At 41.2% G+C, this 69686-nt stretch overlaps 3 protein-coding genes across 4 annotated transcripts; 1 reads left to right on the forward strand and 2 right to left on the reverse strand.

Annotated features, from left to right (window-relative positions):
* Positions 1 to 8307: 8307 nt before the first annotated feature.
* Positions 8308 to 20305, reverse strand: apbb1 (amyloid beta (A4) precursor protein-binding, family B, member 1 (Fe65)). The gene is made up of 14 exons (XM_080772568.1): positions 20163 to 20305; positions 18951 to 19593; positions 18211 to 18416; positions 18053 to 18112; positions 17043 to 17119; positions 16888 to 16954; positions 16572 to 16718; positions 15430 to 15557; positions 14483 to 14597; positions 14266 to 14350; positions 13280 to 13360; positions 13053 to 13168; positions 12720 to 12896; positions 8308 to 11128 (listed from the first exon to the last, which is right to left on the reverse strand). Exons 2-14 carry the CDS (start codon positions 19561 to 19563, stop codon positions 10973 to 10975), a joined length of 2028 nt encoding a protein of 675 aa, XP_080628694.1. The 5' UTR covers positions 19564 to 19593; positions 20163 to 20305; the 3' UTR covers positions 8308 to 10972.
* Positions 20306 to 25277: 4972 nt separating this feature from the next.
* Positions 25278 to 45564, reverse strand: LOC308320996 (scaffold protein ILK). 2 transcript variants are annotated; one of them, XM_080771760.1, is made up of 13 exons: positions 45424 to 45564; positions 44001 to 44264; positions 35549 to 35714; positions 33332 to 33427; positions 33140 to 33236; positions 32951 to 33034; positions 32596 to 32681; positions 32334 to 32443; positions 31980 to 32107; positions 31670 to 31791; positions 31261 to 31360; positions 28049 to 28179; positions 25278 to 27829 (listed from the first exon to the last, which is right to left on the reverse strand). In XM_080771760.1, exons 2-13 carry the CDS (start codon positions 44087 to 44089, stop codon positions 27680 to 27682), a joined length of 1359 nt encoding a protein of 452 aa, XP_080627886.1. In that variant the 5' UTR covers positions 44090 to 44264; positions 45424 to 45564; the 3' UTR covers positions 25278 to 27679. The 2 variants fall into 2 exon arrangements, with proteins under 2 accessions (XP_080627886.1, XP_080627887.1); XM_080771761.1 differs by having other exon boundaries at positions 45420 to 45553.
* A 730-nt stretch (positions 45565 to 46294) lies between these two features.
* rrp8 (ribosomal RNA processing 8) lies at positions 46295 to 49057 on the forward strand. The gene is made up of 8 exons (XM_080772754.1): positions 46295 to 46491; positions 46610 to 46730; positions 46819 to 47095; positions 47309 to 48161; positions 48263 to 48392; positions 48483 to 48589; positions 48684 to 48780; positions 48885 to 49057. The coding sequence occupies exons 2-8, from the start codon at positions 46623 to 46625 to the stop codon at positions 48996 to 48998; spliced, it is 1686 nt and encodes a 561-aa protein (XP_080628880.1). The 5' UTR covers positions 46295 to 46491; positions 46610 to 46622; the 3' UTR covers positions 48999 to 49057.
* Positions 49058 to 69686: the final 20629 nt, after the last annotated feature.

Consider the following 69686-nt stretch of genomic DNA (forward strand, 5'->3'; position numbering starts at 1 on the left):
AGACATAGAGAAATAATGTATTAAAATCAGAGAGCCGCACACGCACGCACACACACACACACACACACACACACACACACACACACACACACACACACACACACACACACACACACACACACACACACGTTTGCCTCTCTCTCTTTCTGTCTGCCTGTCTGTCTCACTCTCTCTCTCTTTCACACACAAAATTCTCTCAAACATCACTTCCACTTCAGAGAGATGGAAACAGTAGGGGATGGAAGTAGATGGATTATGATTATTCAGGGGCACCCTTTCTTCTCTTACTCCTCTCCCCACTGATCCTGTGCCATCAGAGGGACTATAAATATTAATAACTGGGCTTTGTTTTAGCAACCTGTATGAAGATCAGAGCAGTAGGCATAGAACAATAGAAGTATCTGGACATGTATTTTTGCAGACAGACAGGCAGTGTCCTCGGGGGAGGGGAGCCTAAGGGAGAGCCCAGCCCTGTGCCTCAGGCTCACAGTGTGTTCAAGTCAAGGGCAGTTCAAGGGGAGCTGCTAATGTGTGAGACCTGAGTCTTATTCAAATTAGCAACTCAACTGGCAGACAGTGTTGCAGTGAATGTGGCCCAATTCTGATACTGTCCTTATTATAGCCCGACCAATATCGGTCTGGCCGATACATCAGGCATTATTCAACTTTTTGCCAGCTGCTTGAAGTGTCTGGACAACATTTACATGTACCTTTAGTAGTGACCGTAGTGGACACTTTTTCATGATTGGTTGCCTCTGGGAGAGCCCATAAAACCCATACTCTGTTGGCAAAAGGGCCTTTCTGTGTGGAGTCTGCTTGTTCTCCCCGTGTCCCCTAGGGTAGGTACCCTCACAAAAAACATGCAGTAATCCTGGTCTCTAAACTGCCTTCCCCTGGCCAGCCGGGGCGCCTGATGGAGGGGAAAGGAACTGGTTGGAATAACGTGTTCCTTCCACGCACTACGTCCGGCCAGGGACATTCCCCCGTCAGGTGAAAAGAAGCAGCTTGGACTCCTCATGCATATAAGGAACTAAAGGAAGCTAAAGGTCTGTCCGCTGCCCACCCAGGTTGGCAGAGGCAGTGTAGCGCCCAGGATTACATTCGATAATTGACAATGGTTGAAAAAATGGGTTGCAAAATCGTGGGATAAAAATCGTATAAAAAAAAAGAAAGGAAAAAACATACTCTGAACGCCGCAACATGAAGCCGTATGTCAGAACCTTACAGCATCATCATCCAAAAATGTGTTATCTCTCGGTTTCTGGTTCTAATCCTTACTACTATATATACTATTACACACTCATTGAAGTCACAATCACAGAATATGTAGCATACTGAGATAAATGCATAGCCACCTCTGTGAATACAATGATAGATGGGACAGGGAGGGGGGCTCACTCCATTCCAAAAAAACGTCACTGCCCTGCTCAGTCTAAATTCAGTGAAAATGAAAATCGAATACATGGAGGGGACAGGTCAAAATTTGAGTCTCTGCGGTGGTTTTGACCTTCCATTCATCCCAGTGTCTTTCAGTGTATTGGAATAACATGCGTTGCATGTCATGTGACCTCTATTTTCTCATCTTGACCTGTTTGTAAATGCAGGGAGTGTAGGGTCAGCATGCGCTCCGTGCTGGGTTCAGTGTTTTAATGCAGTGCCTAACATATTGTGTTCACACCCGAACGCTGACAGTCCTGCATGAACCAGACCTTCCTGCTTCTGATGGCAAAGACAGTGATTGAAAGCCTGACCAGCTAAGGTTAAGGAGAACGACAAGGGAAACCAAGACAATGGTTTTCCCCCACCATTCAAAAAAATAAAAACAGCCTCTTGTCTTGCAGCAGAATGGATTACTCTGGTTAATGGGAGTTTGTGATTTACAGCAGACGTTTTCCAACTCCTTTTCAATCTAGAAACAATAAGTGCGACATGGGGCTCATTTCTAGAGGGGACCAAATCGATGATATACAGTAGAATGTGTAGAGACTGGTTTTTATGAGCGGTTGGGTTTGCTCAGCTGTGGGGACATGACTGATGCAAGCCATCCAAGCTAAACCACAGAGCATGCGGTGACAGGAGTAGAACATTTTAAGGCTATAGGAGGCATGTTTTGATATAGTTTTTTAGGGAGACAGCTACAACAATCGGATTTAGATAGAAAATAAGATAAAGATAAAAGTATGGAAAATAAGTAACTTTGCATGTGAGGATTGGGACTCAAAAGCAGACATAGTCTTTAACCAATGTTTGCATTAAACAGGGGGACGTTAAACCTTTTAAAAAGAGTATGTTGTGGAAGACAGTTAGGGCATTTAACATATGACATTTTAAGAAAATATGAATGAGTAACTAGTGACCTGCTCCAAGCTTATTAATTATTATTGAATATTTTCACCAAGAGCTTGGAGCAATTCAGGTTTTTGTCAAAGGGAGAGCATTCATTCAGGAAAAGGGTCAGTAATTACGTTTTTCAGCACAAAGAAACATTGGCTTCTGTGTCCCGGCATGTACCAAATCTTGCTCGAAAAGGTTAAAAGTAAGAAAGGGGAAATGGTGAAAAATGTAACACCACATGATTTAATACATTTTTTGTTCAGATTTGCAGGGTCACAGCACTAACAGGTGCCAGAAGATTGACTACTATACAATGCATTGCATGCAAACTGATCCCTCTGGCTGCATAAGGGTCTGTCTGATAAAGCCTCTCTCGAATGCAAGCAAGGTGTGTGCGCTTGCATTTCCTTTTGTGCCACTTGAGAGACCCCCAAGACGACATGTAAACAAGGTCCTCCGCATCCCAGCCCAGGACTCAGGAGTGTGCCTCTGATGCCGGTCTGTGACAGTACGAGCAAAGCTTCACCCATGTCACACTCCAATAGCTCAATTTAAATGGAAATTGGATGAACTGCTTGGAAGTGATCCAACCATCCAGAACAATTAACCCATATTACTGGCAAGCCTTGAAGGAGTCATTTGACTTTAAATGAGTATGAGGGAAAGACAGTGGTATTTAATACTATCGAAAACACAATAGCCCGCAATGCAGAGATCCAATTCATTGCCTCTGTTGCCAGAGGTTTAATGCCAAACAAAACAAAACAAATCTTTTTCTGTGTTATTTTCCCCTTTCTTGAAAACTGCAATGATGGGAGCTGTATGACAAAGATTTTCAACCACATTGTACACCTACCTGTAAACCTACATACAAATTATGTCAAATGGACTCGACAACCTATGTCTTGGACTTTGAGATTGTGCCTTAGACTAAACTAAACTAAATGCAATGATGTAGGCCTACACCTACATAACACGAGCCCTAAACCTGCCCTGTTCTGATTGGTTGGGCCCAAAAACCTGCCCTCTTCTGATTGGCCTGGCCCAAAAACCTGCCCTCTGCTGATTGACCGGGCGGGCCCTAAACCTGCCCTCTTCTGATTGGCCGGGCCCTAAACCTGCCCTCTTCAGATTGGCCGGGCCCAAAAACCTGCCCTCTTCTGATTGGCCGGGACCATTTGGGACACACCGTGCTTACCCCCTGGGCACACTTTAGCGGACAGCCGTGGACAGAAGAAGTTGTGTTTTAAACATAGACATAAAACACAGCTTCTTCTGTCCGCGGCTGTCCGCTAAAGTGTGCCCAGGGGGTGAGAGGGTGCTAATCGGGGTTTTGTAGTTGCTATTTAGTTTAGTTTTAAACAAAACTAATCTTTTTCTGTGTTATTTTCCCCTTTCTTGAAAACTGCAATGATGGGAGCTTGTATGACAAAGATTTTCAACCACATTGTACACCTACCTGTAAACCTACATACAAATTATGTGAAATGGACTCGACAACCTATGTCTTGGACTTTCAGATTGTTCTAAATGCATTGACGTAGGCCTACATAACACAAAAATAAATGGAACTGAACTAATAATGACCTTAGGGGTGGGCAAGGTAGAAATGCAAAAACAAAGTGCTAGTATCATCACATGCAAGCGTATTAATAATACAGTGCAGAAGAAATAGAACATTTAACACCTTATTAGCTTCTCAGGCAGGTCATTCCAGAGTCGAGGAGCCTTAATTGACGCGAAAGACATGAGAACAGGACCAATGAAAAGGCTCTACCAGTGGTGTTAATGAGACAGCAAAAGAGGACAGAATGGCAAAGGTCGCTGGAATCCCCAAAGTCTGCGTGCAGGGGACTCCAGTGTATGGGACTTGTGAGTCCGTCAGGTAAAAGGTGAAATTGTGTCTGCAGCAAAGCTTATGAATTGCACTGCTGGCAGTATTTATCTATGTCTCAGACAACCCTGCTGGGAGATGAGAACGGTGAAATGAGAATCAACAGCATGCTCCTCCTCTCGTCACCTCCCATCAGGTTATTTCATCTGACCCTCTCAACAGTGAAGAGAAAATGATAAAGGTAAAGAAACTCAAGAGCTATCTGCCACCACACTGCACGCTCTGTATTTGATAGCAATGGCAGAGGTCATTTCAATGTATTCTATCCAAACAAAGAGCCTGTATGCAAGATTATATTTAAATATTGTGTGCTTTTCATAAACTATACAGTCCGTGGCCACCTCAACCACCTTGAGCGCCAATCAGGTCTAATTCCTCAATTCCACTCAGATCTTGCATATTTCACATCAAACTGAATTAAGGACTTTTCCACTTCAGCGACGACTGCACTATAATGTAAGACTGCACTGGAGCTATTTTAATCAAGACAATTACACTCCAGAGTCCAGCTTGGTATCTGACAGCCACACCATATTACCACGTCTACCAAGTATAGAATGGAAGGGACAGTCAGGGGCACGGGTGACGGCTGGATAGGGAGAAGATAGGAATAATGGGAGGTAACAATAACACACAATTTCAAGCTTCATTGTTATTCCTCTCATCTACCTCCCAAGCGACAAGTACGAGTCGCCCAGGATTCTAATCATTCCTGTTGTCAGATTTCTACCCCCCAAGTGAGATCGAGTTGATTACTTGAACAAATTTGCAAAGTAACGATGCAATTTGCTGCAGCATGCCTTCGGAGGGTTGAAATGTGAGATTGGTCGACTCTTTGGAGTCAGGCCCATTGGAGACTGTGAAGTTGTTTCCCTCTCAGAGGCCATGTCTTTGACTGTGTTTATCGCACTGTTAATGACAACACCTGTAAAGCAATCAACAAGTTAATTTGTGCAGAGGAAAAACGTTGAAATGCACATTGGATCAAACAGCTAAAAAAAAGCAAGGCTCAGAGGACCTTAGTGAAAATTAGAAATTAAACTCATAATGAACTCACAGGACAGAAAGTGATGCTCTAGAGGCATTATGTATCCCCTGTACAGAAGAAATGTGTCATAGTTAAGTTAAGTTAACAGGGGAAAATATTAGAGGTTGACACTATACACAATATGCTGACCATATATGAATTGGGTAAATGTCATCTCAAGTTTCATGATTAAAGATTCCACTGACATTGATGCATCAAAAAAAATGTATTAGAATGACAGCATCTGTCTAGTAATAGAGGGAATGTGCATGCATAAAGTGAGTGCATGGCAAGTCGAGCGGCAAAGTGAGTTTAATGTTGTTTAATGTAATCAGATAAGACTTTTCTGTTTGGATGTATGGGCTGATGTATAGGCCAGAAAGATCTTTTTTACCACTGAGTAGGCGTTCCTGCATAACTTCTGGGTATGATTATGTCATGCGCATAGTTCGAGATTTGGACCCTTTTAAAAACAAAACTAGTTGTAGATTAGAAGCCAACAGTCACCAAATAAATATTCACCTAATATACTATAAAATCATATTACAGTAAATAATTTATATAAATAATATTTATCCTGGAGCATAAATCACAGGTTAATGGCTTACTGCATGCTTCAAGCCATTACTATTTATGTTACACTTATTTTGCAGTGCAGTATTTTTTTTAAATATATTTTGGATTTTATATTTTCAGTAGCTGTAAAGTTTCAATTTTTTTTATTGCATTATGGGTAAAACTTAATTTTACCACAATATAAAAATTTCTTATCATGCACCTGTCCTCTTCTGTCCACATCTGTTATCAACAGCTACTGTAGTATTCACCTCTTTTTGTGTTCTGCTGTGTCATTTTGCAAAGGCTTTGTGTAATTGAACTCACAACCTCTAGAGGTTGCTAGAGGCACATGTCTTGTGTTCACAGTACACTATCTTCAGTTAACCTTTGAGGTTGTATTGTATACCAACATCTTCTCCACCACAGGACTACTATAGGCTACTAGAGAAGAAAAAAAACCCTCATATTCAGGTTTTGTTTTAATATAAATTAGATTGTAGGATATTAAAGTATTGTTGGTCACAATGAATAGCACTGAGCTACATGAGCACTATAGTTTACATTTCTGGCAACGCCACTTTTGGATCATATGGGTGGTTTTGGCCTCAACAAATGAAAGGTAATCTGATATAGTTGAGATAATTTGAGATTATAGTCTGTGATTTCAGACAATTTCACATTTTGACTGATACTTTTATCATCTTCTGACCTATAATAAAGGAAATCTCTATGTTCATACATCTCCTGTGGCCATGTTTGATTTGCTGTGACCTGACCAAAGCTTAAAGCTCTGCAGAGGCTCATCTAATTAACAAGAAGTACACCACAGACCTCCCAGGTACCCAGGAGTGAGCAAAACCAAACAGTTGCATATATTTAATAGGTGCATACTGCTGAAAGAATGGAAGGAAATTATATGAAGAACAAGAGCTGTTTTGCAATGTGATTCGGCATAAGAAAGCTATGCACTACAGGGATTTCTATCACCTTTCTCAGACCTTGATACTAGGTTTAAGATTACCGGTAAGCTTGTGCTGGCTTCTTTCATCCACCCTGTTCTACTGTAGATAGGTGATTAGATTGAAGGGCCCAGCAGAGGAGATAGAAGTGTCTCCTCTGCACAGAGAGGAAAAGCAATGTTCCACAAGACTACACATTCATTACTCAAAATAAACCTCCATTACGCAAATGCTGTATGCATAATTAGGCTATAGGAATAATTAGAATTGTGATTATTTTCTCCATGGGCCAACCTATCTAAATTGTGATTGACACCAGGCAAATGTGGAAGACTACCATGCATGCATGGGAATGAATAAATCCTGTCTGACTCGTGCACACACACAAACACAGAAGACTATCTGTGTTTAGCACAATGACAAACATGAGAAAACAGGGACAACAAAGGGGGATTTAGGGTGTGGGTGGCCAATAAATATGTCGGAGCACATAATCCAAAACCCATGTGAGACATATCTGCTGTGTACTGTCACAATAAAACTATCATTCTAGTACATTATCATTCACAAAAACAGTGAACTACTTAATTCAAGAAAATACAGGATTCAGTTGGTTTGGGAAATTCCTGCAGAATGGGCAGTATTCTTGTGTATAAATTATGCTTTTTAAGACACTAATGTGAGCAATTACCAGGGCCCGCACTGCGTTGTTCCAAGGAGAACTCTGCTGAATTACCAGGGAATTTGAACAGGTTAATGTTGTTTACCCAGCATGATTCATGTGTTTACCTGAACGCATGCCACACTCACCCCATTTTACCAAGATGCTACATACATAACAGACTTAGTTGTCAGACTTTGACAAGACTGATCTCTTATCAGCCTAACAGAACTGCACAGAGAAGGTAAGGTTTCTGGTCTACGTCTTCAAAAGGAAGCCATTATGGCCAGAGCCTTGATCTATGAGACAGCGGTGCAATCCTGCTTGAAGGGCAGTCTTTATATTTGTGTTGCGATGTAGAGCCCATTACTACCAGTCCGGGATGGCTGAGGATTCCAGTGGATGTGCACCTTTCATCTCCAAAGCCATCGCTCAGGGTAACAGTAAGGATAGAAACCATTCCATTTGAACTCACCAGGTAGGGGCAGCAACACAGGCAAGAATTCAATCGGTGGACTTGGGGTTGTATTTTGCATTTTATTCATGCACTCCTCTCTGTCAATATATAATGGTACAACCAATGTCAGCAGCTTGAATAAATATGCAGAAGGTGCAGGCAGCGTCGCGTCGCTTCTTTTACATTTTAATGGAAAAGGATGCAAATGACAGATAAAGCTATTGATTGAAAAATGGAAAAAGGATTCCATGATTCCTGAAGCATACCAAAGGAAACATTTGGGAGTGATCTAATCTACAAATGCCCTTTGGAGGCCAATCTTCCAAGAGGTTAGGTATTTGATTCAAATGGCCAAAACAGGCAATTTGTGTCACAGACTCATCATATTCATAAATGACAAAACTACAGGAAAAATAATCATGATATGTTCACATTTATTGTGCAGACTTTTATATACATACATTTTATACACCTAATTTACATAAAACAGAAATAAATTTATTTGCTAGTGTTCTGTAACTCATTCTGTTCTAGTGATGACACAGTTAAACATATCAGATAAAAACATCACATTTCTGAGTGACACAGGTAAGTGAGTTAAAGTGACAACTTATTACTTGTGACAATTCAATTTAGTCTACTATTATCAGTTAGTGTTTACATACTAGCACACATACTATGTAGATAAGCCGTTTGTAAGATTTTACAATATTTAACCATCTCCAGATGGTTATAAAATTGAGAGGAATCAATACATGAAGCTCATCTGTGAAAAACCAGTCCTTTCATGACTAGAAGGCTTTAAAATGATTATGTGTAAGACCACCACAAAAGACTACACTGCAGCTTGAAGCTACAGCAGTAAGAATCGTCTCTAGGGAGGTTAAGCAAGTGACGTGTGTATTGATGGCAGTATTTTCAACATATATATTTTAAATACACATATTTCCCCACTTCGTTTTCATTTCAGTTTTGTGTAATTTGTTTAAATCATATTTCCAACAAAGGATAACATTTTCAAGGATGGCCTGGCAAAAAGTATACAAACAGGACAATTGAATTTAAAATTAAAAAGGGAAACTTGAACAGCTCATTGCTGTTCTAATAAGCAGAGGGAGACAATTCAAAACAACTTATAATGCAGCCAGTCCATGAATGCATCATAAGGACTCAAATCAGTGGTGTTAGTACTTGTTTATACTAGTCATAAAGATACAAGGATCACAGTCAACAAATTTAGGTTGAAACCATGCCAAAATGAATGAATGTTTTTGGCTCTCCAGCCATCTGGCAAGTACTTACACCAGTCTGATTTGATTGGTTTGGATGTTTTAAAAAACAGTTTATTTTAGCAATGGCAAGGAACAATTACATTTGTTTCATTTAAATACATTCCTTTCTGCCAGTGTTTTTAAATGTCTATTGATACATTTGTGAAACCACCAGTACTTTCAATTTGTTGCAATCCACATTTAGGTCTGTATTTGATGTTCTTGTGTATGTAGCTAGCAGCAATGGCTAAGACAGACTGGCCAAAGAAATGTCCTCTGGGGTTTCTTAAAAGCGTACAATGCGCATCATTCATATGGTAAGAGAGATGAAATTACTATTGTGCTAAATACTTATTACAAATACACACATCGCAAACATAAAATACAGTTTCTCACAAATTCATCTGTGTTCTTTATATATATATAAAAAATTATCTAATGAGCAAATGCGCAACTTGCTTTAGAGTATAGAGTACATTTTAGTGTATGCAAACAATAAAAAATATATTACTTGGTGTGGCCCACAGCAAAATGTGGCAAAAAAAGAAAAGAACGAAAGGAAAATGTAAACTGGACATTTGAGAAGTTCTCTCAAGGTTACCCCTCTCCCACTCCCACAACTGTGAATTAAGGGAGACACCAACTTGCTCTCGCTTCTTTACCCTCAAGCAAGTGACGGGGAAGTATAATCTACTACTGCTATCTTATAATAGATAAACACTGATACCAACTAGAGTGACATGCCTTATAAACAACAACAAACATCAAAGTGGAGTCTCCTCCTTACCACACAGAAGCACATACAGCATCTACTATGATACATTAACAGGTCTTAGCACTACACTGCTGCAAGCAGCAATTAGCCCATTGTTATAACTCTAAGCTAGTAAAACATGCAGCTTGTGGCAAGTTTCTACAGTACAATTCAGTGGTGATGGAAAATGCCTATGTGCAACTCACTCTGATGAAAAGTCCAGAGTTTGTGATTTCTGTTAATATTACACCCATCAACAGATATCCATTTCTAGTATGGCTGTGGCGTTCAGTAAGCCAAATCCCACCAGACTCTGAGCTAACGTGTGGCAGACCCAATAGCTACTTTTCACCACACAGGAGAAGTTGGATTATTGCACACAAGCACTGAACTTGCAAATGTCCATGCAGAATGTATGGGAAACACCACTACACTCAAATCAGTGGTTGCTCAATGCTCACTATGTGACAAATGATCGCACGCTTCTTTGGAAGACTACAATTGTTTGGGTGTTGGGGACATAAAACTATCTGACAGGACACTTCAACAAGACTATTGTGACAACCGAAGTTGGGCAAGAATCAAGACAGAGTGAAGGGCAATGATACTCAGAAGTTAGTTACATGATTGAATGGCCTCGGTTAAAGAAAAAAGTGTTTGGGTAAGATAATTCTACCATGCTAGATTCATGGTAGTTAGTGATATTACATCCACTTCTGACATTCCTAGCTTAGTTTGTTAAAACAAACATAGTTCATAGTCACAGATAAAATAAAAACAGCAGGGTTCGATTACTTGTATTTGAGAGAGCGGCTAAAGAGAATTACAGGTATGAGAAAAAGAAACGGGAAAAAATCATTGCATTCTCACTTTTTTCCCCTCGGTAACAACTCCATGCACTAGACCAGAGACTAGACAAGTGAAGTGACAGGATAAGGCAAAACAATGAGCCGGAAGGGAGAATTTTAGAGAGAGATAGAGGCGATACATACACGTGAGAGGGGCTGTTGTGATGGAGGTTAGTGCTCATTGAGGTGTGGATTAACATTCTTCCTGCTCAGGGGGACTGAGATCCTGACCTGTAGCTCTTAAAGCTGCCCAGCAGACTCTGCACTCCCTTCTTGACACGGCGAGCCACGGAGTCAGCAGGGGGAGTGGGCAGACAGGAGCCCAGACTGGGGGGTCGCGCATCCAGACACTTCTGGTAACGCAGCTGATACCAGAAATCACACAGACACCAACAGAACACAGATTATTAGCCACTGTAATCTATTATGTCGCAACACCTTGCTCACACATTGTGAGCTTGTAGATCTAATGTAATGATGAGGGCCTGGTGCTCTAAGAATGTAGGTCAATGGAATCTATAATTTGACTGAACCTAAAAGGAGTCTATAAGAAGTTCCATGTGCTCCAGTACTCGCCTATTTGAAGGAGGCCGATTACAGTAACATTTTTTTTTTTTTAATCAATTGAAAATATACTGTATATTCCGGATGGCCAGAATGTATTGTTGGCAAATACTGTTATACCTCTATGTGGGGTGTTTAGGAGTGTTTTAATAGAATATAGTCACCAACTAACGATTTCTTTATAAAAATTATACCAATTACTAATTCAAGATTATTATTATTTTTTGGCACATACTCATACTGTACATGTATGAGCAGTGAAATCTTAGTGTGGCAGACTCTGCCAGACTGTAATGCCCATGCACCCCAATGAAGTTGAATCTCTTCTCGTCTTAGGTTATCCATTTTATAGTATAATAATCTGCGTATCTTCATGGAACAAATAAAAATCTACGGCCAAACCGAAACAAAAAATGCCATTCATGATTTTATCATGCCTAGTTTCTGTACTAGTATTTTACCACAAAATATTTACTTGCAGTGCCATGTCATCACTGCACAGTTTTGTATAATAACAAATCAAATGGTATCCGAAGATCCCTGGTTCGCACCATAGCTCACCTAATCTCAGTGTCCTTGTAACAGAGTGGTCCTCTGTCACTTATTTTGCACAGCATATTGCCACTTTATTAACATGCACAGTTGTATTTTGTACAGTCATGATTTTATTGTTGAATACCGTTTCCTGTTTAGCTGAGATGGCCACTCAGCCAATGAGTTCCACCTGGGGAAATGCTTGGTGTTTAGCCAACATTAGGGGCAAGTCCAATGTGGGGTATACACTACTTTGGTCGTTAACGAGTAATTTAACGGTGAATGGTGAACGGTAATGGTGAATAAACAAACCAGTTGGTTAACCTTTACCAATGCCTCTGTACTGTTTCTCCAGCCACTAACACGGCCATTCCTACAGTCCCTGAGCTAGAAACTTAACCCCCAACTGCTCCCTTGGCACTTTATTAACAGCGCCCAATTGTTCGGGTGATTTGAATGCAGAGGACGAATGTATTTGCAAATGTAGCGTGACAGACAAATAACTTAAAGGCGTGGGGACTAAATTAGGTGGCATGTAAAGAAAATACGGGTGCTCACTGGGGTCTACGATCTAAACATGCAGAGGTCCCTTTTGGGTTATTAGAACCCATTTGTTTACTGGATCAGCGATGTATCTGCACATGAGGGGGGAAAAAAGATCACCACAATCCAGGTGTAGTCGCCGGCGGGCATGTGCACAAACTAGCATGCGCGTGACAATTTCATGGGACCGGACTCGCTTACGTCAATGCCCCTCAACTTCTCTGCGTATCGGTTGAGCATGCGCTGCTCCCGTGCTTGCGGTTATGGTTAGGTTAGGGTTTGAGGTAGGTTGTCGTTACGGACACCTTCACTCACCATGCAGGCAGCCTGTACAGCCTCACTCAGACTGGCAGCGTTCGGGTCACACCAAAACATGTGACAGATGAAATCACTGGGACCCTCAGCCATGATGAAGGCAAAGGTGCGGACGTCCTTCCCCACGCCCATGAAAGACAGGAAACGCACCCTGCATTCCGACAGCACCTCCTCAGTCTGGTAAAATAAGGGGGAAAAAGGGGGTGGCGTTTATTTATGGGAGGGGGGGGGGGGGGGGTAAACGGGGAAAAGATGTAATAGGGTTTATGCCCATCAGAAATGATGTGTTGCACATTATGGCCTTGGGAGACACATTATGTAGTGTACAGTTACCTGTCTTGCAAGTATGGTAAGGGTAGCAGGGGCGACATTGACAGAGACAGGAGTCCAGTCCTGTTTATCTTGGCCAGCTATTGCTTTCGCCAGAGCAATGTTGATTGTGTCCATGCCTGAGCAATGCAAAGGGGATAAATACAATTTAAAGAAATTATAGAATGAATCAAATGCAATATATGTTTACACAGTCAAATGAAAGCCTTTCAGATCCATTCAGTACTTACCTACTGGCTTAGCCACGCACTCATTACCAAGGTAGTACACATGGAAATGCTGGAAAAGCTCATTTTTGGGGGCAGGAAACTCTGTGGTAGATCATATAAAAGGATACGTTTGGAAAGTTGGAACAGATATTTTATATAGTATTTACACATTTTAACCACTTATTTTGTTGTACGCCAAAAGCAAAAACAGCCAGCCCACAACATATCGCAACCTAGATCTGTTATTTACACCAAAATGTGCATTTATTTTTGGTTGAATGTTTCCTGTCATGACATGCTCAGTATAGAGGGTATGCACGTGACATCATCATCATACCAGGAAGTTATGCGGAAATGCCTACAGAGTGGCAAAAAACTACTTTCTGGACTTGACAGACCGTACATCCAAACAGAAAAGTCATATTTGATTGCATTAAAAGACTTTAATCAACATTAAACTCACTTTGCCAGAATTGCCACTCGATCTTCCATTCACTTTATGCATGCCCATAACCTCTATAGGGACACTAGGGTTAATGTGGTTAAAAATATATACCGGAAATCTAACTTGGTTCCATGCAAGTAATTCCATTTTTATTGGCTATGCTCTGCTTCTCAGTTAAGCACACGGGTCGGTTAGCCTAGGCAGTGACGTGGCGTGGCACTCCCGCGATCTCCCTAAAGCTCTCCTCAGACCCCGTGGGTTGACAGATAGATATATTTCTTTTAGGTCCTCGGAAACCGTTGGGACCGTCAGAATTGCCACTCATCACTGTACAGTGTACACTGTAAACAGGGTAAACAGATCGTACGGTCGGATGCTATCCGAGTTACGCCGGCCACAGAGTGAACGACACCACAGAGATTTGGTCAATTATAGTATCGTTGCTGTCGAGAGGAAACCACCTAACACCATTTTTGAAGTTTTCGTTTTTTTTGCATAAATCAGTGCTATTGAATATGCTATATAGATATTCAACCATGCAGGGATGAAAGCCTTGCCGTACCTTCAATGGGGATGCCCAATGGTTTACAAGGGTCGGAGTTCAGCCTACTCAGACCTGGCTTGGATGCCTTCCTCTCGGTCATTATCTGAGGAGAGGCGACGTGGAAGAGGTAGAGTTCAGGAAGGGTTCATGCTTAGTGGAAAACACATACCGTGTCCGTAATTAATTACAAATGACACGGAAGTAAATGACAAAATACTCAGCATAGGTGGCTGACCTTTGAGCACATCTCATGCAGGCTGGTAGCAATGTTCTTGGCAGGTGAGTCACAACGGAAAACGTGACACTTGAGGACTTGGGTCAGGTTGTCTCGAGCCACGTATGCAAAATCTCTGCAGTTGAAACGAACACACAAACAAATATATAAAAAGAGCACACACACACACACACACACACACACAATGTAGCGACATGACCATCACCATCACTTGAATCAAACTAGTACAGAAACAGGCAAATAATAGTACACATGCTAGTACAGGCACAGTAAGCACAATACTCCACTACTAATAACAACAACTGAAGTATACCTTTCCCTGTAAATGACCGCACAATGCAGCATGAAAGAAAAAAAGAGTTAGGTATCAGAAAGGTGGGCAGTTACGGAAAATGTGTACAGGCAGTATTTTGAGAAGCATCTGCAATACTACACATACTCCAGCAGAGAGCAGTAGTGTATCATGGCTGGGGCATGACTGCAAGCGCCTCATAATGACTACTACAGCTGGCTAATACCAGCTGGCTAATACATAACATAGCCTACATTTTAAAGCGAAAATAACCACTGGGTTCAAATTTGCCAGGAAAAAAATACTTTATCCAGCAGTTTATGATAGGCATAAATATATAGTGTAGGCAATTTAATAGGATTAATAAATCTGACTAATACAAACTGTGCCTAATATTTCAGTGCAAGATACAGTATAAGTTCACAACAAACGTCTTTCTGAAAACTTAGGTTAGGATTTGTTTCTTAAATCGTCCTCTGGTCTAAATGGGCTAAACCATGACCATTTAATTCTATCACATAGTTACCAATTGTAACTATTGTAGTGCAAACAAAAACAAAACAGAAAAACATGACTAAATTAGAAAGGAAAGCATTGTGGTCGGACAGTGACTAGCCTTGGTCTCCATTGGACCACATCCTGTGGACACACTGACCTGCCATTGTCTCTTCCCACCCCCCACACCCGGATGCTGGCAATGGGCTGAGCATGCAGCAGAGTTTGGCCTAGTGGGTCAATCAAGTTCATGGTGTCGTTCTCCAGCACCATGCGCATATCTTTACCCTGTGAAAACACACACACACACACCATTAATAATGAGCATACTATAACATGGTAATCAAATAAATATATACTGTAGCAAGCCCTTCCAAAGATGCTGAATCATTGATATTGTCCTACACAAACAATTCCCATTGACAATGGAGAATTTTATGGCATAGTGTCTGAGCAAATGGATAAATAGACGTCATGGTGATGTACAATGATAAGAGCGGCCCTCACTTCACATGGGTGTGATTTTTTAATTTATTGATATTACCAGTGGAGGAAACAGGGAGAGAGAGAGACGGTGAGTGAAAGCAAAGGTCGGGATCCTGCGACACACCGCCAGGCTGCATTAGAGCCTATGCTACAGTACTGTATGTGCCTGGATTGCGGGCGCCCCGGATCATTGATATCTTTACAATTATTAGCAAAGTCCTGAATCAAACAGTGGTGCATCTAAAAATAAACAATCAGTTTATTTTCTTTATTTTTGAGGGGCGCTAGCCCCTCCTATATACAGGTTTAATGTTTCCTTAGACAAACATTAAATGCCATTAACAATGAACAGAGTTTATCGTTTGTTTTGTCCATGTTTGTTTTGTCCTTGATGTTGTAAGTTGTATGATAAGAGTGCCCCTCACTTCATGCGGGTGTGATTTTTATCTAACATGCCATTATCTAAACAAAACATCTCAAAGCGGCTGAAAAAACATAACTAAATAATGTGATTTGCTTAGTAATACTGTTGCTGCATGACCTCAAAAAACCTGGGAAGTAAATTAGGCTTCACGTGGACAGGGTGTGTCAATTCACTTCCTGTGTGGCGTGCAAGGTGTGAATAAACAAGAATTCTACTGCCTGCAAATCTGCAATGTGGTGACAGCTGAATTGTAAGCGGCATGCGACAATAAGACCCTTGAACCTAAACACTAGCCACCTGCCAGACTCATTTTTGGACTGGCTTGCTCTTTCAGCAGTAAAAATAAATAAAAGGTTTTCCATTGCCTACTGAAGGAAAAACACAATCCCTACCTCTCCCCAGATACCAGCTGTGTCATGAAGGTTGTGTTTATGATAAGACAGCTGCCTGATGCAGTTGTTCACGGCAATACTGCTCTTTCCCGGTGCCAGGTCCTCCTCAGACATCTCCACCCAGCCCAGAGAGCGCACAGCGAAACACTGGAATGGTGTAGACAAGACAATGGAGAGGGGAAAGGGTGAAAACAAGCCAATTAGGAAACGGGTGTAGGAGCAGATGTGTTGACAGGCGGAACAGCCAACAGACCACCCTCTTCCTGTGGGAGTAGTGCATTCAAGTCTGGGCATCTATTAGAGCTAGTCTTTATACCTTAGCCTCTAGGTCTGTGCAGAGTGGAGCAAGCTTTTCCTCTTCCTCAGACTGAGAACAGTTGTAGCTAGAATGACAGAGGATGATGGCATTAAAACATAAAACTTGGTCTGAGAAGCAATATATTATTTCATTTGATATTAACCAATGCCTACTTCAAGTTAATGGATGCATAGCGAAGAGTTGCCCCTTCAAACTCCTTCAGGCTTTGGTCAGAGGCCGCGTCACCCTCCTGCAAATAGAACACCAAAACGTTAAGACAAGGACTTGAAACATAGTGGCAAGCCACTATGTTTTAGTAAAGGAACACGGCAAATAATTAAACTAAGACGTATAGCCACGGCTTATGAAAACATGATCATAGGCCTAACCAGTGTGTGGAGAATACAACATGGCCAACAGAAATGATGCACATTGGCTGGAAAAATCTCCCTGATTATTTGTGTATTACTGGCTACATTACAGGATTAGTGCCTCATAATGTTCCAGGGTTTGTTCAGTACCTCACAGTGCATTTCTGCTTGAAAAAGAAAAGGCATCTAGTTAGGGCCTAAACCTGCATCTGTCCCTTGTAGCCAGCAACATACATAACATTATCAAGAATATTTAAGGGCTTCAAACTAACTACCCTAGTACCCAGAGCTATAACCTTTGTAGATAGCCTACTTGAAGAGCATCTAGCGTTGACATTTGAAAAAAAAAAGAGAGAGAAAAAAAAAGAAAGGCATCCTCAAATGCTGCAATTTCCCCTCGGCCGTCCCTTTTACTTTTATAGTAAAGGCAGGCATTAGCAGCAATTTTATTTATTTTATTTCTCTCTTTTGGCAGAAAGATTCCTATGAAAGTCACATATAATATATTCATATTAAATATGCATTCTGACCAAACTGTCACCGGACTTAAATTCATTCCATTAATGCCAAAAGGCATTACTACAATAGATGTGTGAAGGGCACTGTCATCCTTAAAACTTGGGTGTATCAGATTATATGAGCAATAATCCTATTGTAAACATATATCATTAGAAAAGCTGATGTTTAGCAACCTAAATGCCATCCTTTTGAGCAGAAACAGGACACCCTGGTTTAATGGGTTTTTAATTTACATTGCTCATCTATAAATATCAGCGCACTTGCTTAAGTAAACTAATTCAGTTTAGACTCACCTTCCACAGCTCCCCTTCACTAGTTCCATCGTCTGGGTTAGAAAGTTGAAGCCATGATTCCTAGGAATTTTACAAAAAGGTGTTATTACTGCCTTTAGACAGTTTTGCTATTACATTATAATGTATAACATTATAGAAGAAAAGTTGTAAGACCTCACCTCAGGTTCGTCACATGGTGTGGTCTCCAAGGACATACTAGAGGACATGATGGAGTCGCCAACTTTATCCAGTGGTGAAGGAGGTTCCCACTGGGTGGTGCCAGTAGGTATGTGCCAGTAGTAGGTGCCTGATGTGTCTCGCACCCGCATCCAGCCAGCAGGTAAGTCTGTGTCTGTCTCAAAGGCATTGGAATCCCAGAATGACTCTAAAAACACCAAGAATGTGATGTCACAACTAAGCATCATCCATTTGGAAGCGATTCCGAGTCATGAGACCCTTGAACTGGAAAAGTCTACCCGTGTCATATCACAAGCACAACTATAAAAAATGTGGACACCATTCAAAACCGAATAGAACGAGGTGGCCACAGCCATTGAGTTCAATGGAGAAGTGGATGCTCACACATCAACATATGTAGTTATAGTTGTCATGAATCATGAATGGTGTCTCGACAGCCCATTATACTTTGTGTGAACAAGATTTTCAGTGGAAAATTTGATGACAAAAGATAATTGTTGAAAAGATCATTAAATGATAAATGTAATGTTACCGGAGTCAATATCATGGATACCATAACATGTCATCTTTATTCTTGCCTCTGTGGCATAAAATAAAACAAAGCACCTTAGCTTGGCTGATGACGTGTGCAGAGCAACACTCATGCTGTACCACAAAATGTACTTGCTGACTCAACTCAGCATTTGCATGACCTAGGCTATTATTCTATTCTCCTCCTTACCTCTGTTGCCATTTGGAGAGCTGTCATTTGTGCTGTCCTGAGACAGTGCTGGCCAGTTAGTCTCCTCATCACTTGGTGCTCCATTCACATTGGTGAACAGGAGACAGGCATTCCTCCCCACAACACCTCCATCTCTCTGAGACTCCTGGTCACTCGGGTCTTCTTCTTCCAACTCTTTCTCTCCTGCAGTATCAGTTGACGTCTCTTCGTCTTCTCCTGTTGTTTCCTCCTTCTCTTTGTCATCTTCTTCCCTCTCTTTATTTTCTGTGGCCTCCAGAGTGTCGAGGATGTTCTTGGACTCCTCATCATTGAGGCCTGGGGTTATTACAGTTTTGGTCTTCTCCTCGTTCCCCTGCTGATCTTCCTGAGTAGTGTTCTGATGAGGGGAACCCTCCTTGTTCCCGTTCGTGATATTGCAATTGTGGTCCTGTTCTTGCTGGTTCTCGGCTACTTTCCGCAGCTGATTCTGGCCTTCTTTGAGCCATTTGGTATTGTTGCCAGTGGTGTCCTGATCACCCCAATGACTGCTATCGTTCAGCTTGTTCTTCAGCTCTTCATCTTGCCTTTGTTTATTGATTAGATAGGCCGTATCGTCATCATCATGCCCACCCATGATAACGTTACCATCAAACAGGTTACAGGTCTGAAGGAGAGGAAGATTCATTAGCATTAGCTCAGTCAGTCCGTAGCAGATATCACACAGAGAGAAATAACTTGTTGGGAGTGTGTAACACAGCGATGCAGTAATTGCAGTTATATTAGTCAAGTCAACTAATTGGCAGCTCGAGTCAACAATTAAGTCAGTTTAATATGCGCCCTGATCGCATATGAACATTGACTTTGACCATTATTAAATGTCAACAACCACGAATACAAGCGTCTCTCGTCTCGCAGTAGTGAAGCCGTAGCCCCTTGTTTTGATTTTGAGGTCAGTAGTTATATCTGAGCTATTTCGTCGACCAACTGTATCAAATCATACTTAATTAGCTTAACTGAGCACTAAAAAACAAGATCCAGACAAACAGAACCAACACAATTCCACTTAGGTAAACAGGGCGGCTTCAGCTAAATAACGGGCACGGTCCGCCATCATCATCATCGTCATTCTAGCTAACGTTAGCTTCTTAGCCCGCTAACTCCGACGTAGAAAATCACAGTAGGCTATTCGAGATATTCTATACTGACACAACAAGTGCATTGGTTTCAACTTACCAACTGTCAGACCCCGTGTTTTTAATATATTTTCGGATATGTCAGCTACATATTTCCACAAATTAAAGGAGGTCGTTTCTTTTTCAGATAGTGTTGCTGCTGCTGCTGCTATGGGCTCGTCTAGTAGTGATGGTGAACATTGGTGATGGAGGATCGACCTGCGTCACAGATCCGTCACAGCCAGCCAGCCCACTTGCCACCGTGGTGGGACAGGACACAGGACAGCCAGTCACCAGTGGGTGGGAGACTGGGAGACGGAGTCGTGGGACAGCACTAAGCACTATCATGTATTGTATATACATTTGAATATCTATGATAGATAAGTCAGACTTGAAAAATTCATAATTATGACAGATCCAAGGCTAGGACAGCCAGGACAACACAACACACACAAATACATCCAGCCAAAATCACATCAGCTACAAGACACAAATGTCGAAAACATTTTTTGATTTGTGTACACCATGTGTGTAGTGTGTATTGTACACAAACAGAATCGAAAAAAATCTAACAGAGAAAGATAAAGATTAACAACATGACCAATCAACAAATAATATGTTCCAATCAATTAGTTCAACCATCCTTTTTTTTAAACAATAAATGTAGGCTAAATAATCAAATGTCTTTTAAACAATTTAAATGTATATTACCGTAAACAATTAAAGTCTGTAGCGAGAAAAGGCCTTGTGCACTGCACACCTGCAAGGGCAGGTGCGTAGGAGCCGGCAACCAAATGTGAATCATGAGAAGCGTCCCGCACACGGTCTGCACTTTATAGAGCAGCAGTTTTATTCAAATGACAACGTTTCGGTCTAAACGACCTTCATCAGGTATCCTGTAGTGATACCTGTATGTGATTAGCCTGGCTAATAGTACGTGATACCTGTAGTAATGTAGTAGTTAACTGTAGTAGTGTGATACCATACCTGTAGCCAAAACGTTAGTTCCTTTTCCTCACTATATGGGGACACTTATCTCCTCGAGAGGACTTTCTATACATTCTTGCTTTCGAGCGTGCAATTTGTTTTTGGAGAGGAGTCTGTCCGGCCTTAAATGTCCCACATCTGGTCTGTTAAAACAACTAACTAGTGCTCTTCTGTATACACGCAGCACACGTCTCTGGAGGAGCCGGAATGTCAAACCTCTATTTAAATAAAGCACCACGATTGGTATTTACAACAAACAAAAAAAATCACACCCGTGTGAACTGAGTGGTGCAACTCCCCTCTCCCCCCTCTCTCTCTCATTAGCAGGCAACAGTGCAGCACTAGCTCTCTCTCTCTCTCTCTCTGTTTCTGGCACAACACCGCCCCTACTGGTAGTCATACTGGTGCTCATTAACACATAGGTTAACACGGACACAGACATAGTCACATAGTCAGGTGAACACGGACATTGCTGTTCCTTGGAGTGGTTGCACCACTCAAACAAAGTTCAGAGGCAAGGGCTATGTGGAAAAATGCACACATCTCATAGTCTCAGAGGTCATGTACTCCGAGAAGTTTATTGCGGCCTGTGTGGCAGGGAAGTGGGTCTTGATTCCCGAGTACGAGACAAACAGCGTAATTAGCGGCGTGGCTTGCAGAGGAGCCGTATCAGCTGGCCCTATTGGAGGCAGAAGGTGGACTGGATGGTGGTCCTCAGGATCCAAGACACCTCCCGCAGACACCTCCCGCATGTTCTACAGACTTCTGAGAGCTGGCAAGGCCACAGTGTACAAAAACCCCCCTTCCTCCCTCAAGAATGTGACAAACGTACAAAGACCCCCCTTCCTTCCTCAAGAATGTGACAAACGTGTTTGTTAATCCGCTGTCGGATATCCCAGAGAGTTCCGACGAACCCTGTATCACATCATCCAGTATATCTCTTTGGGGACGATTGTGCTGTGACTGTCTTGCCCAGTGGACCTTCCCACAAGACTAGGGGCGCGTTCGGAAATAGCGCACTGTGCAATGCAAACTAATAGGCGAGTGCGCTCCGGTATTTCTGAACGCACCCCAGGTCTCCGATGACCTTTACCCTCTGGGGAACGAGTCTTCCCTCTTGATGGCTATTGAGAAGCTCAACCTCTTCTGGCCTTTCCAATTCCTCAAGTGTGACCACTGGGAAGAAGTTTTGCAGTTTTTCCAGGTTCAATTACACGATTTCATGGGCTCTCCCTGTTCCTTTGAGTGTTTTTTTACTTTTTTTATCCCACGATTTTGTAACCCATTTTTCACCCCTGTGTCAATTATCTAATGCGATCCTGGGCTCTACACACCCTCCACCAACCTAGTCCCCATATATATGGGACATGGGGAGAGCAACGGACTTGAACTCATGCTTCCTTCATGCATGAGTGTCAGAGGCGGAAAGTTCTTATAACGGCAGGGGGTTCAAGCACCTCCCCCCCCATTTCAGTGGACAGTCAGTGGGTGCATAATTTACTGCAGTGCATATAGATATATTTTGCCAAAATGCAGTGGGTTCAGTCGCGCCTTTGCCAAAATGCCAGGGGGTTCAATCGCGCCTCTGAACCCACGGAGTTTCCGCCACTGATGAGTGTCCAAGTTGCTCCTTTACACCTGACAGGGTGTAGCGCGTACACATGGTGGTTGGACATTCCTTTTGGAGTCTTGACTCCGAGGAGATATCTGTGTCTTCACTTTCATGGTCATTCCACCAACCCCATACATACATGACAAAAGTTAAGTTAGTCTTTTAGCAACTGGTCTGAGATCTTCTAATCTAAAGTGTCACTTTTCACCGGCACATTGCCTGCTGCCTCATTTGCCCTCTCTTCAATAATTGCAGTTACTAGTTCCTCTACCATACTTGGACCACACGATTGTCTGAACGGTGTTTTTTCTCCACCAGCTTTGTCTTGGCTTCTCTTAGAAGTGGTTTCGATGTCGGCCTCTTGCTGCTCATCAAGCCCTGCGCTCCTTCAGCCCAATCCTGACATCTTCATTTGAATCGAGCACTGCTCTGAAACAGTCCGACAGTATATTGAACTCTTCCATTAACTCCGATTGCAGCATGCCGTCTGCTCCCCTTAAAATATGATTGGCTTGTTTGGTGAAGCGGATTTTCGCCGTGGTCCTTTCCTTTAGTTCCTTGACGTCTTATCCAGCCCATATTCTGCCATCTTTATTTCCTTCTTGTCAACAGCTTTAACCTGGACTGAAGCCGTTTAGCTTCGGTCCAGGCTGCTCACAGTTGGTTTACTTTGTTCCACTCCAAGGGACATTAAAAGGGAAACAACTCCGTTTTCCAACTCAATTCAACTTTTCATGCACAGTTTGCTTCATTTGTTGATTTGTTGGTTTCTGTCAGGTTGTAAACCTTCGAAAACAGAAAGACAAAGATTAAAAACATGGCCAATCAACAAATAATATACTTTAAACAATGTTCCAATCAATTAGTTCAACCATCCTTGTTTTTAAACAATAAATGTAGGCTAAATAATCAAACATCTTTTAAACAATTTAAATGTATTTTAAACAATTAGTCAAAATAACGGTAGTGGGTCGCACACACCAAGACTTCAGTTCAAAACATTTATTTCGTTTTTGAACAGGGACAAACGTTTACAATTAAAGTCAACATTAAGAGCTTGTAGGTCAGCTCTTTTTCAACTAGGTTTTAAACCCTTGATATAGAAAGTTATTATTGTCCATATTTAGAAGTCTTTAACTTTGTCTTATACTTTTGTAAAGTTATACTTCTAAACTTTTCCAACACAAATGAAAACGTCCAAATACAAGATGAAAACAATACTGCATTGTGTTCCTTCCACAATCCAAACTAGCAGTTAATTAAACCATACTAAACACATTAGCTTTTAGATCAGGTTTTAACACATTAAGCGGTATTGCAAATATAATGACTGAAAATAAAACATCACCGACCATTGGCCTCCTTGAACTTGCTTCTTGTCTCATGGACATGGTTCTTTGTTTGTGATGCTGAGTGCTCCCTACAGCTTTTTCAGGTGTTCCAGCTCAGGCAAACGAGGAGCCATCTTGCTGGTGCACTCTGGGAGATTCTTGCTCCATTTCAACAGTTATTTATTTATTTTCAGGACAGTAGCCTACACATGAATGATCATTTCAATCAAACATGATATCATGTAATTGTGCCGGATTTAACTATAAGCAAATTTCCTTCTCTAGTCCCACATTAAACCATAGCAACATGATAAAACAGAGATAATTAACTGCCTAAAAACATTTTTTTCAGAATATCAATTAAATCCAACAAAACCCACATACACCAAAGTCTATAGGCTTATTGTTAATATTGTAACAATACTCACTGGGAGGCTATTCCATCGTGGGCTAGAATTTCTAAAAGTGGTCGATGGACCTCACAGTCAACCCCGTCCTGACCTATATTGTCACCTCCAGTGTCTCTCTTCCTGTGGATAAAATCACACACTGGAGGAGGAGCCAGTCCATGTAGACAAAGCTTAAAAAATGATACTTTTCGAAATAGTATGAACCATGGTTTGAAGGTTTCTTTAAGACCTTGATCGCTCTCTTGAAAAGACAGCCCAGTGGCACAGTAGGAGAGCACAGCTAGCCCAGTGGCACAGCCAGCCCAGTGCCACAGTGGGAGAGCACAGCAACACATTCATCCTTGCTTACCACTGTGACCTTGGAAATGTAATGGGACACAAAGGCACAGTTGGCTTGTTGTCTTTACACAATCTGATTATTGCATGTACAGTACACCAACCACATAATAAAACTAGAAATCTGTGCTCAGTGGAGCGCATATCTTCGCCAGGCCGGATGGCCTACTCAGAGCTACAGTACCCGAGGTCCAAGGAAGCCAAACTTTTTGCATTTGTAACCCCTATGGTTGGAACTCGGAAGGGAAAGCGCTTTTGCAGGCGTGCTCTAGTCTAGAGACCCCTCAATATGCAATTTTAATTGAGTTGATCGCATCCATGATAAGCCATATACCACTGTAATATCCACAACAATATCATGCAGAATTAACACGACCGGGAGGCGGGATGGTTTGGTTGGAGTCTCTATTTTGTGCCAATGTAGCCAATAATCCTCTGAAAGAATCCAAGAATTCTGCATATACAATCCCGTTAGACTATCACACAAGGTGCTCATCTTGTTCTTTTTAATATACTTTTATAAATACATTTGTTTAAGACATGCTTGATTTTGGCTTTTACCCCTTGTGTTTCAACACAAACAAGCAAGCTGTTGGAGTCACAGAAACAATGCAAGTAGAAAAAGAGAGGGGGGAAAAGGAAGGAAACAAAGTGACAGTTTGAACAATATTAATGCTACTATGCCTGTTGTGTGTGTACAGTGTAGGTGATCTGAGTGTGAAATGTTGGCAGTGTAGCATCTGGCATGGCCAAAATTCAACCAAATTGGTTACAGAAACATTAACAAATAGGAGCCTATGCTTTTTTACATTTATGAAAAAATGAATTAGGACCGGAGTAATCTGAAAACATGTCATGCTCCATAGTAGTCTGTACAAAACTTTGTTCAGATCTTAGAATAATGGTTGAAAATGGTTGAAAATAATGGATGAATAAGAATATCAAAAGTCACTGTCACTGTCTATTTAACTATGGTCTTGGTGCAAATATACTGTAGATTTGAGTTCATTTAATTACAATTTAAAGACAGGAATTATTGATCATGATTGATTGATATACAAATTTGAAAGCAGCTTTGCCAATGTTACAATAATCAACTTGAACGGAAATATTCTGCTGTAGAAACCAGTTGTTTAGACAAACATTGCATTTTCCACACATCACATAAGATACATAGATAAAATAAAATATACATACAAAGGATTGAAATTTGTCCAGATTGGCAACTATCTGAGAAAATAACCTCCATCTCCTAATCAACAATCCAAGCTAACCGTGCAATATTGTAAACATACTTGTGGGATCGACTCATTCATGACCATTTGCTTAATGTTACATTGTTTAGCAATGTTTAAATTAGGGCTGGGACTAACTGATTGAGATTGAATTTCAGGCGTACCGATCATACCGGTGAACACAATGGGAGAATCAGACAATTTTGCTTGGCCCAGTGGATGGGTAATTTATATAGAAAAAAACCTCTCATTGATTCACTCGTATACCAAAATCTGTTTTAATTGACCAAAAAGCTTCTCAGGTCGAAGATTTATATGAGAGTGAAATGCAATTAATTTGATTTTTTTTAAATTGAGAACCAGCCCTAGTTTAAATGCTTGATGTCAGACAGTAGTCAGTTATACTTCCCCTTTGCATATCATTTGGCAAAAATATCAAACACTTTTTCAGAAGACAAGCTTTGGGTTAATACGGCATGAGTTTGTTTTTTTATTAAAAGCTTCCATTTTAGGGAGGTCAATTACAGTGTGACCTTTGGATAGTGGGCCCTCTCCAGAAGTACACATAATGAATATGGCCAGGAAGCAGTGACAGGCAGTTATCATGCCCTCCACAGGTTATTCAGTCCCAACCCACATTAAAGCTGCAACACATTTGAATGAAAACAGTATTTTAACCAATCTGTATGGAGTACATTAAGATACAACTAGCAGTCGTTGGAGGTGCTCTCCCCACTCTTCCATTGAAGAATTAAGACCCTGGTGTTGGGTAGGACGCATACTGGCGTAGTATCCCTGCCAGAAGGTCATAATAAGACCCACATCTCCCCTGTCAAAGTGCAGTCTCTTAATTTCTTTAATGAGTGCTAGACGGTGGTTTGGTCTGGTCACCCACACAGGAAAACGGTGTTCGAATCCCAGGTGTTACAGTTGCAATTTACTCTCATTAGGAGAACATTTACGGACTGAAATTTTAATGATGGGGTGCCATGATATTTTTCCAGCCTAAAACATGAACAGGTATTATAAGGAGGAAAGTGTATAGTATTTGTTAAAATGTAGTTTTTATGTTGACAGTGGACACACCCACCAGTTCATTAAGTATGCCTGGTTTGGCATGTTGATAATGGGTAGTGATCCACCTTGTATGATAACGGGGGAGGGGTTAGGGGAGGGGATGAAAATGTGATGACACTATATCAGTTTTTTTCATTGGCACGTTTGACTGTCAAGGTTTCAGCCTCCAGGAAGAAACCCTAAATACAAAGGGAAGACATCATTGCACATAACCACACCAAGGGGTTTAATGAAGTACTGTCACCTCAAACACATGAAAAACTGGAAAAAATACAAAAATCACGGCACTCCATCTTTAACAGACCTTTTAAGTTTGAGCACCCAATACTTCACTGCTGTGAAGACATGTGACAGTGACAAAGATGAAGGAAAAAAAATCACATTATTGATAACAAAAATAAACATCATACTTGAATAAAATAAGTGGCTGCTGCCAGAGACAGAAGCTACAGTGGCAATGAGTGCAACGGTAGTGTAAGAATAAGAGTTTAAGGCAATACTGGTAAGCACCACACCACCACATCTGAACGATATCACGAGCGAGATATCTTGGATTCCAAGGGGTTCATTCAAAGAGGGCAGAGGTGTTTTCATTTGTCCTGCATTTTCTCCAGAATAGGTACAATCATGTCAAATTTAGGCCTCTTGGCTGGGTCTTCGTTCATGCATATCTTCATAAGCTTGCAGATGTGGGGCGAAATCCCAGGAGGGATGGTAGGTCTCAGGCCCTCTAAGGCGATCTAAAAGGAAAAACAAACATATTAGGCGCTGTAAAGAAAACGACTTAATTTAAATTATACATTTGGAAAATACATTTGCAAAAATCAGTCCTCACATTGTTTCTGGATTAAGTGTATTGACGGTTTGTAGTAAAAGCTATATCATATCAAGTCTCAAGTGTGAGTACATGCAACACAGTTTAGTACCCCCGGTGGCAATAGACCTGCTCTACAACATACTTTCATGCCTATCTCCATGTTGGACAGGTCAGCGAAAGGCACTTCTCTTGTGACCAACTCCCAGAGCAGCACAGCAAAGCTCCACATGTCAGATGACCGGCGGTTGATCTCCTCAGGCTTCTTCTGGAGGGCTAGACGAAGAGCAGAACATTTACCCATTTAGGCCCGACGTCGAAATTTAAAAATAATTCTTCTAAATCCTCCAGTTTTCTGAAATAAATATTTTCAGGATTTTTCAGAAATAGCAGACCTACCAAGCTCGTAGGTTGTAGATCTGCTATTTTTCAATAGCTAAATTATAACGATGTTTTAAACACCAAAAGGGTACATACAAAGCAATGTTTTATTTTGTTGTGGTGCAGTTGACACAGGTATAGCATGTATTTAGACAGTAAGATGCTGTCTGATCACTTCAGTAAGTAAGTAAAATAAAGATTACCCGGTTTCATTTGAAGTTATTCAGCTATACGAATTAGTTAAAGAACTTTGTGTAGTGTCCCAAATTCAGGATGCAAAAGAATTCAACAATAAATCACATAATACCTCATCATAGTCATACAAATAGTAAAGTTTTGGTAATACATTTCCGCTTGGCTCTTTGGGTATAAAGGCCTTGATTACATTCTTCAGTTCTCAGGTTAATTAGTGTGGTTGCCCAACAGGGCAACCAGACTCTTGTAATTGTAACACTTTATTCCACTTATTATTATTTTTCTTCCACTAGTCTTTATTTTGACGCACTACCCCTCCCTCAGTTTTGACTGTACGCACTTGAGCCATATGTCAAATTGACCGGAAAAATCGGGAATCGATGGCGTGTACTTTGCTAAGAGAAATGTTGTATAGTTTAATTGATATGAATTTATTAGTGAATTAAATTATCCCATTGACTTCAATGGAAAAATGCAAAAAATCACATTCAAGTATTTTTCCCTCTGAGACTGTAAGCACTATAGTTACAAAACTTGGAGGAATATTTCCTAATTATCACTAAAATTAATTAAAAATATATATTTTTAGGTCGGCCTCATGGTGGCGCTATAACAGCCCACTTTACCTTTTGGCTCATAACTCTTGAACCGTATGTCGTAAAATCAAAATTATTTTTTCCCTGGATTCCTTGGGTCATGACGCATCTCCCCATATAGGCCACGCCCATGTCCGCCATGATGGATTTTCCGCCATTTTGAATTTTGTCCAAAACACACTTTTTGCTTTTCCTCCTACAGATTTTGTCCAAATCTCACAAAAATCTGTACACGTGATCTCTGGACCCATCCGATTAAAACAGAAACGCAGATTTTCGGTAGTGCGTATCGTTCGGCCGTAATCGTCTTCCGAAGTCAGTAGGAGGGGCCTATATCACGAAAAATGCCATAAATCACGAATGGAATGTCCATTCCATCCAAAATTTGAATCACATGTCCGGGGTGGTTCGTTCAACCGAGTTCCAAAAGCAATTCCATTTTCATCCATAGGGGGCGCCGCAAACGCGATAAATGTAACCGTTTGTCGAAAAACCAGAATTTCAGGGGTTAAATCCCCTCCGAATTACTTACACACGATTTAAGGTGTGACTTGAAACTGTAACAGGCTGGCAATATCAGTGGGAGGGGTATATATATGTAAGCCACTGCGGCAACCACACTCTGCAATTTTTTAAAATTGCGACCTCTCCGAGGTTGTCTAGTTTGTCATTATCCTTGCGTTTCAGTGTAGCTCTTTTTAGGATGTATAAATCAACGATGGGATGTCCCAGAATGTTCTTCAATTAAACAAAGAAAACTGAAGAAATTGTTTTTGGAGGCAAGGAAGAATGATTACGATGTATTTTTTCTTACAGGGTTCCGTGGACTATTTCATTATTTTCCTATTGTAGCTGCATGTAGTTACATCAGGTTACCAGCATAACAAAGTATCATTACATAGTATAGCACATTAAGGCCAGGCCAAGCCTGTCCATCATGGTCTGCTCCGTTCTCTAACTCCAACAAATCTCCCCCCCCCCCCCCCCCCCAACTCCTCTGTGTGCCATCTCTTTATACATCTATAACATGCAGTGGGTGTCACCTTTGTCCCTGTGTGTGAGTGTGTGTGTGTGTGTGTCAGGGGAAGCAGCTAAGTCAAAGACCCCCCAACTGTGACAGGCAATTCAATTCAAAGGGCTTTATTGGCACTGTAGTATAATACAATGCATAGAGAAAAACTGTAGCCTCCTACTCTAAAGAATGGCTCTGATCAACCAGTATAGCCCCAGTTGGTCTTCCTGAGTGATAAACCCTCACAATGTGTTGCCTACTGTATAGCAACTTTTAGAGATAACCTGCAGATATCCTTTAGACCTTCAGTTCTAGTCGGTCACTTTGGTGAGACACTGGAGTGAGATCAGGGATAAATACAGAGTTAAAGTTATATGTACAATTATGACTAACCATGTAGTTATGAATATGCTATATGATTCATAATACACCACAATTATAAGTCAGTATTCGGTTTCAATTATTTGATGTTAAAAACTACAACGCAAGCCAGAGAAATGTTGTAGTCATGGGATCAGACCTGAATTTCAACAGCCACATTAAGACAATTAAACTCAACCTGCTATCACCTTCAGAATTCATTAAGGATTAAACGATAGACGACGTGTAAAGACAACGATAGCATTGTCTTTACAAGTCTCCAACTGCAGTTGATTCAGAACGCTGCTGCTCGAGTCCTTAATACCAAGAATGTGCCCCAGTTCATAGACTTGCTCCCTGTCTGTTAAAATTGAACGATCATTGAAAGATCATTAAATAATTATCACACTATTTAATCATTTGTTTCAAAATACTACAGTTGGTTTATAAATAATTTGAAATGAATAAATAAAGCTTTGAATTGCACCAGATATCTGCAACAAATCCCCAAAAACCTCAAGTGTCCGTTATTATTTCTTATAAATAAAAATAATAAATTATTATTTTTTTACTTTATTGGATACTGTAGTATTGTATAATTAATTTGTTTTTCACTGTCTTGATGTCTTACATACATTAATGGTTAATGGAATGTAAAGTTTGAATTGTCCAAATGTGCAATACAAACTTTTCTTGCCTTGTAGATTGCAATGCATACACTTGAAATACGCTGAAGCAGTATAAAGTTCCCTAGATCCTTCTTTTATCTTTGGAGCGTTCACCTCAGTTACTGATTTCATGAGCCAGGCCTACCTTCAGGGGCTACCCATGCAGGAGAGTACATCCTGCCAGGACACTGGAAGGAAAACTTTACATCTGCCATGCTGATCCTAGCAGTCATGTCCTCGTCTATCTGCAGACACATGAACAGAAGAGTCTTTGACATAAACAATGTTACTAAGTTGCTCAGGTGGTGCAGGGTACTACTTTGTACCCGTCCACCACAGCGGAATACCCCCGGAGGAGCCCCTCATCACTGGCATGTGAGCCAGTAGGGTACGATAGCAATGTCAACACAGAAATGTGTGTGGACGGTTAGTTGCCATATTCATCCACCCGGGTCCGATCGCACTTTATTCAGAGAAGATCTACAGCAACTTAATCGTACCATCATTATCATTACACATCATGCTCAGTATTGCCTAATTAAAAAATGTCTTACCATAACACTCTTGCTGTTGAGATAGTGGCGAGGAATCATAGGTTCAAGTGTGTGCAAGAAGGCCTGTCCACAGGCAATGTCCAGGGCAAACTTCACTGCCTGCGTCTGGTCCACCACAAAATCTGATAGCCGAAAGACCAACAACAAATTCACATGTCATTTATTTGCACACATGATCAATAAGTATTTAAATTATTACTACTCAACAAACAGTGATAAGACCATGTAATGACAAACATTAAGTGCTGCACTGTAATGTTCCAGCCTCGATGATGATTTGACTTTGTGAGCAGAGAATTACAGTACTCACTGGTGCCCTCATGCAGCACGTTGTAGAGCGAACCATAAGGCATCCAGTGTGTGATGATGATAGGGTGAGGGGTGGGTGGAGACTGACATGCTCCCAACATGGGCAGCACATTCGGGTGGGAAAATATCCTGGGATGAGCCAAAGAGGGACCGGGACAGGGGAGAGAGGTCGATGAGATAGAAAGAGGCAAACCCACATCTGATTCCACATAAACAGGAGGCTCCCACGTGAAGAGCAAATCCAACATAAAAATGATGAAATAGGCTTAGATCAATGAAATGCACACAGAGAAATGAATGACAGAGACGATAGAGGACAAAGACACCAAAACAGAGTTAAATAGTCAATAATAACCTGAGCTTGGGATACTCCTCATTGAAGTCTCGGCTTTTCCTTGTGGTCCAGTCACGAACTTTTAGCACTTTCACAATTATTTCATTCCCTTGCCAGCGCCCTTGCCACAGCTACGGCAAATAAGTAGTGGACAAGGTTAATTACTAACTAACAAACACAAAACAGCTTTGCATTAATACAAACGCAAATTTGAACCGATTCATCCAGTCAGTAATATCAGAACATCACAATGAAACAAATTAAATGAAGAAAATCTAAATACCTCTCCAGAATGGTTCTCATTTATCTTTGCCACAAGGGAGAGCTGCTTATAGTCAATTCCCGCATGTTTGTTCAAAGTGCCATTGCCTGCAAACACAGGATCCAGACCATATGAGTAATAAATAAAACCCTGGCAAATGCCCCATTCTTTACATGAAATGTAACCTACTACTTATTTAACATATTACTAAACAAGTTCAAATACAGTGGACATTTCAGAAGTCACTTTAGGAACTGCCAGGGGGACTAGCTATTGAGCACATTTTCCATGCATGTGTGCTGCACTCTACCACACATCTAAAAACAACCAGCTAATATACACATACTACTGTATGTGTTTGTGCATTTGTACTTACGGGGTCGAGTTCTAGTGGTGCCTTTCCAGAATGTGTCCTTAAACGGAATCTTGGTCAAGTTCTGTCCCAATTTTTCTGCTTTCTCTGAGAGGAAATTGGATGAAAGTCAAAATACAAATCAAGGGATTAAGCTCTGAAACCTAAACACTGTAGACAGTTTAAAGACGTAATACTAGACAATACGAGTACCTTTGAGAAGTTCTCGGAGGTGAGGTTTTGCCTTGTCCATGGGAGTTTCTCCATATTTGTTACAGATGCTTACCTGGGCTCCATTAGTCACCAGGTCCTAAAGGAGAGACGTTTCAAGACTGTTCAAATGGCCATCATGGTAGTAATCAACAGAAATATGTTCCAGTAATGACCACCAGAGGGTGCACTAACCTCAGCTACCAGATCTTGGCCCCAGAAGCAGGCATAATGCAGTGGTGTATTGCCATGCTCATTGGCAGTATTTGTGTCTGCTTTGCACTGGATAAGCTAAAACACAGAGAAACAATTGTACACAAAACAAGACTGGTCAGATTGTGTTTGGTCTGTATACAGCTATGGAATTATTGCCCCACCAATGATAAGACCGGATGATGACGTTCTTGTTGCCCGTGATAACATATCCACACTGTGCCATGTCTAAAATAAACTGCATAATGACCAGCAGCAATTTATCCACTTAAGCCCTATATACTTAGTTTACCGGAGTCCCTCAGGGGTCTATACTACTTGATGCCCTCATGTTTCCCTCTACACACCAAATATCAAAACAGACCAACAAGCTCACAACAGGTCGCAACTCGTTGTGAGCTTGTAGATCGGCTATCTTTGCAGAATATTCGCCTATTATAACATGCCCAGAACAGTGACAATAGTAGCCTGTCAGAATTTTCATTTTGTTTCACTTCATTGACAATAGGGTTTGTGTGATTAAACAAACAAACTAAAAAAGCAGGCTCAAACCTTACTATTCAGTGAGACAGGAAAGCTAATAGAAGTTTTCTGAAAAAACATTTGTGCTACACCAGTAACAAAATGTCTTAAACGTATCATTAACCCATTTAATAACATTGTATTCCATATTGCAGAGTAAACACCCTATATGTCCCAGGGTTATAAATATTACACAGGTATCTAATGATTTAGACCTCAGTGTCATTGTAACTTTTAATTTTTATAATATTGATAAGATATTGATTAGTTTACAATTAAGTATTCAATGATAAACTGCACTTCAAACAATAGGCATCTGAGCCTACTGTGAGTAGGCCTAACTCAAATGTACTATTTTTACTTACTTTTAAAACACTTTCCGATTAACCTGGGAGATTGTGTAAATGTTACAAAAAGAAAGAAAGAAAAATGGAACTAGATCTCCACCAGGGCAGGTCAGGTTGTGGCCTCCTGGTGGCGCTATAATAGGCCAATGTGAAAAGGGTGCCATTTCTTCTTATGCCGGCCTTGGATGGCATTTGGATGATTTGAGGCATTTTATTCCAAAAATGTGTTTTGCTAAAATCCACCTGTTGGTGGCACTATAACAGGGCAATGTGAAAAGGGTGGGATATATTCTGCAGCCTAGTAGGAAAGTCTGTGAAAGATTTCACGTAAATTGCACAAAACGGGCCAAACCTGCAAACTTTGAAAGCCAATGTTAGCCAATTAGGATGGAATATGAAATATCGGATGAATCAGTCTTGCACACATGACTATAGAGAAGAGATAATGTGTAACAATTTGCGGGATTCTTGGAAAATCCCGCAAATCGGTTGGCATCCAGGGAGTGTGTGCAAAATTTGGTATCGACCGGGGTTAACAGTGCCAGAGATTAGCTCACACACGGACACTCACACACAGACACTCACATACACACACATGGACAGAGTGCAAAACATACTCTCTCCCCATGCCTTCGGCCTGGTGGAGACAAAAATACAATGTTTCATAGAATACTGTAATTGTTCCAGGCTCTATTTTCCATGACAAGTAGTAACCAAGTTTTATAGCCTCTTTGCACAACAGTCATCAAAATATTTAATTTGTACTCTAGCATTGACAACCTCTGCCAGCACTGCCCTCTTTGTGAAATAACTTATTTAGTTATGAGCTACAAGAACAGACAAGACTTGTTGTTCAGTAGACATCAATTCACGTTTCATAAGTTCCGAGGTTTCATAAGAGATACTTAACCCATTTAGACCTGAGGCCGATTCTAAAAGAAATTGCTTCCAATTCAGACAAAAAACCTAGTATAAGGTTTACTCTGCTTACCTTTATGTATTTTAGCGTACTGGACTGGTTAGTATAATATTAAATGAAAGAAATACAGACTTTAGACCAGAGATTTTATTCAATCCATCAGAACGATTTACAGTAGGTGTATCCTTTTCAGTCATTACCGTCGAGAGGTACAAACACTAATAAGATGGATAATATTCCACTTATCATTAAATAGAGCTAAGCTGATGTGAGAACCGTTTGGACTCCTATGAACCTTATAGTCATGCATTCTGATTGGTGATCCTAGATCAGCACACCTCCTCCGCTGGAGGTTGTTACTGTACCTGTGAAGCAGTCTGCACATGCTTTGCGTGTTTGCACGGGTCTCACCTTGCCCACAATGTCACGATGGCCGTGGCTGGAAGCCAGATGCAGAGGCGTGTCATCTCCTCGGTTCATGACGTTAATGCGAGCCCCTCTCATGATGAGCATGTCCACCACACTGGAGCGTCCCTCCCTACAAGCCCAGTGGAGGGGACTGAAGCCATGGTCGTCCCTATAACAACAAGAGAACACAGCACAGGCTAAACAAGAAGCCTAAAACCAAAACAAAGTTACATGCAGTACTTTGCATCTAATGGTGCAGCAAATAACTTATTTTATTTAATTCATGAATGGCCTGAAAGGAAATATCACAGCCTCAACACAAATGGTTATTCTCGTTGAGAACAATAGTACAATAATTATCTTCCTCCAAGGTGCCTTTCTTTTTCAAAAAGGAATTGTAGTAAGCCTTTTACAATTACGAGTAGTACTAGTACAGAATGGCAATGCTCCCAAACGCATAGTCATAAAAGATGCGATAAGCCTTTAAGTCCATCTGGTTTGCATTAACGACTGGCCATAATGTATGTATACACACACTGACAGCCTTAAGGTAAGCCGACAAATAGTTAATGGGCTTTAAAGGAGGAGAAATTACCCTTCATAATCAAGTAAACTTTCACAGTAGGGCAACAAAGCACAGCTGTGTAAAAAAAAAGGAAGGAAGTAGTGGCTTGTGTCAGATTAAGTAATCATTCTCTCCTCTGTAAAAAAAAGTATAAATTAAATAAGGAAGCTGTAGCTGAATCAGGTGTATTGTGGAGGATTGAGCAAGTGTGATGCTGCTGGGCTGGCATGTCATTGTAATTCTGTGCAGCTGTCACGGTCATATCACTGAGATGGTGGCCCACTGGCCCTCAATACCTTTTACAGCATACATTCACAAAGGACCATGAGAGATATGCTACAGTTATAAAAGACCCGAAATCTGAGTAACAGAAAGGGAATCAGGAAAAGGGAGTGAAACAAACTAAGGATGATAGATTATATGCCAACCTTATGGTCCAGAAACGTCCTTCGCCACAGTTACACATGCACACATACATTATACAGTGGTGGAAAGTAATTAACAAAGTACATTTACTTAAGTACAATTTTGAAATATTGTTACTTTTGTATTTCCAATACTTTTACTACACTCGGATCCAAATATTGTACTTGTACTCCACGACATTTATTTGAAAACTTGGTTACTACTAATAAGACAATCTACAAGCTCACAATGCGTTGCGATGCGACACATTGTGATCTTTCAAAAGATTTCTGTACAACTTTATAACCACCGTGTCTCTCCTCTCCGGAGTAATCCTTACGATTTCTTCCTATGCTAAAAAGAAAAAGGAGTCTGTGTTGTAGAACTGGTGATTTAATAAACAAAAAGAATTCAAAGAAACAAATGCGATAAGCCAGCGTTCTAATTCTGTATCAACTGTCTGTAGTAAACAACAAAAATAATATATCTCTTCCTCTGATTAGAGTGACCGCTTCCCTCTACACACCAACTGAAAGTAAACACAAGCAATCCCATAATAGTCCCCATGGGCACGCTGAGCCCGCCAACCCAGTTAAAGGAACAATCCCCCTGTATATACGAGTAAGACGCGCAAACGCGGGAAGCGAACGCAGCTCGTACATATTTGGGTTTTGGACGTTTAGCTGCTTTGGGGACTCCTTATATGGTGCCCCTTTTGTGCCCATATATGGAGCTGAGTGGACCTGGCCCCTTTTGTGCCCATATATGGAGCTGAGTGATTGCTGATGCAACACACTCCATATTTGGATAGCGGGACAGACACACACACAGACAGACAGACAGAGCGACAGACATGATCTGCTAGGTCTCATAGTAAGTGCTCACTGCGTTCGCAAACATAGGGTTACAACTTATGAAATGGGACATTCTGCATAATGAACACTTATTTTGGTACTTTAAGTACATTTTGATGCCAATACTTTTGTATTTTAAAATTTGAATACCAGACTTTTACTTTAGGTAAAAGGAGTATGTCTACGTTTTACTTAAGTAAAACATGAGAGTACTTTTTCCACCTCTGACTGCACATATACTCTCCAGCTGCTCTGGACCATTATGTCATCCTAATGATCCTACATTTCTTTGGCCAATGATTCGTTCCCAATACCCTCCTCTCTGCCTGGCTTTTGTCCCACCCGCCACAATCAGAGCCTCTTCAAATCTTTTTCCAAGAGTATAGCTGGAAATTTCTGGTGATTCGTCCCAGTTTCCACTCACTCCTGAATTTTGATATGCCTCTCCTCCCACACAGGCTTACTATTTGTGCACAGTCCTCTGGCCTCCATATTAATGAAGTCATGTTTTCCTGTAACAGAGAACTGTGGGGGTATTGTGACATGATAAGGAATCTAAACCCTCTGCCGCCGCCACCAATGCACAGCTTGCATTGATGCATGCTCACACACATGCATATCCCCAGCAGTGATCCAGTGAGAACAGCCCCTGAGGCCCACAGAGACCCTCAGTTCTGGGACACACGTTCATCTGTGCATCTGGGTGACCTGCTGCAGCAATGTCGGACTAGCCCTGGAGTGCAATTTCCTCCAGGCAGGAACGTGGGGGTCAATGCCTGTCGACTCATTAGCTCAAGGCGAGAAGAGTGAAGGTCTTTTCTTTGCGTAGTAAATATGCCGAAATACAGACTCCATTATGCACAGTCACACAGACACACACCCTCAAAAATATAAAAGGAAGTTTAACAGAGCGGTTAGTAGTAGCTAATTAGATAGAAGGCAGTGTTGGTCATAGTTTACGAATGGACTTCAGTGCCTGGGTTTTCACCCTCTCCCCCATCAACTGCATGATTTATTTCAGGCACTCAGATTGGTAGACGGATGAGCCATGCAGAGACCTTATCTGCACTGTGTTTGGGCACTGACCATCACTGTCAGGTCACAGGAGAAAATGAGATGAACAGAATCAGATTAATATTAGAGATGTCATCCATACAGAATAACAAAGGAACAAAAAGACCATAAACATAAGATGATATGATGAGTCAAGCGTCCTATTACAGAGTTGCACGAATGTCACACGAGCCTACTCAGTAACGCTTAATTTACCCTGTATACTATGTATGATGGTGTTGCTAGGAATAAAATAGCAGATCTACAAGCTCGAAATCGACAGTGATGCGACGGGCTGTGATTATAGATCAGGTACTTTCTGCAAGAGACAGAGTCGTGCAACAAAGTATAAATCAGGTTTAAGAGACCTTTAACTTTCCAATAAACAAAGCCAAGGCTGCTGGATTACCATCAGCTGGTCAGATAGAGGCTGGAGTGTCCAAACAGACCTGAGTCTGACTTGTCCCTCACAGACATAGGGCCCTATATCTTCCGCACCGCCTTACCCCTTATCCCAAAACATTGTAGCCATATTTTACTATTTTTAAAAACATTTAAAAATAGTTCAACTAGCCGATTTACATCAACACATTGTGAGCTTTTTGAGCCACCCAGCAAAATCATAGTGGAAAATGAAATAAATCTCGAATAGTCAAATCAAGGTGGTACACCTGTGCGAGATCATCTCTTGTGCCACACGTCGCATTTTTCGAGCAGTTTTTAGACATGCAATAAAGTTAAAGGTGACATATGAAAACAAAAAGGTCCAAGAAGTACTGCTTTGTTTCCCCAGTGGTACAGACAGCAGACTAACAAGGAAAACTCTGCCTACTCTGCCTTCAGGTGATTTTTTTACCTAGAGCAGGGTATCAGGGTCTGAAGAGTAGGGCTACTTCCACATTTCCTTCTAGCTTAATTCCAGAAGCTCAACAAAAAGCCATGGACCATGGATAACACACACCTAGCCAACGAAAACACTACAGGAAAGAACCCAAAGGAGTTTCCACTATTAGAACACAACCAAAAAAACAAAACAAGTAGGGTATTATGAGGCAAGGAAGAAGGTTGGGCAATGGTCACAGAGATTCGCTACTTAAACACCATTTCCATTTATCAGGACAATACTGGTGGTTTGTCTGGCATGTGGCATTATTCAATATGATTCACTGCCTTATTGTTGACAAATTGAGCATATCATAGTTTGTTTGGTCATGGACGAAGCCAAATTGTCCAATATTTTCCATTTATTTCAGTAATACAACTTTCAGAGGGGTGTAGTACGCAGTTCAGAATAGTCATTGGTCCGACAAACGACAACCCACCTCAAATCCTAACCTAACCATAACCGCAAGCACGGGAGCAGCGCGTGCATGTCGGACTAATGCTCCGTCGGAATTACATGCAGTCCCCCTTTCGGAGACTTGAATGTGACAGACATAGGTAATCCAACACATTTTACTTCTCGCCAAAGTCACGCCGAAAATAGTCTCTGGACTCAAAAGATATTTATTTATAAACAAGATTCAAATGCATGGGACTCATTTCATTAGCTTTGGACAAAATTCTAATGTACAAGAAAAGAACGACCACTCCTAAAAGATTGCAAGTACACGGAACACAAGTCTACATTTTTATAAATATGTATATAAATGGTCAAAACCGTTATGGTGCTCCCTAAACTAATGTCCCACAGATCTAGTGTTCAGTTAGGTCTCCCTGATGAGGCAGCAGCATTGTAAATCTATAATATAGCCACCCTTTTTCCAAACATTACAATTAACTCTTCTCAACCAGAAGGAAATGCTATGGGGAAATGAGTGGTACTATCTAATACCACTGGGAGACGAATACCGGAAACACTAGAGTCAAACAGGGGAATGTGATATGCTCTACTTATACATTCCTTCAGCTAAAAAGTCCTGACAGTTCACGGTTGTATGCATGCATAGATGCGAATTGTCTACACCGTCACGGCCACGCAAATCCTCATAATTCTTTAGGTCCTGCCCATTACAATAATTTCCTCCCCCTGTTCCCTTGAGGCCTACGAGTATGTGTTTCTGTTATTCCTTGTATGGAGATTTAGCATTCCACTACTACTATTCCACAGCATTGTACTACTACTTTGTCCTGGATTCACATTTGTGTCACACAGACAGAAATAAGTAGGCATGGTTGATAGTCAAAATGGTGGATATTGAGACGTCTAGGCCTAATAAACAGCAAGGCATGGAATAGAAATGTATATCTTGAATCCTACTGTACATGTGACTGCAGGGGAAAATGCTAGAGTTGCTGTGTTTACCCCACTGGGAAAGATATATCAACCAGGAAAAGGAACTTGACATGCAATCAGTTAATGGAAAAGAATTAGGTCTAGATGCGTGGGGCTGCACCCACAACCCATAGCAAAACAGAGCAAAACAATGATCATTTGTGCAAATTATTAGAGTGAAAGGGACATACTAGAAATACTCAAATGATTGTAATTTGAGCATAATTCTCTCCAGGGCAAAGCAAATGACAATTAACTTAACCCACAAGAAAGTATTTTCCACAGGAGAAATTAGCTTGATCCCTGCATACTGTTCACATTAGAGGTTGGAAAATAATGCTTGCTGATCAGAATACTGATTCTAGGTGCTGCTGATAGCTAATGATCAAGTCCACATCGCAATGCACTTTCAGGGTGCAATGTAGACTTTTATTCAGAATACTTGGGAACAATGTGGAATAGCGAAATCCAGGACAAATAACATACAATGAAAAGGTTCCCTTGAAAAAGTAATTTTAATAGTTGCAACCTCATTCTGGCCTCTATTCAAGGATAGAGGCCAGATGAGGACTTCACACTATCAAATGTTATATTCTTAATAATAGCCTTATATAAGTCATATATAGCCTGTCATGTTTTACAGCACTCAGTGCGGATTAGTTTCTGCTACCAAGGATACCTTAGGCATGACTGCATGGGATTATGTCTTCATACAGTAGTTCCTCTCCATCTAAAAGTCTTAACGAAAATAAAACAACGAAATGCAATCTGTGACCGTAAAAATGGGAATGGTTATGAGCAAATTACAGAAAAACAGGGGACCTTTACCAGCATGATTTTGATTCCACTGAAATTCCAAAGTCATTTGTCCATAAGGAAATGGGTTCACATCTCAGGTCAGGATCACATGAGAATAGGGCAGGGTAGCCGGCACCAGAAATATGTTTAAGAATTATAATATTTTGGTCAAAATACCGATTTTTTTCATATTATACAGACAGGTGACAAATTAAAGGAAAAAACTCGACACATATTAGTGGCTTCCAGGTATTATTGATACAGATGTACTGCAGTCAGAATAAAGGCATATATACAGTAAATCTGCTGAGCAGGCCCACCTGACCTTGATTTTGCATCAAGAAAAATGGCAAGAGAAAAGGTTCTAGCTTCCCTCCTTCGAACATAGGCCAATTGAGTTTGTGTAGACGCTCAACAAAGCCGGATGCACCACAGTGGATTCGAACCCACAACCTCTGTGGTGGTGGGCAGGGCACTTTACCACTACGCCACCCGCGTATATCTTTTCTACGTCCGAGCATAGACATGGTAACGCCCCGCCTGCCTCTGATTAGCCTACCGACAGACACTGCCGGCCGCACCAGTTTCCTCCGAGATGTCTGCTGCGCGAGGTTACTCCGTGCCGTGGTGGGAAATAAATAAATAATATGAGTACGACATAAGAGAATGACAGCTTGCACGCGCGACAGTAACTTTAATTTTTGTAGAAGAGGCAAACTAATATTGTTTTGTAACTACCCTTGCATCTCGGAGAACAGGCAAGATGGGCAGTGTCGGTAGGGCAATCAGAGGCAGGCGGGGCGTTATCATGTCTATGCTCGGACGTAGAATAGATACAGTATACGCACGCCACCCGAGTGGCATTTTCATTTTGATCAGTAAATACAGTTGGAACATTGTGATCGAAAGCACACATTCAGTTGGCTGTTCGCTCTCCTTTAGCACTCCACTTCCGGTCACACCTGTCTTTGTTTAGATTCCTAACTCTACACATTGTAACTGGAGTTGGTGACGGATTCTGTTGCGGAGCTCTGAATCTGAATCCGTCTTGAGAGATTACTTCCATGATATCAGTGCACAACTAGGGGTCATGAATGGTTTGAGGAGTATGAAGATTATGTGGATCATATGCTATGGCTTTCGCAGTCACCGGCCTGATCTCTGTTTGGGAGATTTTGGACCGACGTGTTAGAATAAACAACACATACTGTACCACTTCCACAACCGTCATCAAAATACAGAATAAGAGAATATCTTAGGCTGAAATAGTCTTCCATCACTCCAATAGAGTTCCAGAGAATTGTACAATCTATTCCAAGGCACAAGCTGTTCTAGCGGCTCGTGCTGGCCCAACAACTTAAGCCTAATTTATACTTAGGCACACTGATCTACAAGCTCAAAGGACATAGAATGAGCTTGTAAATTGACTATTTTTGGTGCATGACATGGCACGCAAGTCGCAACCAAGTATAATTCATGCATAGCTAAGGCACTTCTTGTTTTTTCCCTTTCATTTGTCACCCTCTGTATATTCCTGGTTTTAGTCTGTTGACTAAGAAATGAGAAGGCTGGACATTATTTATTGAGCTAATATCATGAAAAAGATGTAAAGAAATATGGATAAGGATTTGATCCTTATCCAAGATATGTCTTTACATCTACAGGCTGGGGTAGATATAGCCCCGCAAGCAGAACCCGAATGTAGTAAAGTTTCTGATACTTTGTTTACTTTACCCATTGGGTCCTGCTTCACGCTGGGCTGTCGCCAGTTACGCACAGACAAATACAATGTAAACACGCCATGAGACGGACTTCTGCGCGCTTTTACCATGTTTATTCATGTATTGACTTACGAATGTGCGAACTATAAGTACCTTACATACCATACCGACAAATCTCCTGTGTCGCGGAAGCCGTTAAGTATTTTTAATCCATGATCGATTAAAAATGTCGCTTCTTCCTACCTTGTTTATTGACACCTCATTGTACCGCCTATCTGGCTAGCTAGTGGTGCTACAGCTATGACGGAGCAGATCAAAGGCAGGGACGTAGCCCGCAAAGCCAACCGCACATCGGGAGGCGGTACAATAAACGTAAATAAACAAGAAGAAATCAAAGCGACATTTTTAATCAAACATGGATTAAAAATACTTAACGGCTTCCGCGACACAGGAGATTTTATCAGAGGTATGTAAGGTACTTATAGTTCGCACATCCGTAATCAAACACAATACAAAGCGCGGTAATAGCGAGCCGATCGAAGAAAGGTTGAGTTTTTTATATCCGCGTTCCAACAATCGCATTGGAAAATCTTAGCATGACCAGGGACCCTACGGGTCAGCCCGGTTCGGTTCGGATTGGGCTGACCCAGGGGGTTCCGAGAGGGGCTAGGGTAGATATAGGCTTTGCCTTTGACATAGTTTTCTGCTCTCCAAGGAATAAAGGAATTAACATTATAAATTAGCTGGTCAATTGTTTTCAAAGTGATGTTGACACTTGACTCACCCTTGATTGAGATCATTTTCTGTGTTGTCCAACCATAGACGAACTGCAACAGCATTGCCTTCTCTGCATTGTGTAAATATATCATCCATGGTAACTGGATTACCCTGCCTGTTATGTTGCACTTGCACTTCTGGGGGCAAGTAAGGGGCAGGGTTGGAATGACTGGGAAAAACAAAGGAGGGGCAACCAGAGGAAAATCAAATGTGGCCTGGCAGGCATTCGACCCTCATCTGGGATGATCACCTGGCAGTGGCACACACAGACCTAGAAGAGAAGAAGGAACATTCAAGTTGTATTAGATACAGGCAGCTAACAATCAATGTCCATTGTTTTTTTTCGCATTTTCTTTTACGAACACACAGATAATAATGGCATGGATTTGAGCCCATACCATTAGCCAGTGTACTTTAATAACAAATAATAAAATGGTTTATCTCAACTCATGCTAGAAATATATTTTCACATTAATGGTAACAGCAATGTTATGACAACACAGCCAGGAGGTTAACAATAATCTTGGGAGTGTCTGTGCAGTAGTAAAGTGTTTTTTGTTTTAGTAAAGTCTGGTGACGTGAGGTTGTTTGTAGCATGGACCAGAGCTACACGAGCAATGCTATCTACTGTATACATACATCTACAGCCTACATGTATCGTTCTGGGTGTGTATCATAGACTGTAAAATGTATGCAGCTCAGCTGACTGATCAGAGTTTTGCAATGATGTGATTCAACACTTGGTCAATAATGCTATCACGGTGACTCACAACTCCTGTGCTGTACGATTTCTCTGACTCAAAGTGAGCAATTACGAATTGAACGTTTAGCCCAGAATGGACAATTACCACGACTTGCAGACTATAGTCCCAGTATGTTCCCTCAGCACTACGCTCATTCTGTAGCTCGGGACGCTCATTCTGTAGCTCGGGGCTACAGAATGAGCGTAGTGCTGAGGGAACATATACTGGGGCTACTTGCAGACCAAACTTTACTTGTCATTAACGTGAACCTACTTTTCACAGAAACAAAGACAATATAAGATTAAACATTTCGTATTAGGCCCGTAATATTACATCAGTTCTCATATAATTTATCCAGTTCTTCTACACATCTGATGGAAGCGAAGTGAACAATTCCAACATTGCCCAATAGCTCGTTTATCTTAAGAAATAACACATTTGAAATATATAAATGTATACCCATCTATAAAAAGGCTACCTATGCCCTAATAGTAGAGTGAAACGGTCCATAAAGTGGCTACTTTGGCCCCTGATAGGTTTGCTAACAACAAAAGCTAACTGACCAAATTGTCTTGACGCCTCGGATCTCTAGGACGCTTGATGAGAAACGGAAGCATATAAAACCATCCTTTCGAGGTTTTTAAACAACAAAATAAGAGACAGCACATTCAAAGACAAGACACCTACCGGGTATATTCAAATGTGCGCGGCCATCTAATGAGACAACAAGTTCTTCAATATATATATATATATATATATGTGTATATCCATAAGATTGAATGCAGAATCACAGTCAATTCCGTGCAACGTCCACACCCTCGCCGTACGTGGTGGTAACTATTTGGAACTATACATCCCATAGCGCGGAGGGATGCTCGCGCCATTGGCTATAAAACAGCTATAGTACGAGGGACAAAATAATTCGACAATTTGCCGTTTAAAATTCATCAAATATTTTTAGGAGATGCATTTTATAATTCACTACACAAACAGTCTGTAATCAAAATCTATAGATTACAGACTAAAATAATACAAAATAAAAACATGATGAAAAACACAGTTCCCTAACAACCAACTAGCCAATCAGAGGCTTCAGAGCGCGACCAATCCTACCTTCGAGCTGTGGGATCCATACTATACACAGCATATGTATGTAGCGCCCTCTATCAGACAGCAATAAACTGCACTCCCCCAGGCTACATTTTTATATGATTTTTTGGCATTACAGAGGACGATGTAAGCAACAGTAACAGTAATAAAAATATATAATATACCGGTAATAATAATGCTAGTAATTATTGCAGTATACCGATCATCTTTATTAATTATTACAGTAATATCAGAATACTATTTTTGTGCCTGGTGGTGGTGACCATAATCACATTCACAGAAGCAAACCTTGCATCTTGTGATTATGGTAATTAAAGAACTGAACTTTAATTTACTGCATGACTCACGTCCGAATAATAAACTCGGTGTCCCATGAACCATCACTGTACTGCGTCATTCACATGCGCTACGGAAGGCAGCATGTTTGCAATGCATTTCCTGTTTTGGTCGCTGTGTACTGTGAAAGCTTACCAACGTGGCTTGAGCGAGAAATTAAAGTAATGTAACGCGATCTAGCAACATGTACCAATACTGCTAAAAAACAAATATATATGTACAACGAAAGCTGAATAAAGTCTGAAATAACTGGAATAACTAGCGTTAGCCGTGTGTGGAGTTATAGCGTTCGCCAGGTTGGCAAGTCAGGTAGGTTGAGGTTCTGTTGTAGCCAGCAGCAGTCTTGCGGACTTGAATAGTTTTCTATCAGATACTGTCTATAATACAGTTACAAAACTGGTAACGCGTTACTGTACGTTCATTTCAGGTACTGGGAAAATATGTTTCTTGAGGATAAAGAGTGGAATGATGAACCAGATGCTCAAGCGCTGAGTAATGCTGTTCTCAGTATCACTCAGAAGTCTGATAATAACGTCACAAATATTAAGGTATAATTGAATATTCATAAGTAATATGTTATTTACAATTTAAATGCTTGTTATTTGGGGGTATTCAATCTTATGCTCATCTGAACAGTCTAGGGTAGTTGGTAAGAAGACTCTACGTCACTGCCTGATACGGACCCTCGAGGCACTAGGATCAGTACCAGACTGGAGAAGTGATGATGCCCCTCAGGACGACGGCAGTGACAGTGATGGAGAAACTGTGCCAAAGACTAAGACTAAGAGAAAGAAGAAAAGAAGCAAAAGAGGGAAAAAACCTGATCTGTCAACTGAAGACGGAGGAAATAATGATTTGGGTGCTCAGGAGAAGAAAACTGGTTCTAAAAAGTCAAAAAAGAACAGCAAATCTGGTGAGTACCGGTAATTAAAAAGTTCAATATCATTATCACATCGACCCCTAAAATGAAACTAATTTAATCTAGGATCCTCAAAGAGTTCAATGAAAGATGTCCCTTTATGAGATGATAACACAGAAATTATCTGTTCATAAGCCAAGAGAAAGAAAGAAAAAGTATTGTGAGAAACATACAGTCATTAACATGTTATGAAACATCCTATTTCAGAGGCCAAGAACACAGATGAAGTTATAGGCAAAAGTAAAGAAATGAAAGAAGCTGTCCAGAATGAAGATCAACTAAGCAGAAAGCATTGGAAAAACAAGATGAAGAACAAAAAGAAATGTAAAAATAAATTCCGCTCCGATAACACTGAACAAGAATCAATTCAAGCCGTTATTCCAGGGCAACACGACCCAGAGGAACAACAAAAAGTGAACCCGGCTAGCAACAGCAATGAGAAAACATCAGCCCAACAAAAGAAAACAAAGCCCAAACCACAAAAAAGGAAATGTATAGAAAAGGTCTTGCCTTCCACAAAAGACACAAAAACACCCAGAGAAGATAAGCAGGACATGATTTCAGTGGAAAAGTTGAAACGAGGAATTGATGCAAAGAAATCCTCGGTGCAAGACTCGAAACATGAAGCAGGTGAACGTCAAGGGGGGATTGAAGGTGAACAACAAGCTTCACCCAGCAAAATAATGAAACTGGAGTTGAGCAAAGAGCAGGTCTTCAAAAGACAGAAGTTACGGAGACTGCTCCAGGGCCATGGACCAGACAAAGAAGAAAATCCTTCAGAACAGAAGGATGAGAAAGAGGCGACGCATGCAAAGGAAGATGTCAAGGAGAATCAAGTTGACCACTCTACATCCCTCAGAGCCCGGATGGAGCAGCGTTTGGAAGCAGCTCGTTTCCGTTACATTAATGAGGTTCTGTATACAACGTCTAGTGGTGAGGCGAAGCGCATGTTCCAACAGGACCCTGCAGCATTTGGGGTCTACCACCGCGGCTTCACTAACCAAGTCCAGAGATGGCCATCTAATCCTGTGGATGTTATCATCTCATTCATTCTGCAAAAGTGAGACATATTGCAGCATTTTTTAATAAATAATGTGGTACAATGCTACAGATTCCATACTCTGATCCTGTCTTTGCTTACATGTGGTGTTTTTTTCTCAGGTCTCCCTCTCAAGTGGTTGCTGACTTTGGTTGTGGTGACTGTAAGATTGCACGCAGTGTGAAAAACAAAGTGCATAGCTTTGACTTGGTGCCCATTTGTGACCTTGTAACTGTCTGTGACATGGCCAAAGTGAGTATGTTGACCGATGTATGATTCTGCTTAATAACTACTGCACACTGTCTCTGTTAAAATAAAACATAACTCTCTCTCCCTGTACAGGTCCCACTTAAAGACAAGACCGTGGACATTGCTGTGTTCTGCCTTTCTCTTATGGGAACCAACCTGTGTGATTTTTTAGCAGAGGCCAATCGTATCTTGGTGATGGGGTAAAATATGTTTGGCTAATTTAATGCAAGAATACCATTTAGTTTGTGTGCATATACTGTACATCTGAATAACCTTTCTACACAAATGTTGTAGGGGTACCCTGAAAATAGCAGAAGTGGCAAGCAGATTTGACAATGTGAGAGGTTTCTTGAATGAGTTGGGAAATGTTGGTTTCAAGTCGGTGTCCAAGGCAAGTACTGATACAGGACACCAAACACTCATTGCATGGAATGGTAATTGTATTGTCTGTGGTTGTATTTTTGCTGTTGCTTAATCTATTTTAATTTTCTTTAGGATACAGAGAACACCCACTTCTATACCTTTGAGTTGGTGAAGACAGGAGATGCTCCAGAAAATATAAAGAAGTCCAGATTGGAGTTGAAGCCTTGTCTCTATAAGAAAAGATGATAAAAGAAATAAAAAATTGTAAATTATGTCCATTATTAAATGTTTTACAAAAGCTGAAAGCATTTTCTATGAATATCATTTCCCCCTTTCTACATGTAGATTTAAAGAAGTGATTAGTGATCCATGTATGACATGCTTTATGTAGGTACTTTTCTGCTTATATTTCACTCCGTAATGTGACTACATACAGTAATTTTAAACTGCTAATTGGCTTTTCTTTTATATACACTTATATGAGATTATCTGCTGTGTACGGTTAATGCATAAACAATTCATGCATAGATGCTTGTGAATAATTTCACTTTTTCAAGTAAAGATACAACTGGGAGCAGTAAATTGTGTGCAGACTTTTTTATTAATTAAAAGTGACTAATGAAAGAATGAGTGACCTGCAGTATTGTGTTTTTGTTTTTTCTACAAAGTATTTCAGCATAGCTGTCTAAGTTACACTTTACCAGATCTAATGTAATATGTTTTACACAATTATATTAAGGTAGCACAAGTGATATGTTTTGATTAAAACAAAAAGCTTAAGTTTTACTGATAGTAATAGTTTCACTAATGGTAAACTGTCTCCATGCAGCTCTACATTTTCAGGTGGGTTGCCATTTTCTGAGCATTGATTCAATAAAGTAATTATTTACCAAAAGAATGGTGTGCTGGCCCTACCTCCTCCCATAATTGCCATTTTCTGTCAATCAAGTGTAGCCTACTCATTATTGTAAACAAGTGTAATGCTTATGGTGTCGTCCACAGTTAACAGTTTTTGCATTGAGTTGTGCTTGAAATGTACTGTAATTCTGCTAAATACTTCAATCAATCAATAAGATTATACATTCTATAGTTCTCAGTTCCAAATTTGTCATCAATTTCACATGTGACCTCACATCCTATGTGATCACTGATTGGTATCCGGACCTGAAAATGTATTTTCTGTTTACTAAAGAGTTGGAGAGACGACCCTTACCTACTCTTTATATTCAGCAATGTTCTGTAGAGCTAGCCAGTAGTGTGACACAGTAGTGATGGTAATAAGTGAAGATTAACATTCTGATCTGATACTTTGCTTAAAGCCCCCCCAGACAACGGCTCCATTATGTTATTAGCCGGTTTAGGTTTATCAACTGAAATGTAGCAGAAGCTTTTTACCTCATTTGTGTGTATACTCATGCACCACAAGAGGGCGGAATAACATTGCAGTTCAGCGCCGCTTGTCATTGAATGATGGAGACAGACAGACAGACAGTGCACTAAGTGTATTGTCAGATTTTTGTGCACAGTTTAAATACAGATTGTATTACTAGTTCTGTGATGTGGCAATTGTTGCAACAGAATAGCCTACTAGTTTAGAATTGTGTTTCCCTGTGTGCTATAATTGCAATTTGCACTGTGTGTGGAAACTGGAAGTACATAGTTTGTGTGGAGGACCTGGAAAAAAGGTGTGTTTTCAGCTGACATGTAAAATAAAATAAGCCATAATAAAGTAACTGTACGCAGTATAAATAGTAGGTCATTCCATAACTTTGGCAAATGCCAGTTCCTTTTGTTGCTATAGTTCTAGCAAACATCAAGACGCCCCTAAACACAGTATACCTATACAGTACATAGAATGGGACCCAAATAGAGCCTTGAGGCAAGCCACATTTAGGTTAGTAGGGAGAAAACAGAATGTATTAATTGAACAGGGAACTACCTCCCAGAAAGATAAGACCAAACTAAATTAAAGCTAGGCAATTTATTATAAGTTTTGACGACAAAGAAAATATTGTGATCCAAATGCCTTTCAAATTTCAAATGCCTGCAGGTACTTCAGCTACCGGTATGCACTTTGAATTGAAGTTGTCAAAATAATATTTCCCAAAACCTGAAGAAGGCAAGGGTGCTTGCCGAAACCTTGGTTTATTAAAAAGTTTATAGCATCGTGACTACGAGCTGTGCGGCCTCTTTTCTCATGTCAAAGTTTTGTCTCCTGTGGTCAGCACCTCGCCACTACTGGTGTGCACTCCTTTCCGTTTGTTCCAAAACTGTTACTAGAAATAAAAAGCATACAGCTAAAACAAAAAAGATGAAGATAAAAAATATAATGCCTTAATTAGGAAAAAGCTGCTGCCTCAATACATAAACAAAAAACAATATGTGTGTAAGAGCACCAGATGTTAATTTTACATAAAATGCATTGAAGAAAAACATTTTTATGGTCTGGTACCCAAGGGACCAGCCGTCTAGAACAGGGTTGGTTTGTACTGTATATGTCCCCAGAAATGTAGACCATATGTGTCCCAACAAATATAGTCACAGCAAACTACACAGCTCAGGTAAGCTACCGGTATATTGTTTTTTCCAAGGATGGCTCAAGCGCTCGTTTTTGTCAGGTCTGGCATGCATAATATGTGCTAGATGTTTTACAACAAATGCACAACTTTTTCATTATCACTCAACATCATGTCAGGCAATCCGACAGTGAGGCCCGAAGCTCTCCTCATGCAGCTCACTTTAGCACATCATTGATGGTTTGTCCACAAACTGCAATCCTAGTAACTTGCTATCAATTCAAATGACTGTAAACTGGTTGTTCAAAGTTCAAACAGTGGACACATCAATGACAATAGAGTAGCTGAGCTGAACAGCTGGGCATACTCACTCTTGCCCATTTCCTTCCCATTTGCCCATTTCCTTCCGTCTTTTTCAGCTCAGAAGAACAAGGCTGTGACATCAAATAGTCAAGGCTGCAAGGGACTCCCCTTTCTAAACATATATGTACACATACAAAGGGAAAAAGGCTAGAAGAGGAATTCACACAGGTTGATAACCTGGGGCTGCAGTATAAATAGTTTTGACCAAATAAGATAAACACTACGAAGATTTATTGAGAGTTAAAGAAGATTCTTTATTTTCATGACTTACCTTAGATCAAACTCTGTTGTTGCTGTTACTGGAGAAAAAAAAGGATACAAAATTCTATATTATTTATCACATAATATGATATACCGTAGTTAAGTTTCTTCATTATTACATTGCTGAAGTACTGACAAACACCTATAAGTGTGATGATTTAGTCCAATAGATTAGTAGTCCCACATGCTACCTACCAGTGTGTGAATGTGAATGTGACAGGAATATCAATAAAGAATTGTGGTGACCACAGTCATCATCACTGATCTTCTGATGTCAGAAGCAGCAGCATACATCATGACCCCATAATGACTCCAACAATGCCAATGAAGACATGCTCCTGTCAAAAAGTGTGATGGCAAATCTCAAAATAGGTTTTCTCCTGGGGAGTCATGTTTTCTCTGTGTATGCTATCTGACTGACCTTCCCAAATTAGCCTGACAGGACCCTCCTCCAGGAACAAGGGATAATGGAGCAGGGGCTCACTGGCCAATGGCACCTTGACCAAATGTTCTGACCAGAGAAAGAAGCCTATTGAAATAGCCTATGAACTGCTATTCCGTCACATAGTGGTTCTGCATTCACCATGTCTGCACTCAGTCCTGATGGTCTAGACATGTGTACATTCTTGAGAAGTTATAAGATGTAGCCAATCGTGGGAAATGGAAAAACAGTAACCACTTAATAAATAATGTCTTGGATCATTGGAGATTATCTCCCTTATCTGGCATAATGAGACTCTTGTATTATTACTTCCAACAATAGTATATCTGCTCCAGTATTTATCTAGCTATGACTTAACCAGATGTGGAGTTGTTATAACACTTACCACAGGTTCCGTTCATCAAACTGACACAAGTAACTGTAAGATGAAGGGGAGACGGACTAGTGAAACTAGTAACACGGATAAAAGACTGACTTGTTCAGATTGAAATTTGGACAATAAATCGGTTGCTGTTACCACAATATTAGGGTGAACAACATTAGACGTAGGCTTGTGGTGCGCTGGCCACACTGCATCCTGTTTTTGAACACCAATGTGAAGCTTTGGCTTTGGTGGGTTGGTGGTGTTAACGATTCACACATCCTGTTTGTTGATTTTATCACATTTCTCATGCTGGCTTGTCCTCGTCATGTACCCATCGATATGTCACCTGTCGAGCTGCAACCTGTCACCCACAGTAGCATTTTACTCACCAGAACACCCATGAACATGCACACAGAGATGGATAGATTTATTGTTTCATTACCTATAGAAATAGCTTTCTGTTAAGGTGAAGACATACATCTTACTTTAATTTCTATTATGCTATATTAGTTTTGATGCAGATTCCCATAGTAAAATAAACATAAAATCCATATATTGTGCATACCGTCATAACACTGCTGTAAGGTTAGAGTAGATAAAGATGTTATTCATAACATTGTAGTTACTCACAATATTGCTTCTCTTCTGACACAACCTCTACTTGAATATAGAGTTTGGCTTTGTGGTGATGGAAAGAGGCAACGCAGATCTACAGACCTTCATCCTGCTTCAGACTGAGAGACCAGCTAGAGCATCATCTGAACTAGCCAAAACACAATTTAATTTTATTAATAAATTTAAATATTGTATCAAAAGAGTATATGTGGATTTATCATGAGAGGAAGTAACTGAGGATAGGAGGGGTGGTCTTTTTGGAGTAACTCATCTTCACTGATAAACGGTTTCTTTGGTGCCAGTCTGTGTCATATCAATCAGGACTCTTCCCTCACTTTAGCTAAATTCTGATGATGCCTTAATTCCACATAAGGATACATTTATGGCACTGCACCTATTTCATTCTCTTGAAATACACACGTAAAACAACACAGATTAGCAACGCATATTAAGTAATTACATTGACTGAAGCCACCTTTCCTCATTCATAATATAACTAATGGCTCCTTCGTTGAAGCAGAGGGGTTTAAAAAAATAATTCACAAACACAATTGTGAAGAAGGGAACTAGAGAGATTAAGCTACTGCACCTTTGGCAGGTAGGGTTGTAAGCTGGCACATTGCCGCTGACATTGAACAATAACCTCTGGCTGTACAGATTCTTTTTGGAGAACCAGTCTCTGGATCTTATGCTCTCGGCCATGGTGAGTTTGCAGTTGAGTTGTATGGTTTAGCATTCCTACATAGATGTCTACAAGAGAGATATCATACAGAAGAGAAGGATTATCATACAGTTTGGTTCAGTACAAAACAACTCACAGACCTCCAGATGAACCAAGGTAAATAGAACTGTCTAAATTCCACCCAAGGGTATTATAATGGATTTTTGAAAATGCTGAGTAAACAAGAAGTACTTAATTGCTTACTATAAATCTGAACTAACATCTGCATGATTTAAAGTTTTCCCGGAGTTTGTTTGGAGGATGTGTAGTCCCCCACAGTGGGATATGTATTGTCCTCCTGTCCATTATCCCAGAACGCTGTATCGCACAGGTCAGATCTTGACCCTCAAGAGCAGCCAGTGGGAACTGGTATGTCAGCCTGATGTGCAGTGTGCGTAGGAGACAGGTGAGGTTTGTTCAAATGAAAGTACAGGTCAATACAAAAACTGCTATACGAGTATAAAACAGAATATAGCACTAAGACTTGTTTACATCAGTGTCCTCCATTTTCAATGATGTACAAATATACACTTCTATGAAAAAAGGAAATCATACAGTTGATGATTTAAAGTTTTCCTGGAGTTTGTTTGGAGGATGTGGAGTCCCCCACACTTACAGTATCTGGTGATATGTATTGTCCTCCTGTCCATTATCCCAGAACGCTGTATCGCACAGGTCAGATCTTAATTGACCCTCAAGAGCAGCCAGTGGGAACTGGTATGTCAGCCTGATGTGCAGTGTGCGTAGGAGCAGGTGAGGTTTGCCCCAACACCCTCAGCTCTGTAGTCACACTCTGCCAGCCACATAGGGGAGTTCTGCTGTGTCACTACAGATACACAGTATATAGGGGACTCTGAAAAAAGAAAGGGGAGGGGAGAGAGGAAATGGATTACTAGACATGAGTTTCTGCATGCGTGCGTGCGTGCGTGCGTGCGTGATTGATTAATTGAACATTTTATTCACAGTTTAGAATAGGTAGCCTACAGTTCAAACGAAAGTACAGGTCAATACAAAAACTGCTATAAGAGTATAAAACAGAATATTGCACTAAGACTTGTTTACATCAGTGTCCTCCATTTTCAATTCATCAGATGTACAAATATACACTTTGAAAAAAGGAAATCATACAGTTAAAGAATGTTAGAAAAGGGAAAGGGAAGCCCAAGACAAATTTACCTTGTGGACAATACAGTTTACCTTGACCTTGAAAACGTGTACAGCATGGGAAAATGGGGGGAGGGGGTGGGGACTTTACAGCCACCCATAAGTGCTCTTTGAGAGCGGTTTTGAAGGGGTCTAGGGATTCACATTTCTTAATGGCTGTTGGTAGGGCGTTTCATATTTTAGTGGCATAGGAGCAAAATTAATTTAACCCCTTGTTTGAGCGGAATCTGGGTTGCATGTGGTGCGTGTGTGTTGTGATTGTGATTGTGGACTTCGTGACATTAAGGAAGTATTTATTATTATGTTGTGTAGCGAATCTTGTAGACCAGGCCCATTGGAAGTTGCTGTACCAGTCAACCCTAAGCCATTCCAGCCTATCAAAATGGGCAGGGCTGAGGTGGGTTCTGGGAGTGAGGCCATATTAGTAGCCTTATCAGTTTGTTTTGGGATGTCTGGACTGGAGCCTTGTTTTAAGGGCCTTTGAGGTGCTGTGGTACCATGAGGTGCATGCATAGTCGAAGAAACCTTGTATGAGGGCTCCTGTTAGGGTCTTCGAGTTGTTTTTGTTGACCAGTGAGGAGATCCTGTACACTGTACAGGAATCTTGTTCTTTTTATTTGGTTGACTTTTTTATGGCCATTTTATCACAGGAAAGATCTCATCTTTTCTTGTGATAATGTTGTCACCCACTTTAACTTGGAAGCCGTCGGTCTTGCTGAGATTACTATTGGATTCAGTTTTTCCCAGGTGTAATGATAGTTTGTTTTCAGCGAGCCAGGTGCAGATTCTACAGAGTTTTAGAGCTGAATGCCTTTTCAACCTGCAGTTTGTTCCTGTCTGAGACCAGCAGTGCCAAGTCATCCACGAACAGGAACAAATTGCAGTCACAAGTGTGTGTGTGTGTGTGTGTGCGTGTGTGTGTGTGTGTGTGTGTGTGTGTGTGTGTGTGTGTGTGCGCATGTGCGTGTGCGTGTGTGTGTGTGTGTGTGTGTGCGCGGATGCGTGCGTGTGCATGTGTGCGCGCGCATGTGGCAGGTGGGTGCACATACTTGTGCATAACATACATCTAGAATGCATAAAATACTCAGCATAGGCATGCGACTATGCGTATCTCCCTTCATTCTTTCTGGATGCTCCAGACTCTGATGCTCCACCACGCATGAATACCCAGTATGGGAATCGTACAGTGCTAGAGACCATGGCTTGGGTCTCACGCTGCCTAACTTCCTTCAGATGACTGGTGTTATTGTCAGTCTCCCCGCTATGCCAGGATATGGCTGCTGCAGTTGCGACACTTTACACGTGGCACTGCACCACTGCATGCTCCTCACCTCCTCTCCATTCAGTGCTGTACTTTGTGGTGATGTCAAGGGGAACTTTAGGGGAACACATGAGGTGAATTGTTGAGTAAACTGCATTCATGCAGAGAGAACGTGGATAATAAAACTTTATAGTCTGAGCAAGTGTACAGTATGTAGAAGAGGGTGCGGACTGACATACAGACAATAGAAACTGTGTTTCCAGAGTGCACAACACACACCTATAGACTGCATAATGTGAGGATAACGTACTACTCGGCACAAAGGTATGTGTATCTCTCTTCTCTCTAGCTCCTCCAGACTCTGATGCTCCACCACGCATGTCAAATTCTGGCCAGAATACGCAGTAGATGGGAATCGTAGAGGCCATCACCAAGCCACTGGCTTGGATCTCACGCTGCGTCTCAACTTCCTCCACATGAGTCGTGCTATTGTCTGTGTCAGTCTCCCCGGTATGCCAGGATATGGCTGCTGCAGTTGCAACACTTTCCACGTGGCACTGCACCACTGCATGCTCTTCACCTCCTCTCCATTCTGTGCTGTACTTTGTGGTGATGTTAGGTCAGGGGAATACAATAGGGGAACACATGAGGTGAATTATTCAGTAAACTGGATTCCTACAGAGAAAAGGTGGGAAACGAAAGCATAAAGGTACTCTAATCTAGGGGTTCTCAACCAGAGGGTCGTGACTCGCCAAATTAATTTGGGGGGGGTCCCCAGATTATTAAAAAAAAATCACACCCGTGTGAACCGAGTGGTGCAACTCCCCTCTCCCCCTGCCCCTCTCTCTCTCTCTCTCTCTAATTAGCAGGCAACAGTCCCGGACATTGCTGTTCCTTGGTGTGGTTGCACCACTCAAAAATTAAGAGTTTACATAGTACACATAGTACATGTATGCATAAACTTTCCTTAATGATTATCTGGTTTCAGTATTTATTTATGATGTATTTTCTCTATTATTAAGGTTATTGTAGTGGTCAATTTTGTATTGTGAGCCCAGTCGCGTAACCGTCTGGGCACCCGACTGGTAATCCAGTCGCAGTGTGCCGCGGGTTCGACTCCCGAGCCCGACACGGCCTTTACTGCATGTCTTCCCCCATCTCTCTCCCGTTTCCTGTCAGCCTACTGTCTGTCCCTTCAAAAACCAATAAAAGGCGTAAGCCGCAAAAAAATATCTTTAAAAAAAAATTGTATTGTGGGAGGGGGGTGGGGCGGGGGTTGCAAGTCATGGCCAAAGCATTTCCAGGGGTCCCCAGTCAAAAACGTTGAGAACCCCTGCTCTAATCTTTTAGAATAGGTCCATTACTCAAACACTTGAGCATTCATGGTCTGATTTGTTAAACACACCACATAGTGGAAGTGTTATCCTTCAGTGCTGTGGCTTCTCGAACACGGGACGATCAATCACACATTGTACAGTACGTGCGCTCCTGAGGCGAGCGTGCAGGGAGGACTAGAACCGCTCTGACGGAGTGACTTCCATTATAAGTGAAATTCAACCTGGGGTTATCAGCCACACCCGGTAGGAGCCAGGACACATTGGCTGCAGGGGCCGCATTAGCAGCTAAGCACTCAATGACCCTGTCTACAGGTCTGTTCCACAAATCAACTGTTATTGTAGGAGGAATTAACTCTGATTGAAAGAGAGAGCGAGCGAGTGAGTGGAGAGAGTTTTCAATATCAATAATTCATTGCAATATGATGGAGGAAATTCACAGTCATAAACATTTTAATGACAGCATTTCCTTATCTTAATGTATTGAAATTCTATACAAGCAGTCAAATTAACCATACGTACAAGAGCTTTCACATACCATGGCTCTTCTGGTTTAACTGTGATATCAATTTGTACTACCAACGCCCTGTGTCTGTGATATGAGGCTACACAACAGGCCCACATGGTGAAGACCCATAGGGTCATGGTGAATGGTATGGCAGTTTTCACACAAGAATCAACCGCCATTATTTCAGTGAATAGTGGTTCTGTTTGTAAATTAAATTGTCAAAACGGTAATAGCAGCTTAGAGGGGGGGGTTTGTATCACAGAGCAGGAGGCCGGATGAACCAAATGTTAGGTAAACACATGCAGGGCCTGCAGGTCTGCAGTTTGGCTTTAGGAGAATGCTGACTTAGACTTATCACCTGTCCCATCTGCTGGCTGGGCTACAGCTGAGAGCAGATGTCGGACACAGCTGCTGTCTACAGTACATACTGTACAGTAGCCTATGTGGTATTAATATCATATGAGGACTATGAAGACTGTACATCACATTTGATATGTACGTATCTCGAGATTAATTAATGTTTTAAATTCAATACCTTTGCACAGTATGATGCAATGCACGTATTGTCCATGTGATATGGCCAGCTTGCAGCATGACAAGCAAATGTGAGAAATGTGGATACTGTAGAAATGTGAAGTCAGCTTGGTTTAAGGCACAATGCTGCTTATGCCATCACAGTGAAATGGTCACCGATGGGAGGAATACCATTGATAATGAGCCAGCTGATCTGAGGCGTATAGGTCTACCGCTGACAGCAGAACACAAGACTGACTGATAGATCCCACCAACAACAGTCTCTTCTGTTACCAGCGTATGGATATCAGGCAGGGCTGCATATGCATGCATATGAGTGAATGAATGTGAACTAGAAAAAGTGCCCCTCAGGGCACAGGTCTCCCCCAGGATTGTTTGTGATGTAACAGGCTAACAGCATAATGCTTAGTAATGTTATGAAGATGAATGCATGCTGTGTTTTCAATAAATGGCTGGCATACGATACATTATACATGAGAGATCCGTCTTGATACATGACTATAAAGATAAAGATGTGTACCAACTTGCGTGATATTTCGACAAAATCGAAAGGACTACAGGTGTATTCTCCCTCTGCCTCGAGGCTTGATCATTTTCACTGTGAGGTTGGTGGCAGAGGCAGGGATAGAGAAGTCCACTTTGCGGCTAAAAGAGTTATTATTTTTAATACCCGCCTAGATCATTTACGTTTCCAAAGGGCGATTCTGATGCGGTCCTGTCCCAAATACTAGTGACAGCCCAGGATCCCTATATGACATTATGTCCTGTCACTCTTGACGTCCGGATTTTCACCCCTATTTGAGACACATACACATTGTTACATATGTATGTAACAATGTTACATATTGTACAGAAACCAATAGCATACTGCCTGCCAGTATGCATTGGCAAAGATTATCACAATTGATTAATCACAGGTTATAAACACTGTCCATACCTACAGGCGACAGCTGACAATGGCAAATGTAATTTCTGTTTAGGGAGACAAAAACACTGTTGTTCCCATTAGCGAGAGAATAGAGAATGAGTTGATAGATGTCTATTGGTTTGGCCATGAAAGGAGACTCTGTCAAGCCCATTGTCTTTCACCATTGGAGTTTTAAGCTTTGATCCATGAGCAACCAGTCAGAGAATAGGGCATAGTCGAGAATCTATACAAACAAGTGTGTATTGGACAGAACAGTGCTCTATTGTATTTTGCAGCATGTCACTGCCAGTCAATTCACTAAATAAATCAAATTGAGGTGCAAGGCCAATCTATCTATAAATGCACCATGCCTCTGTACATCTGTCTGTACGGCTGTAATGCACGTAACTCGAGAACCGTTAGCCCCACCGACTTCAAATTCGACACACGCGTTCCACACCCCCACAGGGAGTGCAGTGTCTTGGTCGGACCCACTGTTGTCCAGAACCACCACAACTCGACACCGAGGGTGCCCCTGCCCAGGGTCCATATATGGAGCTGGCCTGTTCTGACATCACAACACTCCATATTTGGGCATGCCTGACACAGAACTCCATAGGAATAAAGGGACACAGAGACAGAAATCTCCATATATGGACATAAAAGGGACACATTCCCTGAAACGTTGGATTAATTTGTCTTAACCCACTGCGTCCTAATAAAGTATTGGCACTCTGGCCAGCCGGCCACTTTCTTGTTTTTTCAAGATTCCCTCTGCAGTTCTCTGCAGGGCCGGCACCGCTACAAGGACTTTGGTGTGCGTTAGCGTCTTTGTGCACAGCATAAAAGGGACACAGACATAACTGGGAGGGGCATGCATTTCCAACTTTCATCGTTCCTAGTAGGCCACCAGTGCCCAACGGGAACCGCTCTAGTAACAGATAATTTGGTAAGCAATATAGACTGTACCCCCCCACCCCCCACCCCACCAACACCAAAAAGGTGTGTCATATGCTCATATTCTGTGGAAGAACTAATTTGATAAAATGCGGTCTTGTCCTAATAGTGCAGATTTAATGGAGGAGACGGAGTCCATTATTGTAATGAAATGAAAACAGTCCAAAAGTGGAGCTCTGCTCTGTACCCAGCACTGCTCACCTCTTCCATTTTCACTGTTGAGATATCAGAGAGGGAGGTATCAGAGAGAAAAGGCTTTTAATAAATCCTGACAGTTTAACGCTTGGAGGAGGACAGTGTACAGACTCCGAAGCATACCAAGGACCTCTCATCCTGTTTCCTCTGCTGTTTTATTGTCAAGGTATGCTTGAGGACACAATCTGCGTGATCAATCAGCCCATTGAAATTGTTGCAAGGTCAACTTTTATGACATGAAAACCACATAATGTGCAAAGTGATGGGGTTATGGAAAGATCTCAGTCAATCACTCAGCACCAACATAACAGTATGACCAACATAACAGTATGAGGCTACTGGACGGGTCATTATAACACATGGAAACAATGTAGCAAGTTTTCCGTAACCACTTGAGGAAGAAAGAGAGAGAACAAGAAATAAATATCCTGCATGTAGTATATCATGATTTATGGACACATAATCCATAAGGAGTATTAGCTCTTACAAATTATTGCCAAAACGAAAGCCAGAGAAGTGTGACAAGGGCACACCTTAAGGATACAGGGCCCCTTATCACTAAATAACAGCCAGAAATCATACAGTCATCTACAGTACTTTGCTAGATTTACAGAGCCCAAAGGGCCACTTCTTCCACAATGAACTACCATGAACCAGTGACAGTCTGACAGAGAGCAGATATCTGTCAGTGTGGGTGCATTTAACAGGCAAGTTGAAATCTAAAGGCCTCAATTTAATTATTTAGACAAGAGAGGACAATTGTAAAGATAAACATGTGATCATCAGCTAAAATCACAGAATATCCCTGACCATAAAACAGAATTACATTCTGAGGTATTGCCTCATTTTCAATAAGATAATCCATACCATTCAAATTACAAAAATGTCTTTAATAGGAGATAATTGCGCGATAAGTCTTTTTGAGACAAATTACTTCTACAAATGTGTTAATGTTAATATTGTGTAAATTGCAGTTATGCTATACTCTGTTATTCAAGATGCATAACAAGATATTTAAAATATATGTTCTGCTTGCAGTTTTATTACTTGCAGGCAATCATGATTAGACTAATCACCAAGGAAAGCCATTGCACCACTGTTCATTGTGAATGCTACAGGTTAAACAAGCCTTTAAGGACTAGTAAAAAAAAACACCCCATAAACAACACATAGCACAGATGGATTGTAACTGTAAACGTACATGGATGCCAAGCAATGAGCAACATTTAGGACAAAACCCAAGATCAACAGCATGAGCATCCCATGTCAGAGGCAACTGTGTGTGTTCTGTGGTTTGGGATTAGAGGTATACATACACTAAAATGACAGCTGACTTTGACCACATTAGTACAAACATGCATGTGCAAAATCACACCCACTCACAAGGCCTTACAGTGTAATTAAGGCCTTGTGAGTGGGTGTGATTTTGCACATGTGACCTTTAGACCAATGCGGCCCTCACCCCAAAATGGGTTCGACAGGACTGCCTTACACGAATGTGCACACATACGGTTGTTTTGAAAGCCACGTCTCTTTTGCTTTTTCAAATTAATATTTGGCCCCCTGTAGAACTACTCGTAAGAGACATAGCAATTCCACAATGTAGAAATACTCTATTACAATACAAGCTCACAATCTACAAGCTCACAACAGCTATTTATTTTATGAAATAGGGTTGATGTATTGGTTAATGTAGGCTAGGTTTGGTAATAATAATCTAAATTTGCAAAGCAACTTTAACAAAGTTTTTAAGTTTTCAAATGATCTCTGAGATGCAATGGAGTAGAACTCTAAAGTGTCGAAAGTACCTCAAAATGAAAATGTAAATGTACTTAACTACTTTCCACCACTGCTCATGCAACACCTTGGGGAGTGCATCATTCACCATTCTGAGCTGCTCGTCCCTTAGAGACATGCCTGTCTGCAACCCAGCTCACTATTTCTCACGCCCTGATGTTTGGGAGATCGGTCACTTCTAGGGCATTGTTTTATAGTATACCGGTATTCGGTTTACAGCTATATGTTTCATTCAATGTTTAGTTTGTTTTTGTTTTCAAATGTTTTTTATTAAGACAATAAAATCACAATAAGACACGTTATCATAAATGACTAGTTTGTTTTTGTTGTTGTTAGGGGTTTCAGTTACTTTAGTTTGTTTTCGTCATTATCGTATTTTATTTAATTTTCTTTCATTCCCATACCCATGTAAATAGTTATGAGCATTTGTGCCTGTCGTAGACATGCGCAGAGCAAGTTCAGTCAGGGAACCTCAGTCAGCGCGCCGGCCGTTAATTGGGCCACCGCAGCATCATCCGCATGATTCACTCAGCCAATCACAGCTCACCCCATCTCTCATACCGGCTACTTGAACCAGAGGTTTGCAGTCCTCTGCCTTCTTGCTTGCCCACTGCTGGTGTATCAGCGTGCTGCTGTCATACATCCTTTGCCGTCTTGCTGGCCCACTGCCGTTGTATCAGCGTGCTGCTGTCATACAACCTGCGCTCAATTCTGCTTGCTGCTTTCTATTGTATACTCTACGCTGCGGTATACAAGTGCGCATATTATGACTATGCAGTAACTCTAAATCGCAGGATAAAAAGTCATATTATGACTGGAAGGTGAAATATATTTCAAATGTAAAAGTACACATTTGCTTTTATGGGATAGCATCTGACAAAGAGATGACTCTATCCTTTAAGACCCTGGTGTACAGGCAGTGTACAAAGAGATGACTCTATCCTTTAAGACCTGGTGAAATGTATATGATCACATTAGTAAAATGGCCTGAGTTGCTTTTCCAGAAAATGACGTTACCTGCAGTGGAATTCCTAAATGTCAAGCAGAGGGGGAGAGTATAGCTGTGGGGAATACTCAGGAATCTGGACCGACCATCATATCCATTTAAAGTTGGGGTGTGCACACTGTTTGCAAGCTAATGCATTTTCTTGCAATAAAACATTTAGGAACAATGTTACATCTGTAATTTTACAGATGTATTATTGGCATAACTTTTACCTTGCAGTTTTTCTCTTTATACCATACTAGAGTACTCTCTCTCTCTCTCTCTCTCTCTCTCAAACAAACAAAAAGGTTTTGTTGTCACAATTGCTAGTTTTTCCAATAGGCCATATTGATTCAAATATTTGAAACAGATTTAATACTCAGTTGCCACATTATTGATACCAGCCGTGCAATCTCATATATAACACATATCGTCTCTGTTATGATTTAAGTGCATCAAGATCATCTATAAGGCCTCTAGTCTTAGATGTCTCCGTATAAACCTTGGGGTGGTGGGTGAGGATCAGTCGGGTCGCAGGCGCGAAGAACATACAGTATTCCAACACACAGCGATGTATTACAATTTACACATATCTTCTAGAGTTTATTACACACACAGAGAATATACAGTATAGGACAGTGGATCTATGACGTCCCTAGTAATTATGGAAACCATGTTAAGAACAGAATGAGATGGAACACGCCTGCATCTCATCATCATATTGTACATACAGTCAGTCCCTCTGATGCAGTAAATCATCATGTCATGGTTATCAATATGATCATGCAGATAAATGTTATGTCACTGAGTCACTGCATGTGCACAAGGATGCTAATGGCCTTTTTAGCGGCGCCGGCCCACGGTATAGAACTTGAAGAGGGCCGCACACGCCAATACTTTATTAGGACGCAGCAGGTTAAGACATATGAACCCAACGTTTCTGCGGTTAAGCCTTCATCAGGGAATCATGACCCTGAGTCAGGCAGCTGAGGCCATATTTCATTACAGTCTCTGCCAAGTGTTAAAGTCAAGAAAACGACCTGCGTCTTTCTCGCTCATCAGCGACACAGAGGCCACACGTGCCCTCAATCTATAAAACCCCAACAAAGAATGGAATCTTAAACTATAGCCAACAACCCACTCATCATGGAGATATGCACATGCACGCACACACACACCCATGCACACACGCACGCACACACACAAACTGTTGCCCACATAGCAGCCCTGCCTGCACTCAGCTCTCCAAACTTGACTCATCCCACACTGTCTCAGATAAGACAGTGCTATAGTAACTTGCTGAAGATGACAAGTGTGCAGCAAAGCCTTTGCATTTTTTTTGTTTATAGTGGCAAATATGAGGCGCGCTGGACAAGTGATAGTTTTTCCCATTTTGCTCTTTTAAGATTTGGCTAGTTGTAACTTTAGATCAGAGCTGTCTGGGGGTGACCTGGTGGTGTGGGCCCATAGAATTTCCCTGACAGCAAGTCCCCGGTTCGATTCCCAGCCGTCCAGACCATTACTGCATGTCACTCCCCTACTCTCTTATTCTACACTGACCTATGCCTATTTGAAATTAATCATAAAAATGTCAATGAAAAAGTAATAAAATAAATCTCTCTCTCACACACACACACACACACACACACACACACACACACACACACACACACACACACACACACACACACACACACACACACACACACACACACACGAAAAGGAAGCTGGAGAGAGGTAACCGATGCTCAGGCCAGGAATACAATCTACAGGACACATCTCTTACACTTGTCAATGGTTGTGTTTACCCACTTAATGCAATGGCAAAGATTGTGTTATTCTCATCAGAAAGGGAAGAATGAACAGTGCTGTATCTCTGCTGTTTTCATTTGAGTCAGCCTCGCTGCCAAATTCTTCTGCCTCTGCAGACGAAGGCAATTATATAAATACCATTGATGAGTGAAAAGCTGATTGATATATGGCTATAGCAATCTGAGGCATGCACCAAAATTAACTTATGACATTTGTGAAAAGGCAGAGAAAATGGAGAACAGAGGTGTATAGAAAGCCATCAGGTACAGTATATTACACAGCATGTTTTTTCTCACAGAAGAGTACCCAACAGGACCCAACAGGTCAAAAAGGGTGAAGGGGTACAAGATCCTCCCTGCACACACAAGCAGGCTGAGGAATAGTTTTTTTCCCACAGGCTGTCAGGATACTAAATGAAAAGTGTCTGTGAATGTGCAATAATAATGCAATATGCACTTTAGAGGTTCTGCACTATCCACTAAGCACTTTTGACTGACTTTTCTGCCTTGTGTTTTATTGTTTGAGTGTTTTAGGTTTTTATCATGTTTATGATCATGTTTTTAATTGAAGTATTTCACATGTATGTAACTAAACCGTGCATCTAAGTGACAATAAAGTGAATCTGAATGTATGGTCACAGATAATACGATCTTATACTGCTTCAGCAAAGAGATAGCCCCACATCAGCTGCAAGATTCCAACTTTCAGGTGATGGGTGAGGTTACTGCAGGGCTAGGGAAGAGGAAGACACAGCTCAACACCATTAAAGGGAATATTTAGAATTAAGAATGTCACTCGACATAAATGTTTAGCAGATTAGCACAGGTGAAACTCCTATTTGTTTATCATGGCACTTTATACTTAGGTTTAGATTTATCGTCAAACTGAAGGAGACAAAACAAGCTACAACTTCTTTAGTCAACTTCTTTCTACAGTGATGCCGCAGTATTCAAGGTAATGCATCTCATGCATTATCTTGCTTTCTACTTGTACTCAATGGGGAAACTATTGAATTTGACATGCTGAGTGCTTAATGGCTATTTAGTAGAAGGAAATTACTCACACTCACTTATGAAGAGTGCAGTAGCAAATGCTGTTGACTCATCTGTCATTAGAGTAAGTGGTGGATAAGGATGAGGGTTTTGAGATGGCCTTTGCACTGAAATACAATTCAGTATACTTTTTTCCCTTCTTTACAAAGAAAGAATTTGCATGTTCTCCCCGTGTCCCCTAGCCTGTATGGTAGGTAGGTAGTGGTACCCTCACTAAATAACATGCAGTAGTCCTGGTCTCTATACTGCCTCCCCCTGGCCAGTCAGGGCACCAGACGGAGGGGAAAGGAAAGTAACTGGTTGGAAGAACGTGTTCCTTCCACACACTACAACCAAACAGGGAAACTCCCCCCTGTCAGGTTAAAAGGAGCAGTTTGGACTCCTCATGCATATATGGATCGAAGCATGAGTTCAGTCAGTTTCTCTCCCTAGTTGGCAGAGGGAGTGTAGCGTGCAGGATCACATTAGATTGACATTGGGTGAAAAGATGGGTTGCAAAATCATGGGATACATTTTAAGAAAAATAAATAAATAAATGAAATCAGACATCCATTTGCTTTGGACACAGAGTAGGGCAGGGACTGGGTGCACTGTCCCACCAGTCCATATAGAAGGGACAGGTGGATCATGTGAGGACGGAAAATTAGGATCCTTCCAGAGATGATTTTTTTTGCGCTTTTATAGCGCTTTTTCCAAGTGCTCAAAGCGCTTTACAATGGTTCATTCATTCATACATGGGAGGTGAAGCGGCGAACAGTCGACACCAGCATCCTCACTTCCCACATTCACACACCAATGGTGGCAGGCTTACACCGACCGACTCATTGGAGGCAATGTAGGGTTCAGTGTCTTGCCCAAGGACACTTCGACATGTGGACAGGAGGAGCCGGGATTTGAACCGCCGACCCAGGGATCATTGGACGACCTGCTCTACCTCCTGAGCCACAGCCACCCTGAATAAACAAGCTGTTGGCAGGGTGTCAAGTGGGAATGATGGAGAAATGGGCAGCAGATGGTTATGGTTTGGTTTGGCCACAGACTGTATGGTCCTGGCTGGGCATGGCTAGGCCTGTGAAATCTAGGGTGTAGCCTACCATACTTGGCATAAGGCCTGGCATCTTCCACCACAGGTCTCTTCAGAGCAGGCTGTGAGCCTATGATAATGCCAATTTTGCAAGTCAGGCATCGGAGGTGCCTCACTTTAGCTCATCGAAGAGTTGAGGTCATTTGCCCTGGGACAAGGTCAAAGCTAAATGTTAAAATGTTGTAAATGTTGTTTGGTGTTTTTGTTACGAGCACGTTATTTCTGCGCGTGTTGATGCTGCACAGTTACAGCAACTTCCACTTTTGAGTTTTAGTTAATGTTGCCCTGGATATAAATAACATTTGCAAATAATATGCTGTGGTCCATAGCCCTAATGCCCTTTGCTGCCGTTGCATTAAGGCTCTGTCACTCTTTGCTTCTAGCCCTCTCATGAAATGCAGACCAGCCTCTCCTCTCTAGCGGAAATATAAAAAACGTTTTATCTACTCACCAATACTGTCACGGTTTGAGACAAGGAGAGATAGGACCCAAGTGCAGGACAGACAAACGGAGGCTAAGTGACTTACATTGAGGATCTGACAAAGGACTGAAACACACTGGGGCATATATATACAAAGACTGACTAGACACAGGTGAACAACTAACAAAATCAACACAGGGATTGGCTGAGAGACAAACAAGACACAGGTGGAGAAAACTAATAATCACAGGTGGTGAGACAACACAGGTAACAAAAGCAACAGAGGAAACCAAGGGACCAAAAATACTACAAAACAAAAGCACAACGGAAAACGTCACGGATCGTGACAAATACAAAGGCGGCTTGTGTATTTACTAATTAGAAAGCCTACTTTCCTTAGTGGACACACTCTGAGCCGCCCACCACACGTACGTATAAAAAGGTACTTTTTGGGCAGAAAGGGATTGTTTTTCCAAAAAAATACTTTGTTACTCCACTGCGCCCTCTACCGATATTGCCAAGAGAAAATCTCATAGAGAAGATTTTCCTTCCCTTTCTGGCCAAAAAGTGCATATTATACGTGTGATGGGGGGCTCAGAGTGCGTCCACTAAGGAAAGTAGGCTTTCTAATAACACCTTTGTATTGTATTGTATTGGTGAGTAGGTACGTTTTTTTATATTTACGCTACATTGAGAGGCTGGTCTGCATTTATGCAAGTGTAGTTATGCGTTGCTGTTGTTCAAAAGGTTATCTGATAGTCCAATAAACATGTAAACATAAGTCATGGAATCATAAGATCAGCTGGCATATTTTAATGATTTCCCGGGATACTTATCCCAAAATGAATGGTCATGTGATATGCATATGAACAGCAAAGACGTAGATGAAAGCAAAATACGACCTGTTACATCACAAATCAAATTCGATCATATCAGTCCGTTGGTCGGGGCGCCCCTTGAAGCGCAGGCCAGAGGGGTCGTCTATCCTGGAGAATTCTGACGTGTCTTTTTCAGACACTATATAGAAATCTTTCTGTCTCTCTGTGACCTTGCTTGAGCACAGCTAGGGTGCACACTCTTATAAGTAATGGTAACTGCTTAAAAGGTCTACTTTATCCCAACAGTAGGAAGAGAACAGTCCCATAGCTATAATGAAGGCATTAGAGAGCTATACCAGAGCTATCCCCATGTCTACTCATAGTGTACTTGCATGCCGTTACTGGCTACACCATGAGTAGAAAGACTAGGGAGACTCATAAAACAACTCACAAATCTTCCTAGAATGAAGTAAACATGCAGAATATTCTGGCATTCAATTATCTAAAATAAGTCTTTTGCCAAGACTGCCATTTTGATCATTTTACCCGAGCTGCCATTAGGATGTCACTTTGCCAGAGGTAAAAGATGAGTTAAAGATGTTGCTTTCCTTGACAGCAAGCTCTTAATTAAAGCAGTGTTGGCTAATTAGAGTTGCAGCTCCTCTCAGGCGAGTACTGCATGGTGCTGCCGCTTGAAACTCAGCTGACGCAACAGAAAATTCACACGCAACCTTAAGACCTGGGGGACAAATTACTCCAAGCTGGGGCTGTGCAGTGAAGGCAAGCAGCAAATCAATACAGTTTTATAGTCCTGAATCACACA

This window comes from Protomyctophum bolini, assembly GCF_963924005.1.
Source record: "Protomyctophum bolini genome assembly, chromosome: 9".
NCBI lineage: Eukaryota > Metazoa > Chordata > Actinopteri > Myctophiformes > Myctophidae > Protomyctophum > Protomyctophum bolini.

Excerpts from the sequence above, each read along its gene's own strand:
- apbb1 (XM_080772568.1), bottom strand. The coding sequence starts at position 19,563 with ATGGGTGGGCATGATGATGACGATACGGCCTATCTAATCAATAAACAA. Across the intron at positions 16,955-17,042 it reads TATGCATCCATTAACTTGAA|CTACAACTGTTCTCAGTCTG; the intron begins GTAGGCATTGGT and ends CTGTCATTCTAG. Across the intron at positions 11,129-12,719 it reads CTGTACAGGCTGCCTGCATG|CTGCGTTACCAGAAGTGTCT; the intron begins GTGAGTGAAGGT and ends TTCTGGTATCAG.
- LOC308320996 (XM_080771760.1), bottom strand. The coding sequence starts at position 44,089 with ATGGATGATATATTTACACAATGCAGAGAAGGCAATGCTGTTGCAGTT. Across the intron at positions 33,035-33,139 it reads CCTCCGAGAACTTCTCAAAG|AGAAAGCAGAAAAATTGGGA; the intron begins GTACTCGTATTG and ends ATTTCCTCTCAG. Across the intron at positions 32,444-32,595 it reads ATGAGAACCATTCTGGAGAG|CTGTGGCAAGGGCGCTGGCA; the intron begins GTATTTAGATTT and ends TATTTGCCGTAG.
- rrp8 (XM_080772754.1), top strand. The coding sequence starts at position 46,623 with ATGTTTCTTGAGGATAAAGAGTGGAATGATGAACCAGATGCTCAAGCG. Across the intron at positions 47,096-47,308 it reads AAAAAAGAACAGCAAATCTG|AGGCCAAGAACACAGATGAA; the intron begins GTGAGTACCGGT and ends ATCCTATTTCAG. Across the intron at positions 48,590-48,683 it reads AATCGTATCTTGGTGATGGG|GGGTACCCTGAAAATAGCAG; the intron begins GTAAAATATGTT and ends CAAATGTTGTAG.